Source organism: Mya arenaria, chromosome 11 (assembly GCF_026914265.1).
Source record: "Mya arenaria isolate MELC-2E11 chromosome 11, ASM2691426v1".
NCBI classification, from domain to species: Eukaryota; Metazoa; Mollusca; class Bivalvia; order Myida; family Myidae; genus Mya; species Mya arenaria.
In genome coordinates, this window is record NC_069132.1 from 59,307,704 (window position 1) to 59,379,792 (window position 72,089).

General features: G+C 34.3%; 3 protein-coding genes across 5 annotated transcripts in view; all 3 read left to right on the forward strand.

Moving 5' to 3' along the window:
- The first annotated feature begins 21,482 nt into the window (after positions 1 to 21,482).
- LOC128209823 (low-density lipoprotein receptor-like) lies at positions 21,483 to 39,563 on the forward strand. 3 transcript variants are annotated; one of them, XM_052914058.1, is made up of 8 exons: positions 21,483 to 21,653; positions 23,643 to 23,685; positions 26,505 to 26,633; positions 33,103 to 33,228; positions 35,144 to 35,650; positions 36,429 to 36,546; positions 37,146 to 37,267; positions 37,566 to 39,563. In XM_052914058.1, the coding sequence occupies exons 1-7, from the start codon at positions 21,627 to 21,629 to the stop codon at positions 37,159 to 37,161; spliced, it is 966 nt and encodes a 321-aa protein (XP_052770018.1). In that variant the 5' UTR covers positions 21,483 to 21,626; the 3' UTR covers positions 37,162 to 37,267; positions 37,566 to 39,563. The 3 variants fall into 3 exon arrangements, with proteins under 3 accessions (XP_052770018.1, XP_052770019.1, XP_052770020.1); XM_052914059.1 differs by lacking the exon at positions 21,483 to 21,653 and adding an exon at positions 22,191 to 22,286; XM_052914060.1 differs by lacking the exon at positions 21,483 to 21,653 and adding an exon at positions 23,074 to 23,124.
- Positions 39,564 to 50,255: 10,692 nt separating this feature from the next.
- LOC128209812 (tumor necrosis factor receptor superfamily member 16-like) lies at positions 50,256 to 52,135 on the forward strand. Its single transcript, XM_052914035.1, has 3 exons — positions 50,256 to 50,574; positions 50,670 to 51,096; positions 51,449 to 52,135. Exons 1-3 carry the CDS (start codon positions 50,470 to 50,472, stop codon positions 51,628 to 51,630), a joined length of 714 nt encoding a protein of 237 aa, XP_052769995.1. The 5' UTR covers positions 50,256 to 50,469; the 3' UTR covers positions 51,631 to 52,135.
- A 17,778-nt stretch (positions 52,136 to 69,913) lies between these two features.
- Positions 69,914 to 72,089, forward strand: part of LOC128209277 (uncharacterized) — a 17,921-nt gene continuing 15,745 nt past the window's right edge. Inside the window, exons 1-2 of the mRNA XM_052913237.1 lie at positions 69,914 to 70,022; positions 71,799 to 72,089. The exon at positions 71,799 to 72,089 is cut by the window's right edge and continues 45 nt beyond it. Coding sequence (XP_052769197.1) covers positions 69,962 to 70,022; positions 71,799 to 72,089 — 352 coding nt within the window. The 5' untranslated portion in view covers positions 69,914 to 69,961. The remainder of the gene's footprint in view (positions 70,023 to 71,798) is intronic.

Genomic DNA, 72,089 nt, shown 5'->3' on the forward strand with positions numbered 1-72,089 from the left:
TTAAAAGAAATGTGCAGAAATCACGGTATTGCTACCTAATGAGACCATAGTAAATCGCAGTAAATCATTTAATATTTTTTAGTTTTCAGCTATTAAACACACAGTTATAAAATTGTTAATAGTAATATTTTCTATAAATGCATTGTTTTGTAAGAAGTTGAGGACGTATCACTCAAAATAATGTTTGTTTTACATGTGTATGTATTCATTTCGAATAAGAGTGTCACTTTAAATAATATCGGTTTCACCAGTAAAGCAAGTCCTCAACGATCAGTTTTAACAAGACAAACACTTCATTATATTTTTAAATCCAGTAATGGGAGTCAACTATTTGTTGTTAAAAGAAAGTCTGGAAATTGAAAAAGTGCTTTTTAAATTTTGCACCTAATTTGAGATTCAATCATAATAAGTATATCACAAATTTCCGATACAAATATGATAATTTTATATTACAGGATCTTGGCTATTTATATCACTACTTGCTGGTCAAGTGAAGCCAAAAGTTAAATTGGCAATAAAAGACCATCGGCCAAAAATGCATATCACACAGCATTAATACACCAGAAGTGAGCCACGGGAATGCTGCATTACAAGCACATCACATATTTTAAATCTGATTTATTCCCTTCAACTATAAATGTTTCAAAGCATAGTTAACACAATAATTTAATTTGTAACCGGATTACTTCCCTTCAACTATAAATGTTTAAAAGTATAGTAAACACAATAATTAAATTTGTAACCGGATTACTTCCCTTAAACTATAAATGTTTAAAAAGTATAGTAAACAGAATAATCTAATTTGTAACCGGATCACTTCCCTTAAACTATAAAAGATTAAAAGTATAGTACACACAATAATATAATTTGTATACAGATTATCCCTTGAACTATTACTACTTAAAAATATGGTGTAAACCGAACGCGTAAGATCGAAAAATGAAGATGTATATTAAGTTTCTCCAGCCCTTACGAACGTTAGAAGTAAGTATCATCCTACTCTTTGTGCCTGGAGGCAACCTTTGATTTTTTTTACGAAGAACTTCTTCCGGGAACCAATATTAAAATAATTATTTTAATAAAGAAATAAGTAAATGTACTGTATTTGTGAATTTCTGATACGTAGAAGGTACTGTATAATTTCACTTTGTGAAACTAAAATGTTCATATGTTCGCTTTTCGTTGGCTAATTAATAACTGATTTGTAATGTTGGTATACTGGTACGGAATGTTGGTGTTTTCAATTCCATCGCAATTATTTCATGTTTTTATCAAAAAACTTATGTCTGTATTTTTATTCTTGACAATTCTCTTTGATAATGTTTTGTATTTATGTATGTCTTCTTGTATGACCTGTGAGAGGTAAAGATGTTTGTTGTGCAGGAAGAGGTAAAAATCCACATACACTCATCATTTTTTATATCTACTGATTTGTTAAGCATCTGATTGATGACGGTACAAAATAAACATTGGCTTTTTACTTATTGTCTCACCCTGTTACAACGTGTTAAAATGAGGGATATAACAGAGTGTAACATGTCGAGAAAACTCCAAACATAATATGTGTTCTAGGTTTGGTACAGAGTGGTTCATTCTTGTTTTGTTTAATTAACATGAGTAACAGCACATAAAAACGTCGACATTTACAAACCCTGTTAGAATTGTTACATTCAAATACTACAGGAACCGCCAAATATCGGAATTGTTTGGCCTTTATACAGAATATTACACCCTGTTACAAAATGGAGTGTAACAGGGTGTAACATGACAGACATGTTAAAAAAATCGCGGTTCTATGTTTGCTACAGTGAGCCACATTTTTGTTATGTTGATGTAACATTAGCACTAGCACATAATATAAACGTCGACATTTTGTTACGCCATGCTGCATTTGTTACGTGAGACTATTGCGGGAAAAAACAAACAGGTTTTTTTTCAAATAGTTTACATTATGGATTGTTAAAGGGTGTTACATTTCACGAATGTCAAAATTTATGTGCTACATAATTTTAACATGAGAAACACCACACTAAAACGTCTACACTTTATATAATGTTGTTACGCCCCGTTACGTGAAACCATTGCAGACATGACTACAAATCGGACTGTTTGGCTTTACACAACACTTTTATGTTACAAACGTAACGAGAGAAAAAAGACGTCCTGGTTTCCATTAAAACGAAATGCTAAGAACGATTGTCCAGCATCAGCTGCTACATTAGTTCTCTCTGTTACAGTAACATTATCAGCCGGGATTTACAATCATATGAGATAGGTTAATACGAATCAGGTAAATAGTTCATGTTACCATTAAGGTAATACGGTGTGAATGAAATTTGGCAACGAAAGTCTTCGAGGAAAGATGCTATGCTGAGACAGCAACGAATCTCGCATCGAGAGTTATTCTGGAAAGCATTAATTTTTTACACCTATTATCACCGGTGCGAAAACAAACACATATCTCTTTAGCAAAGATCCTACCGAGGGGAGAAACTGTCAATATCTGGTGCAATGCAAAAAGCTCGTAGACTTAAAGTTCATGATCATGGCCGAACAAAAGTGCCCGAATTACTCTCAGGATATTTTAAGGCACTTCGATGAAACTATCAGTTAAAGATACCTTCTGGTACCGTCTACATTAAAAGTAATGCACATGCGCACACAATTATTGAAACGAATAGGATGGAATAATAGGGCTGTTAACTCCGAAGGGATAGTGGAATACTATTTTAATCAGTCGACCTCGGCAGGCAACGCATATTGGTTTAACAATAGCCCCACATAGGATAATACAAAACAAACAACGAAGTCATGTTTCTAAAGTTCCTTGTTCTCGGACATTTTTATTCAACAGAGAAACGTCAAAACATCGTGTCCAGATAGTCGTTCTTTGCAATGATGCACCGAAACGAATAACAATGGAGAACCGGCGGGTGACGACGAGGAAAAAGAAGGGATTACAAAGCTAAAGGGTTTGCTGACCGAAAAACATGCAGGTTGGCTTACGAATTTGTATTTGAAAATGATTACAACGTGTTTCAGACGTTGAACTCGGATGTGTTCGAACATCTGCGAAAAAGAACGACAGTGTTGCGCACAAGTAATTATCCCAAGCGATCACGGATTTGGAGGCCATCAATATCAAACTAATGATCCACCCTCTGCTGAAAAGAAATAAGTTAATGACGTTATTAATAACGTTCAAATGGAAAACAATTCAAGCCATACAACTCAGATTCAAAGTGTCTCCACATTATAATGTGCACTGTACAGAAAGGACGATTTCTTCAATAGCCACATTATTTTTCCGGTATATTGGCGTTAGCGTTTGTAAACCAAACACCCATGGTACATCATAAGGCTATTAGATATTATTTGAAAAGACAAAATGTGCAAGTGACTCTCTGCCAGGTTCCAGTATTGACGTATTTCCATGCAATATACGTTTCCGCATGCTAGAGTTTACCATTAGCCGCGCGATTGGTCAGCAATGTTGGATGGACGAGAGTGTTATGCAAGTATTTATCATGGGACGTTTTATTATAGCTTCTGTTCTCACTTATTGTATCCGAAACTTCTTATATACAATATCAATAGGTTCTTTGTTGGGAAAATCCTGAATTAAAAACAATTATATGTATTGGTGACTAAAATATAGAAATACGTCATTGGCATTCATTCGAGATATATACATGAATGAATTCGGTGTCTCGTCTTTAAATGTCGTTGTACACAGTTGGAGCAAAACCTACGAATACTCAGTCTGCTGTACGAATGAAGTGTTAGATATTGTGTATGGCCGAATTTTCATCAAATCCCACAAGAAAAACATATAATCAATCATTAAATATCAACATCGTTTAATTGTAATATAAGGTCACCGGCCAAAATGTCATTTATTCTTTTTTACAAAACAAATAAGTGATTAGTAGTAGTAGGTTTATTCGGTAAAAAGACATGAACATTACATGGCACGTCATAATGCAGACAAATTATAACATATCATTATCAATGCATAGACAATAGAAACCATGAAATGCACACAAAATACCAAGGATGACACAAAAAAGAGAAAAATGATTTTCACTTATTTCCATTGTGGTCCTTGAAAAATTGGTGGCAGTAACCACGTAATAGTCATGTAGTTTAGCAAAATTGTTAAGTACAAGGATAATAAATCTAGACAAGTTTTAATCTTATATCACAGATAATTAATTGCATAAATTATATCACAGAACTCATTAACATTATTACTCTGCATTCATAGCCTATAACACTGCATTCATGGCCTATGTATTGTAACAGAAGACTTGAGATCATAATGTATGGAATAAAAAAATGCCATTCAAAATGGCAATACTGTAAAGCAATATTAATATCACAATGAGATATGATAAGATATAAGGAAATACGTGTGAATAAGAACCCTACATGCTAATAAAAATGAAATTATTATGATAGCTAAAAATAAAAATTTATTCTATTAATATCACAATGAGATATGATAAGATATAAAGAAATACGTATGAATAAGAACCCTACATGCTAATAAAAATGAAATTATTATGATAGCTAAATATAAAAATTTAAAATGATCTTTAAGACTGCAATAGGTACTGTTTGATGGCAGACTTGAAATGGTTAGGTTTTGAAATATTCCTTATATTTTGAGGAAGACTATTCCACAAATTTATGCCATTATTTGTGAATGTCTTTGCCCCAAAACTGCCAACCTTAGGCTTGGAGAAACGACCAGTGTTAACAAAGGTAAAACTATCCGCAAAATGATCAGACACTGGCTGAGCTACCTTGTTAGACCTTGTACAGCAACCGTGCACATCACTTAGCGGTTTAAAATGTTCACCAAGATACTCAGGGACAAGGCCATTCTTTATCTTATGGACATGACAAAGCATAATTTGCTCTACCCTTTTTGACACGGGTAGCCAACCTAAACTTAGAAATTGCTCTTGACCAACATGAGACATGTTATCCATCTTTAAAACAAACCTGATCATCTTATTTTGGGTAGTCTGGAGTTTATTTTTAAGTGACTGGGTAAGACCTGGATACCAAAAGGAACAAGCATAGTCATAGTGGCACTGTATAAGGGACATAACCAAGAGTTTTCCAGTGTGCATATTTAAGAATTTACTTTTTCTGTATAAGAACTTTAACCTGGAGTTTGCCTTACTAATAACTGACTTGGCTATGGACTCACCAGCCAGACTCTGATCTATTTTAGCACCAAGGTACTTGACAAAACTTGATGGAGTAATTGGCACCCCATTACAATACACATTAAGCTGGGGATTAGACTTAAGTTTGGGCTTTGAACCAAACAATACTGATTCTGTCTTGCCAAGGTGTAGGGACAGTTTGTTGTCCACTAGCCACTCACTAATGAGTTCCAGGTCACTTGAAAGAATGGATTGAATTTCTGATATGCTTTTACCAGCTACTAAGATGCCCGTATCATCAGCATAGAGTAATATTTTATTGTTAACCACAGCGGCCATATCATTAACATAAATTAGAAATAGAAGAGGGCCAAGGATGGAACCCTGAGGGACACCACATGTGACAGTGGCCTCGGAGGACAATGTGCCAGATACGTCGACAATCTGATGGCGATCTGAGAGATAGGATTGAAACCATCTAACAGCGTCAGCATGGAGACCTATAGCCTCAAGTTTCATCAGTAAAATACCATGATTGACCGTATCGAAGGCCTTCTGAAGGTCAAGTAGAACCATTCCAACCATTTTACCTTCATCCATCTTGAAACGAGTGTAATCAGATAAATGGGTAAGACATGTGTCTGTGGAGAAGCCACGCCTAAAACCGGATTGGTAGCTGTAGAGAAATTGTTTATCTTTTAAATAACCTTCTACCTGATCATATATGACCCTTTCAAATATCCTTGAAACAATACTTAAAACTGAAACAGGCCTGTAGTTCCCAACCTCAGTCTTGTCACTTTTCTTATAAAGGGGAATAACCCTGGCAGACTTGAGGTCATCAGGTACAGACCCCTGGATAATGGACAAGTTCACAACATGAGTGAGGGGACAAGATATGATAGAAGCACTATCCCTAACAAACCTAGCAGGAATGCCATCTAAACCTGTAGCCTTATTTGCACTCAGTTTATCTAAATGTTTTAAAACTTTATTTTCAGACACAATAGCAAATGAGAAGCTATTATGATTAACACCTTTATCAATATAATATTTGCTAACAAAACTTTTACCATACTTATTCAAGCTTATTGGAAGTTTTTCAACAAGTTTAGAAGCAACTGTAGTATAAAATAAGTTAAACTTTTCAGCAACTGTAAGCTTATTAAAAGAAATATGTCCATCAATTTTAAGACCTATGCTACTTGATGAAGAGTTACATTTCTTAGAAGGAAGACCTAATTGTTTAAGTGTGCTCCAGAGAGATTTAGACTGGTTTTTGCACTGTTCAAGTTTTTCTGAAAAATAGCATTTCTTGGCCTTATGAATGAGAAACTGAGTTTTATTACGCAATTCCTTAAAAACATTAAAATTATCTTCAGTTCTATTTTTCTTAAAAACATAAAAAGCTTTGTCTCTAGCTTCAATACTATGTAAAATGTCAGGGGATATCCAAGGCTGTGTGCGTTGCTTACATCTAACTTCCTTAACAGGTGCAATACCATCAAGAACAGATATAAAAATAGATTTAAAATTTGTCCAGGCTTCTGACACATTGTCACTGAGTAGAACACTACTCCAGTCTGTAGATAAAAGACATTGTTCAAAATTTTCCTTACTGTAGTTTTTTAAGGATCTGATATGAACATTGTTATGTTTACCAATAGACATAGCAGTTTTCTTGCGTGTGCAATTAACAACAGAATGGTCACTAATAGATGAGTCAATGACACCACTAGGTGTAATTCTATCAACATCTGATACCAAGACTAAGTCTATGCATGTAGAGGAAGTTTTACAGATTCTTGTAGGATCTTGTATAAGCTGTTTTAAATGAAACATATTTGTGAATGATGATAATTGATCAACAAGAGTACATCTATTAAGTATATTAACATTAAAGTCTCCCAGGATAACAGATTCAGTTCCAACATGCATATACATGGAACACACTAATTCCAGCACTGTGAAAAAGTTATGTTGAGTTAGTGGACGATAGATGGTACCAAAAATAATTGGTTTACTTTTTGGCAAGAGAATATCGATCCAAGTGGCCTCTAGTTCGGAGTGAGTCATATCATCTCGTGGATTGAAGGCGAGATCCTGTCTTACGTAGATACACACCCCGTCGCCTTGACGATTTCTGTCCTTTCTCCGGATGACATTGTTAGGAATATGTACCTCAGTGTCTTCCACCGAATCATCTAGCCATGTTTCAGAGAGGCATACACAAGCTGCACGTGTACGGTTGGCAAGGAGTCTCACCTCATCTAACTTTGGGATCAGGCTGCGGACGTTAAGGTGAATGGAATGTAAGCCACGGTTCTTAAAAACCTGGTACTGACTATTCACCGATGACTGGTCAGTCAACAAGGAAGGTTGACCGCCCTGAACAGTAGGCCCTGGACAAGGATGGACATCTCCACAAAGTAATAAAAATATAGAAGCTGGATTCTTTGTGTAACAACATCTAAATAAGCTGTCCTTTCTTCTTGTTGGACTAGTGTATGAAGATACAAAGTTCTCATAAAATATCAACTGTCCCTGAGAAACATTTATAGTTGACCCTTGATGAAGCAAGTGGGTGGGGAATATGTCATTGTGTAAATAATGATCACCGATCCGAGTACAGATGATAACGGCAGTAAGAATACCTCCTAGGTAGTTCATACTTCTTGAATCCACACTTTAAGATACAATATACTGACTGAAAATACTTTTAAACTTGATTTTTAAACTATTTTTTTACAGGAAGTAAACAAACAAGACCTCCAGGTTACACACCACCATAAGTATTGATGTCAAATATAGGGTGGTTAGCGAACAAATGTTGCTTTAGAAGTACTACATGAAGTTATCAGAAATTGATAAAAGTGCATACACTAACAACTCTATGTATTTATGCAATATCAACATTTAAAATACACTGTTAATATAAATCATAAATGTAAACTAAAAATACAACTTAAGTAAATTAACAAGCTGACTTATTCTTAAAACTTAGATCGTAGTGTTTCTTGGTGTCACATCGAAACGCTAGTCTCAGTTTTCGAACAGGTTATAGATCTTCGATACTGAACATTCTTCACTTCTTTTTCTCAAATAAAAAAACTTATCCAAATCCCAAAGATTTATCCATTGTGATAATTAGCGGCCGCTTCGAATAGCAAATGTCTTGTCTCCACTTAATAGTACGTTTATTTGTATTGATGGTCTCTATTACGATGATTTGCATGTCTGTCACATACAGTTGATCATGCCATTTTCTCCACGTTTATTCTGATTCAGCTTCACCGCTAGTTTGTGTATGGTCGACATCGTCCAGTCCCCTAGGTTCGTCATCAAATGTAACTGCGTGTCTCGCAATATGAAGATGTTTCTTTTTCTCGAAATATATTTTTATGACATAACAAGCTAGTGGTATATGGCAGAAGTATGCAATTCAATATATAAATAATCAAACATAACACCACTATACCAACTCTTTCTGTTTAGCAATTGACCGACAAGAATATCATACAAATATTAAAGAGTCGGGGACAGAATGTACATGTGTACGTATATTTTGAAACAATATTCTACCTCTTTGTAATTTTTATTTTATTGATAATTTAGTATTTAATGAAATTTTTATGTCAATGTTTGCTTTTCAAATCTAAATATTAAGTATAAGAAGGTATTTAAACCATTTCCGTTCTGGCAGTGTAACCCTTACTACTCATCATGTCACGGAAGTACGTATGCATTTGTAGTAAGTGTTTGAGCTACTCAATATTGAGAGACAGGCGAATTGTAGTTTTCTTTTCCAACATGCACATGTAAAATGGTTAGATTTACGAATGGCATTATCTCAAAGATTCTCTTACGAAGCAACTCATTATATGGACAAAATGTATGTCAATCAAATATAACTATGAAATAGGTATTCATTCTGTAAACCACTTGTCTCTACTTAATCATCTTAGAATATGTGTGGAGTGATACATATGCGGAAATTAACTGCATGATGCAAATACTGTGCTATAAATATTGCGATGTGCTTAAACATAATTGGTACATTACGGGACTATCTTAAGAGCTTTCAAGTGGGCTACACTCAGCGAAACGTTTTATATTAAAGAATAAGTGGCGTTTGTACTTAATATATTACTAAACATCTTGAAAGGGGGAGGGCTTAGATGATGTCATCCTCTAAGATCTACCAACAGGGCGACCTATAGTAATGATGGTCTTGTTGTATACTTCGAAGTCGTAATAATATAAGTTGTAAACATGACCTGTTTTAAATTTATTGATGCTATAGAAGGTTGAACAAGTCACCGAATATTTCAAACGATATGGTAGTCACAAACCATTTTTTATGGTTGTTGATTATGATTTGCAATTAGAAGCACTTTAAAAAAAGACTGTTCTTGCTATAGCAAAAGCACTTTTTTCTAAGAACCAAAACAATTTTTTTTTTTGAATTTTTCAAACTGTATACACGTTTCAAACGCTCAATAGTAAAATCCCACACTGTCAAGTATTTCATCATTTGTCAAACAGAATTAAATTAATATGCATGACCTCCTTCCTTATGGCCATCAATCCAAGTACACATTTTATACAAGTATATTTTTTTATATTTGAGTTATGCCTAGATTCCGTCAAAATTGTATTAACAAAATGTTCGTTGTAAAAGCAATCGCATTTTTGTCCGACAAAATTGAATGTTATCACTTTCGGTAAAACCAGTAAGGGGCTTATGAAGGCAGTCATTTATCTTTTGTATTAAATGTTTAACTTAATTAACAATAATGAATTGTGAGTATTTGGACTTATTATTTTGACAAGAGTTAACTTCTAATAATGTGTGTTTACAATTCTATATATGTATGTTAATATTTAATTTTAAATTAATTGTTTTTGTACTGTTACTTTGTGGTAGGTGTTCCTTTAAGTTGTGGCCGAAGCGTCTTTATATTATGGCCTGCGTGTTGTTATTTTGAGGTCCTCTGTGTCGTTCTAGTGTGGGCCCAGGTGCCAGAAGAAAATGTAGTCTGTTTGCCGCTAAAATGTTAACCGATGTTGATTAAATTCTGATATAACAAAACTATTTTATATTTTCTTACAAACCTAAAGGGGTATATGTTTTAGTTTGTACGTGTAAATTAATGTTGCGGTGCCTGCAAGATGGTTTCATCCCCAAGCAAGTGCCAATGTTGCTAGTACACATTGACTAATGACGATATTTAGATATGTTTTATGAGTATTTTCTTCAAGCGTATTGTCGGCTCCATGGTTATACATAAGTGTGAACTATTATGACACTTGATCTTCCAACAAGCTTGCATCCTGATACAACAATAATGTATGCTGGTATGTATATTGTTTAAATGAACTGACATGTGTCTATCATCATACTCAAATACGGCGTTGATAAAACGGGCGGATCAAAACTTTCAGCTAGCGAACTATAATTCCTTAATTAGTAATGAATGAAAGCTATATTAAGAACACTTATACCATATGAAATATTGTTTAAGTTGTTCTTGTTCACATTAGTTCGTAAATCAGTAGGCAAAGCTGTTATTGTACAAGTAATGACATCGATTTGCCAATATAAGCTAGATACTCATTGAACATTGGCCTTGACAAATGGTCTTAAACCGTATGAACACTGACCTCTCGTGACTGAAATCTCTGTGAATAATTCCAATACCACAAGTAATTGGTGCAGTGATTAGGTATTGTGCAAAGATAGATTATAGATTCCGAGCAAGTCCCGATACTGTATTTTTGGGGTTTGTGAGGAAAAATCTTTATGGGAATGAGCAAAGAGTATCTACCATGCATATAAGTTTTAGGGCATGTTCCAAGGTTAAAACAATTGCGCAGCTGCCCATCCTGCCGCGCAAGTACACTAGATCTAAGAGGTTCAATAAAGATCATTCAATTGTTTGTTTATCATTCAATTGTTTGTTTACCATAAAGGAAATTATTATTGATTGGAAAATTCGTACAGATCCTTCTAGAAAGAAGAAAGAGATCAATCACATGTCAAGAAAATTGTGATTTGCGTTTCGGTACAGGATGTGTTATATCTTTATTCTTCCAGACGCAAAAACACTTGAAACTCTTACATTTTTTTTTTAATTCCGTTAGTTCTTTAAATAATTGTTTACATCCTAGATCCTTGTTGTGGAGTCTTGTGCAAATCATTAAGGCTGTCCTGCTTTCGTGCTTGCTTCATTTCATAGAACAGAATGGATTTATTACGCAGTTTTCTGTATAAGAATAACAGGATGAATCCGAGTCATATATCTTACAATATACTCACTTCAAAATCAATTACGGCATAGAGCATGACCATACTGAATACATTATATACGCAAATGCAGACACGAACTTATATTTGGTTCAGATGACAATAGTTTTGAACTCTCGCTGACAGCAAAATGAAGTTTAACAGACATCCGACCATGCTTTATAATAGAACGCAGAACCTCCAGACGTTACATATATACAATTCGATTATGCGACAACTGTATAGCATTAACTACGGGGTTCATCATTACACCTTAAGAATCTATCAAGCACACAGTGTCCGATATTAATTGCATCATGTTTTATAGTGTAGTTTTGTTAATTCAATTCACACCCTTTCCTAAAATTCGGGAATCGTGATGCGACGGTCCTTGTCAAACAATACTTTGATTTGCGCAACTTGACGTTATCGACGTGGTCAGCCGCTCCGTGATTCGTCAATTACATTCTGCTGTCATTCTGTTAAAAGCTTACATACCACAGTAAACACCGCTGTATATCTCATCGATGTACATTTATACGATTGTCCTAACATTTTCATTGTTTTTTGTATTGACTTTCCATAACGCACACAACACTGTGCGTCTAAAGGCCCCGAACAGTTAAATACCGTCATAATTTAACTAAACCAAGTTTATGACGGAGAATTTTAATATTTAAGCGTGATAATTATACCACTGAAACGTCAAGTTTCACGCAATATTAACTATATGGGCCGGGTTCGCTTGAGTGACGTTGTCATAGATATTGCACTCTACTACTAACATACCTTTGACTATTAGAAATGCTCTACGATTACACTATGTACTGATTGTTCGAATACATGAAATCACATTCCCGCATATTTCGAACACTCTCGATATGTTATCATAACACTGATGAACAATACAACAAGGTGTTTCTCATGCACTTCGAAACTCGAATACCTTGGTAGCTACTGCATGTGAATGTAAGGCGGTGTGGTGTGTTTTAATAAAGAAAATGCAGCGATACGATATAATTAAATCAATACGATCGATAATGTTTAGCGTCTAGGTTCATGCAACAGTCAATACCAATAGCTTATGGGGAGATGTGTAACTATTATCAATAAATTCAACAACAATTTTCTGTCAGTATTGCAATATCTCTTAAAGATACGAAAAACTTAATTTTTACCATATCATATTGTTAAATGTTTCAATAACTTGTATTGACTGCTCTTTCCCATAAGACAGTTATGCACATCGCTTGTTATAATGTATTTAACATTCCAAACAATTTAACGCGTTTTCCTTGTCATCATCTGGCGATTTTGATTCAATTTTGTGTAAACATTTTCATGGTCACGGGGCTACCATTTTCACGCAAACTTGGGTTTGAGTTCACATTTAGTTTAGACATTATATATTACATCGATTGTGAAGGAAGTTATGATAACTTATACTAAGTCACTCTCGTTGGAACGGTGTTGCGTGAGAGTGTGATCTTGTGATGTTTAGGAAACCGGAGTTCCCGGAGAAAACCCACGTGTCCGTATTGGTGACTACTAACCAAAACCCACATGCGTCAAAGCCTGGACTCGAACCCAACTCTGGCCTTGGTGAGAAGCGGGTGCGCTTACCGGACAACGAAGTTCACATTTGCAGCAAATTCGTTTATCTCATATCGTTCAATAGGGTGGAACATTTTTACTATTCATATTAAAGTAACAAGTGATTTCACTACTATTTAAAATTTGGAGTCGGCTCACAATGAGATTCGCTTCTTTGTTTTAAGTAAAATTACTCCAGTTCACCACAATCACTTAAATTTGATGGCAGCCATAATTCCAACCCCATGGTTTCTTTATGCAAACCTGGACAAGCTGCTCCTCAGGTCTATATTGTGGCTATTGAAAATGACACAAGTCACAAGTATGTGGTGGCACTTGTAGTCCAAACAAACCTGTGCTGGATTGCTTTCCTGAGCAACAGGAACTTTGAAGTTGAATTTCCAGGTGGCCATTCCGGTTGTCCAGCAAATCTACAATACACGGAGCCACAATCTCAGAAAACAAATGCCTCATGCAATTGCAGAATAGTTGTCAAATTAAGATATATTGGTTCGAACACTAACGACTGACGGCGATGCAAAAACTTACCTTTGAATGCAGGATTTATATGAGGAACTTGACCTTACCTGGAATGCAGAAATCTGACCGACAGCATCTTGGATCTCGGCAAATTAAAAAAAACAGATGTGCTTATTAAAGCCCAAATATGTGGTCAAAATTACGTACTAGACTGTCTTAAGGCCTAAACATAAATTGTGTGGTTAGGGTAACATGGCCCCAAAGAATAGGTAGGGTAGGTAAGGAGTTTGTTTTAGGTGTTTAGTTTGGTACAGGTTTTTTTGCTTTGTTTTTGTCCTTTTTCAACAGTATTTCAGTTATATAAGGATATTGCTGGAGCATAACATTCGGTAACTATGATTTTCCTGGGTAAACAAACTGTTATATTGATGGACCGGCGCTCTCCCAACTGAGCTAGCCGAGTTTCATTGTCATTCGTTACACACCTTTCGAAAGCAAAACATATTGATAATTAAATGACAATACTGACCTGCTTCAGCATCTCAAAAACATTTCTCTTCCATTCTCCATGAAGTAAAGTTAGGAATGTTTTATAAACTGTACAAATGGCAACATACCCAGGTTTCAGTCTCAGTTTAAAACAAAGTAACATTTTGTCAGGCATCAGCCTGTTTCAGAACTCTCAAATTTTATATTTCCTTTCTATACTAGTAGTATGTTTGCCCTGCTGATATTTTATTTAAACTATTTTTTATGATTGCATCATTTGATACAAACATGACAAGTGAAAATGGTCATGCCTTGTCCTGCAGTGGTGGGTGGGGTATATTAAAATTAGACGGCATTCTATCTAATGTTTGTGAAAACTTATACATTTATCCAGAGATATTTTGTTCCATTGTATATACCTTACTATGAAGAACGGAAAGTCGGAGAATTTTCCGATGAACTGTACGACAGGAATGTCGTACAGCTGTTCTTCATACAAATGGGTGAATAGCCCCTTGTCGGATGTTAACATGTCAATCTCAGATAAAGACCCCGGCTCGCACAAAAAAATTATCTCTACATCTTCGAAACTCATTTTGGTTGTTATGAGCTTAAACTTCCGACGTTTTACATGTTATTGTTATGTAGCGATTCGCACAACTTATTTTTTATTGCTGTAGCGATTCGCACATCTCATTTGTTTTGCGACGCCGAACATAACGCAATTACCGTACCGAAAATCTCTACCGGGCTCAAAATGACGATTTTTTCAAGTCCTACCAAAAAACAGTAGGGTCGGCGGTATTTTCCAGGTAGGGTCGGGTGACCCGAAAAACACAATTCATTTTTTTAGACCTAAACAAGAGGTTGCTTCGGCACTAGCCAATGACATAAAGACACCCGCTTCAAGAAGTATTGAAAAATTGCGAGAGATTAGTAGCGGCCATAATAATCGCTTACCTGAAGATTACAGTTGGTAACCGTGTGCCTTACTGATATGTCCCGAACAGCAACGGCAATTAGAAAAGGAATTCTATCTTAAATTGTTTACACTGTCTGACTCGAAATGCAGATGGTTCACATTAAAACAAAGCTTATTATTGTATAACTGTAAGGCCGGTTGACTAGTGGGTACATCGAAATGCGATCTGCAGTGCGTGTCTTATGGCCTGCGGAGTAGGGGTCCCGAGGATCTCTGTAACGAAACTGACCATAGCCTTGTTTGTTCACACAGCCTGTTCAAACAATACATTCTCCACCTGCATGCTGTACACTTAATGCTTTCAGCTTTTTATGACACTCAGCAATAAACCTATCCATGACTAAAACAAATTAACAATTAACTACCTGAAATATATGTAAATAGTGCAGTTTTTTTAAATTAAATAAATGATAAATAAAACTTATATTGCAGTAAAATTGGCTGTTGTATAAAAAAATGTGTCTTGTTGCTTTTGAAGCCGAAGACGACAATCAAAAGACCCGGAACTCTTGCACATAGTCAGGGGCAGACAAATCCTTTAAACATTAAAATTGTCATCTTTTTTTTAAATTAAATTCAAAATACACTTACCTTGATACAATTCTCTTATAAACTAGGTGTTTATGCCCTCAGAAATGTATGTGTGAAAATTTATTTCGGAACATTCCATATAAGCTGAGTTTTTCCAAAATCTGTTTTCCGTTTCTAGGAGTCGGCTCACAACGAGATTCCTTTCTTTGCTATGCGTTAAATTACTCACGTTCACTACTTTATAAGGAATTTGCATAAAATGTCTTAGCTTAAACACTATATTTCCACAAATTACTAACAGTTTGTCTGTTAATTCAAAACCAGAAAATCATATCAAGATTTCTTTTTACAGCTATCATCATTTCTTTACAGTAATTGTCTATAACGCCGCATCTTCCAGAATCATGCAGAAATTTTTGGAGGGGTGCTTTTTTAAAGATTTTTAAGTTTTTGTTCAATATTATAAAACTGGATTGCTTTTTAGCTAAATAACACGTATTTCGTTCAAAGTGTTGCCTCAATGTATTAAACTTATATTTATGTAATTATTTAAAGTCAGTCTAGTCATACTTCATTTTGATGTTGGGGGTATATTTGATTATGATTCGGGTGTGATGAATACTTAGTTACATAAATTGAAACGATCAGCTGAAAACAGAGATAGTCATTTTTGCTCTAATGTTAGTTTTTGATAATTTGAAAACTATAGTAAATTATATAATAGTCTTTTTACCTCCCAATCTGAGGATTATTATGATAAGATTGCAAAAGTGTTAAAACATAATTTTTTTTTTGCTTTACGAATTGTTAGTTGTTATCACATATTTAGGAGAGCTTATTACTGAAGTTTACTAGGGTTGGGTTTTGGTAATAGAGAATACTAGGTACACATAATTTATTTAAATGTACCCCAAAAGAGTTCTCAGAACTGTTCAATTGTATTCAATACGTTTATATACAACATAATTGCATTTTTATACGTCAATATCATTTCAAAACTTAAAACCCTTTCAAAGTGCATCAGCATGGGTCAGTCACCAAACATTATCTAGTCAATCCACATGTTCAATGTATTTGATTTATATTGATATTAAAGAAAAACGTGTGGGATGTTCAGAACTGTATCGGCAAAGAGAGAAATAATTTCTGTTGTAAGTGAGATTTTGTCATTATCATGCAGATTGACGGAACTTTCTGGGCGACAGATTGTTGAAGTTGATTGTTCGCGGACTATTGAGAAGATTATTATTATTTAAGCTTTCCTCTGACATTTCAGAATAGAATAGTAGTCCGTTTTTGCGGTCACACGACCAACTGAATGCAGATAAACATAATGTGGTCAACTTTCCTATTAAACTTAGATTTACACGGAACCTTGTTACTGGTCCGATTCGTATGTGACAGGATAAAAAAATATAATGCGTCTATGTTACCACTTTTTCTCAAAGGCATTTACTGGCGGTGGGTTTAAGTTAAACTCGTATGTGTTCCTACTATAATTCGCACGAGTTTACTGGAATAAGGTTGAGGCTAAAGCCTAATGCTACTACGTTATCAATATAATGCACAGGTGTTAACTGCAAGTGCGGTAAGCTTGTTTGTTACCACTGTATTGTATTGGAGGTTACTGGAGGTGGGTTGGGGTTAAACCATATTGCTTCTATGCATTGTAATACCTCCGTATTGTATTGGAGTTGACCTTGTGGGATTTGGGGCTATCTTAAATTACTACTATGTTACCACTGTGTTTTAAAGCCGTTTACTCTGGGTATATTGGGGTTAAACTACAATGCGTATATGTTGTATCTATATTTCACATGCATTTACAAGGGGTGGATTGGGGTTAAACATTATGCTTGTATGTTACCACTTTACTTCAAAGGACTCTAGGGGTGGATGAGTGTTCAATGTTTATGCATCTGTGATACCATTGTAGTGTAAAGAAGTTAACTAGGGGTTGATAAGGGTTAAACCCAAATGTTTATATGTTGCCAATATGTTTCAAATGAGTTTGTTAGGGGTGGATTTAGGTTAAACTCTAATGCCTATATGTTGCCACTTTATTTCACATGAGTTTTTTAAGGGTGGTCGGGGTTAAACTCTAGTAATTCGATGTGTTCACTTTATTTCATAGAAGTATACTGGTTGTGGATTTGGTTTAAACTGGAATGCTACTATGTTACCACTGAAGTTCACATGAAGTTATTAAGGAAGGGTCGTGTAAACCCAAATGCTACTATATAAAACACTATTATAGTTCACAGGTGTTTGCTATGGTTGGGTCGCGGTTAAACGTCAATGTTACTATGATACCACTTTATTGCAAATATGCTACCACTATATATTACACGAGTCTGCTACGCTACCATTATATTTCACATGGGTTTTCTTGAGGTTAGTTTGGGTAAGAGTGTAATTCTAGTAGGCTACGATTATATTTCACATGGGTTTACTTGAGGTTAGTTTGGGTAAGAGTGTAATTCTAGTAGGCTACGATAATCTTTCACATGGGTTTACTTGAGGTTAGTTTGGGTTAGAGTGTAATTATGCTACGCTACCATTATATGTCTCATTAGTTTACTGAAGGTTAGTTTGGATTAGAGTGTAATTCTACTATTCTTTCACTATTTTCACAGGAGATTACTGGAGACGGGTTGAGAACTTATATCTAAAGCTACTATCTTACCATTATATGTCACAGGAGTTAACTGAAGCAGGGTTGGTTTTAACTCTAACGCTTAATACTCTAAAGACTCCACTGTTTTGTAAAGGAATTGACTAAGAATGTATTGGTGTTAAACTCCAACGCTACTATGACACCAAAGTATTGTAAAGGAATTTATAATGGATGTATTGGGGTTAGACTACATTGCTACTATGTTACCACTGTTTTGGAGTTAAGTAGGGGTGGATTTGGGTTAAATTATAATGTTACTGGGTAACCACTTTATTGTAAAGGAGTATACTAGGGATTGATTGGGGTCGCCACTATATTATATTGGAGTTTAATAGGGGTGGGTAAGGGTTAAACTACAATGCTACTGAGTAACCACTTTATTGTAAATGAGTATACTAGGGATGGATTGGGGTTAAACTATATGGCTTCTTGGTTACTGTATTGTACTGGAGTGAAGTAGGGGTGGATTTGGGTATAACTTTAATGATCATTGTTACCACTGTATTGTACTGGAGTTAAGTAGGGGTGGATTTGGGTATAACTTTAATGATAATTGTTACCACTGTATTGTATTGGAGTTAAGTAGGGGTGGATTTGGGTTAAATTACAATGTTACTGGGTAACCACTTTATTGTAAAGGAGTATACTAGGGATGGATTGGGGTCGCCAATGTATTATATTGGAATTTACTTTGGGTGGGTAAGGGTTAAATTACAATGCTACTGTGTTACCCCTTTATTGTAAAGGAGTTAACGAGGGTAGGGTAAGGGATAAACTACAATGATATTGATACAATGGGTCGATAGGATTTAATAACAGTCGGAGGATCGGAGTATATTATCAATAATAAAATATTAATTAGATCATTTTATAACACCTTAATACATTAGATATTTCCGTCTCTAAATTTGTAGTAACGATAATGGAAATTATATAATAGTTTGTATTGTTGCCTTTTTCAACCCATAGAAATGTGTGTCCGCATTTAAATGTACACCCGTGAAAGTTTTTTTTCAAAACAACACGAGTTGGAACCCAATCAAAACCTCGAAAGTTTGCTGAAAGGATAATAATGAACACTTGAATGATAAGTCGAAAAATATGCTCCGTGCTTGTTGATGTACCATATCCCCGAAACGTCTTAATAGTGTTTCTTTGGTTGGTTGGTCAAGGTTTTTTGGAATAGTAAAAAGGCGATGCAATTTACATCTGTTATAGGGTATGCCCAACCTCTTTTATATGAGTGATGAGGCTCTTCAAGGTACATCTGCTGCACTGCATGCCCCGTCCTTTTAAATTATTGATGCAGCAAGGAACATCTGCTTTAGGGCAAGACCCAATGCCAAAAGGTATGCCAGTAGAAGCAAGAATAAAGATGGAATGGAGAATTATATTTGAATTTTAGTCGTTAATAAAATTATTGACAACTACTTCAAGAAATCCATGTTGATGTTTATGTAAAATGTTTTATTTTTTTACTTTTACTAGGATGTATTTTAGCTTTATACGTCTAAATTCAAGTTTAATTGAATTTCACTGATTCAATCTTATGTCCTATTCCGTTTATTCTTGAGTTTAAAAATCTGTCCTTCATCATTATCGCGGAGTCTACTGGAAAAAAATAAGTAAACAACATGGTACTGCAGCGTCATAAAACATTTAGGGAATCGAAAGCCTTCAGCCAATTTTTCTTAATCCAAATACCAAGATTTAGCTTGGTCATATAATAGGTATCTTCCAATACTACAAAATTCTAAATGTTCTGATTTATGATTGCATTTTTCCTTGCGTTATGCTGTTTGAACACAGTAGGGCACGTGAGGAAATTTCCATGAAGCACGCTAGCGCTTGTTGGTAATTTGCTGACTTAACGTTCTTCTTTCATACAGCATAATACTGGGGTTACCGACTTGTAGCGGTCAATCGAAACAGTGCTTCACCTGGGTGAGTTTTGCGTACTCAACCTCACACTTGCCACACCTTTGATCAACAAGGTGTTGACAATTATGACTTAACGGCTAGTAACAAAGGCAATAAGGTACATATTGGAGTACCGCCAAAGAACGGCCATTGCAAACAAACATGTTATTAAAGACGGCTTAAACAAACCTAAGCGTAGAGCACACTGGATGCCATCTTCTTATATTTTTATCATACACCGGTGCCGTCTGAAATCCCCCTCCCCCACAACAGGATATGAATCGAGATATGTAAACATTTCGTCAAGGCATAACAAATTATAGGTGGGTATTGCAATATGCCTTAACGTGGATAAATGTGAAAACTGAGTCAAGGCATAAAAAGTTATAGGTGGGTATTGCAATGTGCCTTAACGTGGATAAATGTGAACATTGAGTCAAGGCATAAAAAGTTATAGGTGGGTATTGCAATGTGCCTTAACGTGGATAAATGTGAACATTGAGTCAAGGCATAACAGGATTTAGGTGGGTATTGCAATGTGCCTTAGCATGGAGAAATGTGAACATTGAGTCAAGGCATAACAAGTTATAGGTGGGTATTGCAATGTGCCTTAACGTGGAGAAATGTGAACATTGAGTCAAGACATAACAAGTTAAAGGTGGGTATTGCAATATGCCTTAACGTGGAGAAATGTGAACATTGAGTCAATACATAACAAGTTATAGGCGGGTATTGCAATATGCCTTAACGTGGAGAAATGTGAACATTGAATGAAGGCATAACAACATATAGGCGGTATTGCAAGGTGCCTTTACGTAGAGAAATGTGAAGATTGAGTGAAGGCATAACAAGTTATAGGCGGGTATTGCAAGGTGCCTTTACGTGGAGAAATGTGAACATTGAGTCAAGGCATAACAAGTTATAGGTGGGTATTGCAATGTGCATTATCTCGGGTTAATGTAAACATCGAGTGAAGATATTTCAAGTAACAGTCGGGTATTGATAGACATTTTTCTATTAATTCCATTCGACAAATTTCAAGAAAGCAATACATAAGGAAAATGTCGCTGTTTTTTGTGACGAAATTAATCAGTTTAACATATTCATGAACATGAACTGTCTGTGTTATTGGTTAATTCCGTCTTATGAAAGTATTTCATTAAAAACGTTCGTGATTAGTTTTAATTTTGAAACATGTTATTTATCAGTGAAACCGGTCCATTTTTAAGTCTTAAAAACGGCAGCTTAAAATTAAGTACATTTGCCTTAATGAAATAATACGTACTCTTCGTGTTCTGCATTCAAATACGGATGTATATATACGGAAATGGACGAGAGCATCCTTTAATTATTTGCATATTTAGTGTACTGCTTAGCTCTCTTAGTAAACGGCCTGTGTTCGATCTGCGCTCGCAAATTGCCACAAAAAAGTTAAAATAATACAATAATTTTAAACTTGACAGGATAAGTGAAAGTTCATTCGCCACGATGGCTTGGATACAGTTTTTTCTTATTGTAAGTTGTTTATTTTTAATTTTTTCACATTTTAACATTCTTTAACGCTGGCACCTCAATGCTCCGGCACTACCGTCTAATTTTGTTTTCCCCTGTATTGTGTATGTGAATTGTAAGATTGAGATTAATGTATGATTTGCATGGACGCCTTTATCAGTGGATGACAGTTATTCAATGAATGTTCAAGCAAACATATGGAAGGCAGTGTAAACCTATAGCAAAACTGTATATATGGATGTCATTTTTGTACCACTTAGGCCATGACATGCTGTTCTGTGTTTACTGTCATCTGCCTCAAATATTTAAGATCTACGACCATGAGAAAATATGAGAACCTATTTGAATTGGATATACTTTTCAATGATGAAACTTGTTATTGAACTTGCTATTGAAAAGACATTTGGATTGCAATTTGGGCCAGTTTAGTCAATGTCAAGGTCGCTTTCATTAAATTAGAAAATAAAATTCGCTCAAATGACTGGTTAAAAATGAAGTTTAGTAATTGATCGTATTGTACGTTGGGATTGATCAAGGCGGTCAGTAGGGAAATGATCAAGGTCGCTATTACTAAAAATAATTGAATTGGTTTCCGTCCAATTACTTTAAATCCAAGTGATGCAAGTTTCAGTGCAGGTAAAACATAGCCCAGTCAACAGATAAATTTGATTGTTTTGGTTAAGATCAAGGTAGGATTTACACAACAACATATTATTCGCACAATAACCTGAGTTTGGAATAGCGTTTTGATGGTATTTTGTGTTAACAAATCTAATTTCAAGACATACATTAGGATTTGATTTGTAAGGATGGATAGGTGTAAAGGTCACTCACTTTTGGAGTTTGTAGGTGCAAGGAAAAAGTCGATGTAACTTAAAAAAATAGCTTCTGCTAAAGTTAGAAATATGTTACGGTGTTGAAATTTCTGAGATTAAGTGTACACGTGCTTTGAAAATTGCGATTTGCGTTAGTGGACTCATGGTAAAGGTCGCTATTACTGAAAGTAGAGAATTGTTTTACCTTAATGAATTTTGTTAGAATTGACGTATAATGATGTTGTAAAGTAAGCACATATGGAGACATAATTTTTGTTAGCATTAAGGGTGATGGGTTCAATGTCACTTTTTCCAAATATAGAAAATTGCTTAAAGTCAATTACTTAAGAATATGCAATATATAATATTATTATAGCAAGGTCATGTGACGTTGTACTTTTTGATGCATTTAGGGCCAGGTGAATTAAAGTCAAGGTCAGGGATAATAAACACTTATTTACTTAACAACTGACTTCAGATAGATATAAAGTAATACAGCTTACTGGCTTATGTGGAAACGCACCCTGGGATCGGATTCAGGTCAATGATACAGCTTGGCCCAATCGATTTTGGAATGTATTCATGATTTGCACAGGTTTTAACAACATGTTCCAATCGCAATTATGAGATGACTGTTTTTGAAAATAGTAACAATAACGGTAGGTTCGTAAAATTCACATTGAACACAGAAAGTATAGATATGTATCAGGGTGTTGTTTTATATTGTAGTAATGATTATCATGACATTGTTGATTGAGTAGTAAGTAGAGAGTATAACTTTGATGGTAGAACTGATTCGTTTTCTAGTCTTTTCAATAATAAGACATTTGCTGCAAATGGTTAAAGTACACTCATTGGTGGTTCTAGATGTAATCGAAATTATTGAAATGTCAAAAGACATTCGTATTAAATATTAACCTCTTTACTTTATTTTTTGTCATAAATAAAGCCTATGATTTAATATCGGAACATGTCAACAATTTGGGAAAAGTTGCAAACATTGAAATGCTTTGTATAATAGGTTATTTTTTGGATACTTTTTGCTATTAGGACTAATATTACCAATTTGTTTCGTAAGTCGTGAATATATAAAATATACTGGACTGTGTTGCTTAAACATCAGGAGAACTTTGCTTCTTTTGTGTCACACTATTATATTATTTTTCTTCTGTTTCAGGCATTTCTTCTTCCCTGGATAGTGCAGTTATTCGATGACTCAGGTAAATTAAATTAATCTATGACATTTTTGTTGTTAATGATTTTGATACTTATCACAACGTTATCAGGATAAGGTCATCGTTCTTTAATTAAATTATTTACAATCTCGCCGCCCCTAACGTATGCGCTAATAAAAAAAAAATAAAAGAGATCATGAAGTGTTTAATATTAAACTAATCAACCGACATTGAAAAAATGGAGCAAGTATATCCAATCGTCGTAAGGCATTCAGAGCACACTCGACTATTTCCGAGCTTCCCGGAAAAGAGCCGTGTTGTAACGATGTATTTTCGCATGCAAAAAACAAGCAATTATTACCAAATTAAACCTTAAAATAAAATCTTAAACCGCAAAGAGGAAACTGCAATCAAACTTATCGATCTCCATTATAAAATATCGCAATTATAGCATGTCTAGGTAGGTAAAATAGCGCCGGAACTGCTATCGACACACCATTTTGGGCAATGAAATAATTTGGTAATGCACCACTATATTGTCAATTTTAAACCTAAAATAGTCACGACAGAATACTAAAGCTACAAATGTAAATATGTTTAAGGTTTTACTGAATAATAGTAAAGTACATGTACATATTTCTCACCGCCTGCAGTTGAGATACCACTGCTTTAAATCAATGTTGGTCTGGTCATCAGGTTTATGTTTCGCATCTACTAATCCTTTTGATATCAAGTGAACATTGTAAGGAAAAGTGAACCCGGTGCGGGGCTTAAAGCCCAAACCGCGAGACATCAGCTCCTCGGTGCTCAAACATATTGAGCTTTGCAGGCAAAACAGTTGCAAACAATTCAATGTTATAGTGGAACGTCATATTGACACAGTACGATACTTGTCATATTGAAGAATAACGTGTTTTATGTTTTTTCGTTTGTTGTACTGTGTTAATATTTACTGTTTGTTCAATATATTTGATATAATATAACGGGTTTTTTTTATCAGTAATCAAATATGTTTCTGAAGTGAAGCAGACCAATGTTTATTCAAGTATTTATGAAGTAAATCAATATAATGAAAACATGCATTCACATAATTTTAATCTTTATCAAACAAAATTATGAGTTAATAATGAATCTTTAATTTTGTATTTTATGGTCGACAGCTCATTCTGTTTTAGAGATCGTAAATCATTTTATAAAAAACGATAGCATAACGTTTTCAAGGATTGAACGCATTGCTTTTGTTTTTATTTAAAGTAGCGATAGTTTCTATAATACTTCGCAAGAAAGCAACATGGACGAGCTTAATAGAGGAACATATAACTTAAAATAAAAATATTGTATATTAGATATGGTTGCGTTCTTTGCTTAAGGTAAGCCATCACTCATTAATACAAAAAAAATAATGGTAAAGTTTCATTTTAAAGTTACAAAACGTTAAGTTTGAATATGTTTAAAGTTTTTACCAAGAGCTTTTTTTATATACGCATTATGCTATTTAAGAAATAAAGTAATAAAATGCGATATAATTATAGATCAATTTTGTTTAGTCCTCCCTTGAAAGGTACTCATTTATGTTTTTTGTGAAATGCACATTTTTGTATGACGAAAGAAAGTGTGGCAAATCATTAGGAGTGTTAAAACTAAGATACTTAAAGCTGGAAAACTTCAGCAAATGTTGATATTTGCTCAAATATCGTCTTTGAATTCCTCATTGCTCTCTAGCATTAACACGCTTATAATCATTTAATAACAGCTTTGTTGTTGTATGATTGGTTGAGTGACATTATCACGTGATGTTATCAATGCATTGTTAAGAGGTCAACATATCTACTATTTTTGTGGTTTACCCGTCGGTTTGTGCGATATGTGATGTGCGAAGATAATAAATGTCGACCCATTCTTCCACATTGAACCTGCCTTTTGCTGGTGATATCATTATACCCATTAAAGACTATTAAATTTTAAATAAAAAAACTCTTAAGCCGTAGCAAAATAGTTATTATTGAAACCCGTCATGAACATTTGATCATTTGATTAGATGTTCGAGATATTGACATTCTTCTTTAAAACAATTCATGCAGACGTTAGATTTATTCTTTCTACTTTTTGAAATAGTATATATTGTTTTTTTTATAGTTCCGTGTAGCTTTTGGTGCAATATAATTGATGAAATGTGAATGCATTATCTCTTATTGTGCTATTCTAATGTTGTTCCTGAATCAATCAAAGTATTTTATTCAAAATCGTTTATATGTAATACATATTTATTTTGTGTTTTACATCGCGTAAGTATATTTCATACATTTGCGATATTCGATGGAGCCATTTTCTTCTCTGTTATAGCCAGGGATGATTGCCTCCAAAGTGACGACGGATTCTATTTTATTTTATCTGTCGAATACCACTTATTTGTTGGTGATGATAATAATATTGTAATGCGCATTTTGAACAGAATTAAAAGCAAAAAAATGTTTTACATAATGTATAATATTTGTTTCATACCAGTAGTTCTCAACGTATTAATGTATTTTAGACGGTATATATAGTTCATAACGATCGCACATATAGTTAGCGGAAAATTGGTCATCTTGAACACAGTAAAGATTGATTGTAATACATTAATCAAGACTGATCCTATACATAATATATAATTTTATTTTAAACTAGCATTCGCGCCGGTTTATACGGTTTTTAATTGTCACAAAATGTTTCAACACTGAAAGGGTTATTCTAAAACGACCAAAGTATTTAAGACCATTAAAATCATATATCTAATAACATTGTGTTGGTTTGTGTTTTACATCGCATAAGTATATTTCATACATTTGTGACATTCGATGCAGCCATTAACTAATCTATTGCAGCCATGGATAAATGCCTCCAAGCGGGCAACTATTATTGCAATATTTCCGGGAAATGTATCTACCAGTCTTCAGTTTGTGACGGAGTTACTGACTGTAAAGAGCGCGAAGATGAGTCCCCTCCAGCCTGTAGTAAGTCATATATGTCGACTATCACTTATTTGTTGGTGATGATAATAATAAAGTAGTACATATTGTATACTGATTCAAAGCTCTAAAGCATGAACAATCCGATACATGTATCTGATGATATATGTCACTACTATTTCCGACGGTATATACGGTATGTAAATGGACGCAGAAAGTTTTAAAGTAGTTTTTGGTAAAAAATATTGATAAAATGTGAATGCATTACAGTCGAAACTCGTTGGCTCGATATCATATGGCTCGATATCCTCGTTGGCTCGAACCGGAATAAAAGGACCGATTATTTTAAAATATGTTCATATAAAATCCGATCGGTTGGCTCGATATTTTGAGGGTCGATACTTCTCCACGCTCGACGTCAGTTTCGTGGTTACTTGTAAGAATTTCACACTTTGTTTTGTGTGCTTGGCTCGATTTCATTTTTGCGGGCTCATGTAAGAAATTCATACTAAGCTTCATTAAGGACGAGGCGATAATCGAATATATTTGCTTGATTAAATCATAACTGTTATAAAATTTAAATGGTTTTAACAATTGGAGTGACCATGCCATCATTTTATTTTTTTGTCGTTAATTTGCACGTCAAAATTATGTCATTATATGTGTATCTCTTAATGCATTTTGATAAGGCGTCATTCACATAAAAATATTGCGCTGAATCTTTCTCCAAATGGAAGAATTAATACAAATGTCAAATGCTGAGAAATCTAGAGAAGGACCCGGTACAGCATAAGCTATGCTTATGCATGCATTAATTCAAAAATCAAATGATATTTTCATAATTATATCGAATGTGTCATGTTGCGTACTTTAACTATGTCCAATAAATACTCTTCTCTTACGGCGATAACGTAGCAAATAACAAACGAGGTAACGTAACAAAGATACACATTCAGTGTCGCTTGGCTCGATATTCTCAAGGCTCGAAGTAGTTTCGCTTGTTCCTGGAATATCCAGCCAACGAGTGTCGACTGTATATATTAATGTGCTCTTTTATTGTTGTTCGTTTATGTCAAATTTAAAAAAAAATCAAAATACCTTGAAGTGTTGCGATATGAAAACACACTCATGAGTCAAGCTGTTGTTGTTGCTGTTGTTGTTGTACGTAGTCATTAAAATATTAACCGTTCACAGTTCAAATCAAACACACGTGGACCATCCTTAATGATTATTAATACAAAGTAACCATCTTTCAACCAAAAAATATTTTTGGCCGACAATTTGGTTTCGCTATTTGTTCGTCAAAGAAAGTGACTAAAACAACCTCTATAGTTGTATACGGACCATTCTGAAACATGGTTTACATGATTACCATGGAGTTTACTAATTCTTACAATTTGTGTGAGATTCGGTTCAGTTGTTCGAACGTAATAGGCCTTTTATTTTGTACTTTAAGGCTATAAATGAAGCTAATATTGTTGCGCGAGCGATTGCTTTACTTTCCAATGGATGGCTCTGAAATTGTGTTTTACATGATCATCAGGAAGTGTTCTGGTACGTAAAATATGTTTGGTGGCTTCGACAAAGTCGCTCAAAAGTGATACTCCCATCAATCTAATACTTACCTGAGAGCAAAGTATCTGGAGCAAACTAACTAGTATACGGAATACGATGACTAATTATGTAATATATTTTGACTAGAGCGCAAAATGCCGGTTTTCGGTATTTTTGAAGAAATGTTTTAAGTGAAAAATAGTAGCAATGTCGGTAGAAACCGTATATCATTCAAAATAATAAACTTCCCGTAAACGTCCGGATGGTATTTGCACACATGCAATCTGGGACGGTAATAACCTGCATATGGTTGACACGATTTCAACACTTAAATCATGTTTGTACAGCCGGTCCAAAATGATAGATATTTTTCCGTTTCGATCAATCAGTAACAGAATAATACATGAACCAAGGAAATTCAAACGCAGGTGTATTCATGTGCAGCAGATGACGACTGTCGATGTTTTAAGTCATAAGTTCAAATGTTTATGTCGCAGTGAAATTGATCGAACAAACCGACAAGTTCGCGGTGATCTTAAGTTGAAAACGGAATCACCGTTATACATGATAAAGAGTAATGGATATGAGGATATTACTATTTAAGAGCGTAGTTAATTATAAAAAATTTCTGATCATTTGCCTGATGCTAGTTACCTTGGAAATGTGCATATTTCGTGTCATACTAACACTTCGGGTGAAACGCCAGGATATTTGAAGTCTGATGATACGTACGGGTATCCCTTTCCAAGACACAACATATCAATGTTTGCTGATTAAGGTTTTATTTACAAAATACATATTTATAAATAGTGAACAGAAAAATGCAAAGGTTGTCAAGAAGTACTTTAAAACTTTTCTAAAGGATCGACTTTATAGTACAAAATGTATAAATCGAAAAATAAACAGTTTCATAGGTAGATTGTGGTGTGTAGAAGAAATAGAACAACCGTCTTTGAAGCGCTTCCGAGACATATGCCCGGAAATGACGTCACTATCCTAACAACCAATGTTGTCAAGTGCCGGCTGTCTGCCGGTGCCCCCGTAAACCAACGATCGATGTCATTAAGTGCCGTTCGTCTGCCGGTGCCCTAGTATACGAAAGACCGATGTCGTCAAGTGCTGGCCGTCTGCCGGTGCCCTTGGTTACCAAAGACAGATGCCGTCAAGTGCCTCCCTCGTATATCGATGACCGCCTTGAAGTGCCGGCCGTTTGTCGTTTTCTGTTTTATCAACGACAATTGTCGTCAAATGTCTTTGTCTGCCGTTTCCTCGTCGTTCGCCGGTTCTATTGTTTACCTGCGACCGATGTTTTTAAGTGCACGTCTGCCCGGGCCATATATTACGAACAAACGATGTCGTCAAGTGCCGGCTGTCTGCCGATGCCCCCGTAAACCAACGCCCGATGTCATTAAGTGCCGGTCGTTTGCGGGTTTTTCGTATACCATCCAATCATGTTGTCAAGTGCCGGCGTTCTGCTGGTTCCAAGTATACGACCGATAGATGTCGTCAAGTGACTGCCGTTCTCCGGTCCTCGAAAAAAACACCGATATCGTCAAGTGCCGGCCGTCTGCCGTTGCCCTCGTTAACCAACGACAGATGTAGTCAAGCGCGGGTCGTCTGCCGGTTGCCATGTATATCAACGACATATATATCGTCAAGTTCCAGCCGTCTGCTGGTTCCCTTGTATACGAACCACTGATGTCGTTAAGTGCCGGCCCTATGCCGATGCCTTCGTATACCAACGACCAATGTCGCAAAGTGCTGGCCGTCTGCCGGTTTCTACGTGTACCAACGACCGATGACGTCAAACGCCGGTCATCTGTAGGTGCCCTTTTATTCCAACGACCGATGTCGTCAAGACCCAGCCGTCTTTCAGTGCCCTCATATACCAATGACCGATCTTATTAAGTGTCGGCCATCTGCCGGTGCCTCGTATACCAACGACCGATGACGTCAACTGCCAGCAGTCTGCCGTTGCCTCGTATTCCAACGACCGATGGCGTCAACTACCGGCCGTCTGCCGGTGCACTCGTATACCAACGCCGATATCGTCTGCCGGTGCGCTGTACCCAAGCGCTGTAACTAGATCTGGCCTTGGTAGAGTCGGCGTTGTCAACGGACATGTCTCGGTGTAGACTGGCCGTTTCTTTGATAACAATGGCGCCAAGCTCGATGTGCGTGCTCGCCCCAAAGTATACGCGCCACCCGTCTCACCCAAGTCAGTACGGATACAAAATATGACAAATATCAACTACTTTATTTGATTTGGCCAACATGGAAAACTTTTAGTCCAATATCGTTTAATATGTAAATAATATAAGCAAATACTTTGCACACTCAACGGTTATTGTCAGTACAATATAACATTCCACGTCTATGTACCGCTATATAAATGATTCCCTTTATATACGACACCATAATTAAACAATCCCAATATTCAAAACGAAGAAAGCTTGTATGCATATGTAATATGCATTTTACCAACACTAATTCATATATTATTTTGCCCTTAAACAATTGACAGCACCTAAATGCCTTATGAGTATAACCGTAACATATCCAGAAATAGCAGACAACTACCACTATCGAATATTGTTATTAAATAAAGAATATATAAGAGTATCTTTTTTGCTACCTTTTCGCTTATAGAATCTTATCGAAGCCGTTATTATATATTAAAGCAACAATTCAATTTTAAACCTAATCTAAAACTTTTAATATTGAACAAGACTTGTTTAACAGGACTTACTTACAGCCTGATACATAAGAGGCCCGTAAATCTAGGTACATAGATCTTTATTAGAATTACACGATTAACGATAAACTTTACATCGTCAATTCTAATCGGATTTAATCAAATAAAAATGAAATTGCTTGAAATCATAAGTACAACAAAATGATAAACAAACATTTATAAGAACAAGACTCCTTTATCGATAACTATAACAATCTACCAAAATGAAACGGTGGCATACCGGTGACATGTGTATGTTTTTATTTATCTCGTGCGTACGACATACTATATCGTGCGCACGAGTTACTTAGTCGTGCGCACGAGATACTAAGTCGTGCGCACGAGATACTTAGTCGTGCGCACGGGACACTATGTCGTGCGCACGAGTTACTAAGTCGTGCGAACGAGATACGAAGTCGGGAAAGAATGACATAACTTGATTATTGTGCGACTGTCTGGCAGATCAAATGAAAGGGGTAGAAACGATAGAAGTGGTGTTGCTGACTTATCGGCACATAAATAGGGGGAAGTCCTGTTAATGGAACACACCTCGTATTATGCGTAAATATCCTACACTAGATTTCGCATCACTGTTAAATAAAATCACTGGCCTTGACATAAAAATACAATGTATACGCTCTATGTTTGATTTCAAATCATTATATGTGTACGTCCTCCACACGTCCAAATGAACAAACCGGCAACCACCACAATCACCATTACGTAATTACCATTAAGTAACTCGTGCGCACGACTTTGTAACTCGTGCGCACGACTTATTGTCTCGTACGCACGACTTTGTAACTCGTGCGCACGACTTAGTAACTCGTGCGCACGACTTAGTAACTTGTGCGCACGACTGGGTAACTCGTGCGCACGACTTAAGTATCTCGTGCGCACGATTTAGTATCTCGAACGCACGACTCTCGTGCGCATGAGATAAATAAAAACATGCACATGTCACTTCTGTGTCAACGTAAAATGATCCCTGGTTATCATAACGTTGTTTTTTATGTTGTATATGCCCAAATAAGGCCCTGCTGTATAATAAACAAAAATATTATAAATAGGTTTCATCCGTGACACGGGGGCATACGCCAATTTAGAGCTGGATCTTATGTTTCTCTTCTGTGCGTTGATAAGGATGCTAATTCACCGGTACATCTCTTTCGACTATCGAATATGTCTTGCTTATACTAATAATAATGCAGTGGATGTTACAAGGGAATTCAAATAATGTTATGAAGCAAGCGAATGATGTATGATACATTTTACTATTGTACAACTTAAGGTATATTTTGAACACAGTTAAGGTTGATTGAAATATATATCATGACTTATCCTTTACACAGACATATTGTATAAATAAATAAATAAATAGATAAATAAATAAGTAAGCAAATAAATAAATAAATAAATAAATAAATAAAATAAATAAAATAAATAAATAAATAAATAAATAAATAAATAAATAAATAAATAAATAAATAAATAAATAAATAAATAAATAAATAAATAAATAAATAAATTAATTAATTAATAAATAAATAAATAAATAAATAAATAAATAAATAAATAAATAAATAAATAAATACATATATATATATTTCAAATTAGTATTTGCGCCGGTTTATACGTTTTGTAATTGTGACTTCTACTACTACTACTGCTACTGCTACTACTACTACTAATAATAATGATAATTATTCCTACTGCTACTGATACTGCTACTGCTACTACTACTACTACTTCTATTACTACTAATAATAATAATAATTATTCCTACTGCTACTGATACTGATGCTGCTACTACTACTACTACTTCTTCTACTACTACTACTACTAATAATAATAATAATACCTACTGCTACTGATACTGATACTGCTACTACTACTACTACTTCTACTTCTACTACTACTACTAATAATAATAATACCTACTGCTACTGATACTGATACTGTTACTGATACTGCTACTGCTTAATAAAAAAAATAAAAATAAATAATAATAATAATAATAATAATAATAATGATATATATATATATATATACATATATAATATATAAAGCAAATGTTAATCATAACATATCATTATGATGTATACTAGTATATGCGACCGTATATAAACATCGTATGTATGGAATGATAATGATATTCCTTTTTAAACCCACAACTTTTTTTCATACATTTTTTAAATTCGATGTTGCCCTTTTTCTCTATTACAGCCGAGGATGAATGTTTTCGAAGAGACCGGACCTTATGTGGAGATTTCCGGTGTATCCCCACTAGTTCGTTGTGTGACAGAAAGGTTAACTGTCCAGGCGGGGAAGATGAGCGGTTTATAGCCTGCTGTAAGTCATCCTTGTATATCACTTATTATTTGTTGATAATGTTAACATAGTGCAACCAATAGTTTTGGCTTATATAAAACAACACATGCTTCTTATAAAGTATACATAATGATATGTTTTACCAATATCACTATAGAAACTTCTGTATTTGCGACGGTAAATACGGTGTTATATGGTCGCAAATATTTGAAATAAATAATGTATCCTTTATACAATTTATATTTACCTATATCTACGCTGACTAAGATACACATTATACTTTCTTTTTTCTAAGATGTGACCACAGAAACAATAATCGAACACGACTAATACAACTTGTAGCTGTTGTTAAAAACATATTTTACCCTCGTGTAAAACGGATTTAGACCTACATGTAATAACGATAACGAGACGAAACTAACGAACTACAGTGTTATGGGAATGAATTAACCCCGCCCCTTAGAGAGAGATTATTTTCTTCTTGTAAAAGAGCCCGAATTCTGAATCACTTTGAGCGTATTCAAACACAGTGATTTGATGGGAATGAACTCCTGCTTTGGTGTCATTTAACCTGTACAAAATTTAGTGACCACTAACCCAATATATTTTTTTTCTTCAGATTTATCAAAGGGGTCACTCCTACCAACTTTCTAGCATAAAATAACTATGAATTACTGCAGTTTAACAATCATATGTCAGAAAATCTCGAAATGCCTAAATGGAGGAAAGTGAAATAACTTCAATTTCATCGAAATGTGTGAGTACGAAAGACATGCCAAGAAAAGTATCCAAACGAACTTATTAATGTTAACATGTTAACATATATCCGACTTTAAATAAAGATTAGTGTTTATTGTATCTTGTATCGTGTGCGTAATCCGATCATCATGTAATAGTTATATGATATGAAGTTAAATCGTTATGATTAAGAATGGGCGGAGTGAGCGTAGCGTCCGACTTAATTATTAAGATTTTACTTCAAGTCATTTAACTTAGAATACAACCTCAATGGCTGACAAATTGTCAATGCAAAATCTGACACAGTGAGTGTGTATCGGATGGATTGCAATAGGCGGACCTTAAACACCCGCAAAAGTTGAAAATCCTTATTATAAAGCCTTGTACTTAATGACTGCATAAATATATATATATATATATGTATATTATCCTATATCGAATGAACACCGAAAGTTGATATTTGCATTCGTAAAACTAAGGCGGATGAATTTGAAACTGCGCAAAAGTTAGTTATATCTAGATGACGACAATAATACCGGAATGAAACAATTGCCTTTTCCCAAAGCATTAAATGCGCTGACATTCGTTTCTCACTATGTAAGGGACTTAAATGACAGACACTATATCCTATTTTGTTTTTTATTGGAATGCGTTCCTATTACCTTTTTAAATCTCATTTGAACACGTTCTTGTGTATCATCACTACATGTACAAGCCGAGTAGCCTTGACGCTAATACGTTCATCTTGTCATCACTACAAGAACAAGCCGAGAAGCCTTAACGCTAACACGTGCGTGCGTGTCATCATTACAAGAACAAGTCGAGTAGCCGTTACGCCAACACGTGCGTGCCTGTCATCATTACAAGAACAAGCCGAGTAGGCTTAACGCTTATACGTGCGTGCCTGTCATCACTACGGGAACAAGCCGAGTAACCGTAAAGCTAGCTCGTGCATGCGTGTCACCACTACAAGAACTAGCGATAGCTCTACTAGCCTTAATGTCAACACCTGCGGGCGCTCTAGATTATTTTGCCTTTTGATGGATTTGTATACAAATTCGTATCTGAATTACAGAAATTATAATTAAGAAAAGTCCGTACTATACAATATTTTCTCTGATAATTTAAATAGTTAACACAGTCTTCCTTTATATAGTTTGAGTAAATAGAATATTGCAAAACATTTTCCTTTTTGCAGGTCTCAAACACCAATGTGAATCGAATCGTTCTTTATTATTTGGCTGCTTGGGTGAATGTAAACCTGGTCAATTTGGCGAGTATTGCGAGAAAACTTGTTCAGAGAAGTGTTTGAATCGAATTTGTGATAAATCAAGCGGAATTTGTAAGAACTGTACAAGAACGTATTTAGAAAATTGTTCACAAGAATGTGGCGAGGAATGTCGAGAAAGAAACGGTTTCTCACAATGTGACAGACAAAGTGGCAAATGCTTGAATTGCTGTACTCTTAATCACTATGGTCACTATTGCAACAATACATGTAAAAACTGCAAAGGAAATTCCTCAAATATTCCATGTGATATTAACGGTGTGTGCCAGTTTGGATGTGAGAACGATTATTGGGACAAGAGATGCAACTCGAAATGCAATGCCAACTGTCAAGGTGACGAACATGGAAAAAGGTGTACATCCACAGGGGAGTGTATAAACGGCTGTACTCGTGGATGGAGTGGTAATTTATGTGGTGGTAAGAATAAAGTTTAAAAAATCAACCGCCATTCAAATTAAAGTGTACGATGAGTTTTGAAATTATTTGGGTTTTTTTTTCCTATGGCAGATATACAACTTATTTAATAATGTACCGTTATGTTTATCGAATGATATATTAGCGAAGTGTTTTAATATTACACACGGCATCAACATTTGTATTATAATCATTTATTATTGTTTATTTAAAAAAATAACGTTACAATCTTTAGTATTATATTTAATTTAGCCAAATAACTGACTTAAAGTTTATTTTACAAAATTAAAGTTCCTTATGTTTATCTTTAAGACAATTTTATTTCAAAGAATTAGAACATTTCTATATTAAATTAAATTAAAATGTGCAAAACACGATCATGTTGAGAAATACTTACGTAATCAAACCTACAAATAAGCTAGTTCTCTTTTAGCTCGCTGAGTCTTAATCATCATTTTTGATGCTTTGTGTCCCAATACGATATTGGTCTCAATTAAAAGTACATCGTACATAAATGAATTGCAGTTGCTAGAGTAAACTGAAATATGACCTAAAATAACCTATCTTTGCAATCTTTTTTGGCAACTTTATTTTTCGTATGTTTTTATTTACATATTCTTTTTTTGAACACGTATAAACATAGGGTCATAAGTTAATCAAAATTCACATATTTGTGGACCGGATATAGATGATAGCTCGAGAAGTTGTTGCTTGTTTATATTCAAGCTCGGTTGTTTCGTTTCCCAATCCATTTATATTATAACGCTCCATTTGTTTTCAGAATCCACCGATAAAGAGAACGTCAGCTCCTTAAAGACAACCGTTATAGTCATACCAGTTATTGCCACTGTGGTTGTCGTTGTGGTCGGGATTATCTGCTATTTTTGGGGTCGAAAAAGGTGAGTGAAGCGAAGTAGCGAATAAATGTATGTGTAACTAGATATGTGTTGGAATGAACGAACATATTCTTGAATATTTATAAGTGCCATGATTAAGATACACAAACTTAAATGTGCCCGTTAAAGAGAACATATATGGCATGTTTCATATTTGCTTCCCTTTATGACAATGAGGATTTAATAAGCTCTGGTTAAAAGAGAAGAATATAATACAAAGGTATTTTATGAAGTTCCAAAATGCTAATGCGTCAGATACACACATTTAGATTAAATGTGCGCGTTAAAGAGGACGCTTCTGATACATTACTGTAGACTCTGTTACTGCATAATTATATTACATGTTTTGATGTTTGCTTCTCTTTATAACAATAAGTATTCAATTAGTGCTGGTTAAAAGAGAACAAAGTAATACAAAGGCTTTTTTGAGGTTCCAAAATAGGATTTGGCTGCAGAACATTATATTGCAAGTTAATTGTTTGAACATTCTATTTGGTTTATTGTGCGTTTTATGGGAAAGTAGTGCTATTCAGTTAATGTCGCATCATTAGATAATGATTGAAAAAAGGCTGTATTATCCTTGATGTTGTTTAATTATGCAGGTTTAACCGTCACTAGAATGAACGCATTGAACCGCGCCGAGAATTTCGAGTTGGCATTGCACACTGGCAACAACCCTCCGGGTCTCGGTGAAGTTTTACCCTGTATGCCGACATCAACGAAGGTATATATTCATTGTAATTAGTTTAATCAAATTCACTTTATACATTAGAATGTAATTTTATGTTTTTATCGCTCATATAAATTATGATTTTAGTACATTCACGTTGAAATAATCTGGATAATTAAAATATAATCGTTTATAAAAATGTATTGCATTTTTGTAACAGTAAAGACGGCTTTCAATAATACCTTGATATATGTGAAAAATACGAATGTTATGATTCTATTACCGTGATGCTGATTGCAGATAATTGTTAGGTGCATGATTAAAATATCGTTGATGTTTTCAATTATTTTAGAAACCATGGAACATTATCATGCAAAAATGGACGACCAAAAAGACACTGATGGGATGGGCGATATTGATGAAATAAAACAAACTGATTCTCTTGTATAAAGACGTCAATCTTTCCGGCCGTTATAAACGATGTTTCGGCCATTTATTAGATATCATGCATGAAATTTCATTAAAACTGCAGATAAGTATAGCATTTTGGAAGGCTGTGTCGCAACAAAAAATTCGAGTAGTCAACTCAAAAGTTAAGGTTACACTTTTAGGTCAAAATTACACGATAGGAATGAAATGAAATTACAATTTGAATCTTGCCTGGGATGGATTTTGAGGGGTCGAAGTCAATGTTACTGTAATTGAAAGTAGAAAAATGCTCTACGCCCAATTACTTTAGACTGCTACTTTTTCCTTAATTATACAAGTAATTAATTGGCTATAATTTCTGATTGCCCATATTACGAATCTGCTTTTGTCGCATTGTGGCGTTTTTATTTTTCATATGATATCGAATTGCAAATGCGATAGGATATCCTACTACATTTCTAGGTTTTAAAGGAAGTCCATATAATGAGTTAATCTACGGCGAGCTTGAAGTTTTTAACTATCAGCAATTATATATCATACCATCGTAAATTTCATACTTAAGATGTTACATACAAATGATAATAAGTACAATAAAACAATTTATTTTACCGTATTGAAGGTTGGTTAAAGATACCCTATTTAATGTTAGTTTTTAATATAACACGATTTGTGAAGCTTGACTTAAATCTGCATATATTGTTTGCAGATGTAGGAAACGATTATTTAGTTCTGGTATCTTCTACAAAACTGGAAGGGAATGTAATAAGAGCGTAATAGAACATTCTTTTATCTTTTGTAATCTATTGCCAAATTAGAAAGTTCCGATTTGGTTCATCGGGGTAACGTGTACCCCATCATAGACTAAAGAGTTAAATGTTGGCATAACACACCCTAATACCTGTTGAGCGCAGAAAATAAAATATATTAGCAATTCTTAGCAATATGTAGTATATACTCTACGATGTAAATATGCACGTTTATTGAATAGACGTAGAACAAGTATGCAAATATTTGTGCACATATGATTAAGACGATTTGTTACGAAAGCTATCTAAGTTTACAATGCATTTAGTCTGATCAGCTGACATGAATTCGTCTTAAAGCAGATTTTGGTATTTATGTACCGTGCTAATCAACTTCAGTGGTACGTTGTAAACATTGGTACGTTTTAAACATATTGCCGTCATTTTAGTTACATGTTGTTTATGTTTATGAATATTACTTCATTCATGTAGAGACGTATACATATAATTGGTGTTGTACATTATGATATCAAACCTAAATTGTACAGAAATTATATTTTCATTAAGAAATATATATGACATACCTTTGTATAGTATCTCTTACCTGAAACAGTATCGATTTTAAAAATATACATGCTTCCTATAAACAGAAATTCATAGAAGAAATTAAAATTATCAAATCTAATATTGAATCGAGTATATTTTAACTTATTATTTGATTTAAGCTTTCTTGACAATTTGATTCAGGTAATAACATTGTTTTTTTCGGTAAGTGTATAATTTTCTGAACTTCATTAAGATGTTTAATATTTTCCTAAGGCTCTCTATGTTTTCTTATTGTTAAATGAATATCGTACCACAATAGCGTATTTTTCCGATTCCGATGAATAAATGTAACATTTCCCAGACGGTGCTCACGTCTTGATCATATTAACAGATTGGCAACGTGATATATACGTTACGGGGTTAGTAGGTGACCCGATATAGGACATACGGGATGCAGAAAACCATATAAGTATACATACTAACCCTGAATCAAGGTTACTTGTAATAGTAACAGTAAATATTATTTAATATTAATTTGTATCAAGCGTATTCTGAATGAATCTTATTGTTAAATGAATGTTCATTGATTCACCTGTAAATACTACAATGTATCCTGATGTTCTGTAAATAAATCTTGAAAAATCTTGATTCTTTATTGTTCGAATTTTGGAAGCACACCCTAAATATACATTCACATTTTTCCGAGTCAATGAGGGCACGTGATTGGTGCAACTTTTTCAATTACTAGGATGACAATGTTTCTGTATCGAAGCAAAATTTTTAAATCCATTGATGTCAAAAGAATAGGTTACTGTCACGTTCAGCTATAGACGCAATATCACAAGTGACAGACATGAAGGTAAAGACTGGTTATAATTCCTCGTAAAAGTGTCTTAGTGGACGCTCTAATAGAACGAAACATAGATGAATGTGTTGGTCAAAATTATTCCCATACACCCAGGCGCTTTATCTTTACTCACGGTGAAAATGGTACTTCTTACAAGGTTATCCGGGTCCGATGAAAAGTCACAAATGTTTCGTGTACTTATCCCAGTCATTTCACTGTTAACCAGTCGAATATGACTATGTAGATTCGTGATTTTAGGGCCTGAGTGGATGGCTCTTGTTACTGTTAAATCGAATTATAGGGGTTCAAGGGGGATACATTCTATTGTCCTAGTCATTTTCAGAAACAGGCCGGCAGCATTTGGGACAAAAGTAATGGGTATAAGTTGAATGTCTTAAACATGTCCATTATCCAATACTGAGTCCAGTAATTTGGACAGAGTTGCTTACATTGAACCTATGACGTAATGAGCGGGTACACGCATAAGGCGATGACCTAGTTTGTTTAAATAAAAAAAACAACATGTCGACAATATATTTCTCTATCGCATTTAGCAGACACCGGACCGGAACATTTATTTGAACAGGTGTGATAGGTGATTACTATTCGAAAATGGCGATACTATCGGATTATTTTATTAGCACAGTATCATACATGGTAGGCAATTAATGTCACAGATAGATCAGATCAACGTGTTTTAGGCACAACAAGTTTCATTGTCAAACTGCCGTTATAACCTGGGTTCAAATACGTATTAAAACGTCATTGAGCCGATTAGTAAGCCTATTTGGAGGAAGCATTTTAAGTTTACGTATACTATCAAACGCCAGAGGATATGCAGTAGTCTTTCACATCTGATGTACAATAAGGAATCGTATGGAAATAGTTTGCATCCGACAAAGGGGAACACATTTAATGCAATCGATGACAAAACTCGTTCTTTGCTCTTGACGAAATCGGGCAGTGTCATTATTTTTTAAAAGGGACAACAGATAGTCCAAAATTACAGTGTTTCCTCAAAAAGCAAAGAAATGACAAAACGCTGTCTCAATTGAATTTACCCATTAAAAATAGCGCACATTGGTTCCCAGTTTATAGTATATTTATGTGGTAATAAAACCCAGTAAATTTCAAATTGAATCATGCGAACTAAACTGCAAAATATACACGTGTGGTAATACATCAGTAATTTAGATTCAATGCGTTGTACACAACGATATCAATTTTAGGTATTTAGGATATTTCCACTCCGATTGTCATTGGTTGAATTTGGCCATCTTTTTTTCTGGCTTAAAATTACACCGGTGTTTAAAAGAAGCAATCCCTATTCACTATCATGTGAAACGCATATCATTTCAGCCGAGCACCGTGTACGAAGCGTCTTTACTACTTGAACAACTATTTGAATTATCGATAAATTTCGAAACATAATCTCTAACAAAAAGGCCTTTTGGTGCGACAGTCAGGAAGAGCTTTAAAAAACAGCACACGGATTGGCATATTCGCTACCTTATATCATGACATAATAAGATTATGTAGGTTGACTATTGTGAGCCCGTCACAGTTTCATTTTCACATTTTAGGTATCGCATAAATACCACGTTGATACAATAAACACGTCCTATAAAACAGATTTTAGATCCCATCCACTTGCTCCGAGGTTGAATGACGAGCACTTGATCGGGAACTTACCTCTGCCGAAAGACCAAAAAAAGTATTAAAGAATACATTTTATTCGAGCTGCTTTGGGAAACATTGAATAATGCAGATAATTATTTATTATTAAACTGAAAAAAATGATGAGATTTTTTTGTTATAAGTCATAGCACTTTATCATATGCATGCATAAAAACTTGAATTAAAAAGTAATATTATTACTTAGCTTTCATATTCTTTTTGGGGGGTAAAAGGCAACCATATTCTGGAACGTCTCTCAATAGGGTTTTAAATAATACGGATTTGTTGTTATTGCATGATAAATTATCGTTATTTTAACTAAATTATCGTCATTTAAACTGTAACATTTTGAATAGTATTGTCGTTTATTAAGAGAATCAGGAGAATACAACTGTGACATTGCTCAACTTAAAAGCGTGTGACTGAGGTTGGAGCCTCGTTCTCCTGGAACACGAGTACCATTGCACTAACTGAACGAACAATCAGAGTATATATGAGTATATACACATACGGACAGGCCACAAGTTCTCGAACTCTCTCGAAGTTCTTTTTATCAGGATCAAGCTAAGCGCACCATTTTGTTTTGAAACAAAATGTGCATTATTCAGCGGTGATACAGCGGTATCAGATAACACATACAAAATATACATAGCTTTGCTTGTAAACAAGTAGTTATATTATAAAATTTAAATCTAAAATAATCAACTTGTGGAGAAGTGTGTGTTAGAAAAAGAAGTTTTGTCCTTTTCAACAAAGCCCGGGCAATTGAGCCATGCTTGAAAATCCCGCCTGGCACTAGACGAGTCATGACCAACAACAGCTAAGATTCTTAAAATGACACTCTTATTCAAAATCAATACATTCACATGTATAACAGACATAAATTTTGTGCGATAAACCTTAAACTACTTACTAAATAATGCATTTCTGGAAAAGATTGATTACTATTAACAGAATTGTAACCTTTTATTAGACAGCTGAAAACGCAAAAAATATTAAATGATTGGTGAATGCTAAAAGATTTACTGTTATAGACTTACATCTCATAAGGTAGAAATAGCGTGTTTTCTTCAGCTTTCTTTCAAATTAGAATAGGTATCCTTCATAAGAACCATTGTATCCGACATTTGTTCATCCCTTTTGGTATATTAAAACAACTTTATTCATTTTGGTAAATACTATTTGAGAGTAAGAGTGCATCTTTAACTTAATGTGAATTTAACTTCACACGAACGTTAGCAAAAATATTTACACGAATATCACACATGTTGACGGTAATTCGCTTTCATAAGGTAATGTGAAGAAAGGCAACTCCAGATTGTTTACATGTAAAATAGTCGTACGATTTAGCTCGCATACCTATTCCGCATTGGTTAACTCCCTTAAAAATGACTGTCTTATTATCGTAGATATCCGTTTGCAGTATTTAATTAATGAAATTGAATAGGTCGTGAAAGTTATCTATATCCAGATTTAGATATAATTCGTCATGTTAACTTGTGAGAATGCCGTTTTTGACATTTAACCTTCTTGTGACAATCAGTTTTTTTTTTCTAATGTTATGACAGATATATGTCCATCGTAAACACAACAACAATAATATGAATATTTCTGACTCAAATATGTTTTACGATGTATCATTTAATAATTATTACACAGTCTTCAGTTCTGCCTCATCAAGCTTCATAAATGCGTATATTCCGAACTGTGTGCGCAACTATAACAGGATCGTTAAAGTGCAAAAACACAAACACTCGTCTGTTATAGTTTACGTAAAGTCATAAGTTTGCAATTATTAAATACAGAGTCGAACTCTAAGACAGCTTAGGCGTTCCATATTGTTGTACCCGGGTTTTGGGACACAAGACATTAATTTAAAGTTAAACTTGTTCTTGTTATTAACATAAATACATTATAAATATAACCTATACTATTTAAAGTTATCTTATTTAACACTTAACCGATTTTATTCAGAACATGATGATATTCGGAGGGGTAAAAGTATCATGAACTGACTCTGTATTTACATTTGCCAAAAGTGCATTTCAGATAAACTTTACCCCACCCGGTAATTGTAAGCATTTAGTGAACGTTTTCAACAGATGCATGCTTTTAAATTTAAATCGTTCAACAATAGCTTTCCTCGATATGTTGGTGTTAAGATGCATTTGTTTTCCTCACCGCTGGTGCGACGTTATATCCATATTTCTTGCATTATTTATCGTAAAGTTTCTGTACTCGCACAATGTCAGCCATTTTGTTTTTCTGCGCAGCTTCCGCTCGTTTAAGGTCAAGTGCAGTCATGTATAAGGTGACTCATCTTTTGGATTTGTTTATGTTTACATTCCAAAACTTAAGGCTATGTCCGGAGCCTTTCTTTGTATCAGTTACATATTTTTCCAAGATGGCTGCCTTTGATTCACATAAACGTTCTATTTTGTGGCAGTCACATGACTGCCATTCAAATCGTTGTCACTGCCATAATTTTTCTTGGCACTGCCAACGTTTTGGGTGGCATTGCCGTCATTCTTATTGGTAGTAGCGTTTTGCCAACTGTGCGAGTATAAAAGCGCCACGATTTTCGTTGGCAGGCAGTCTGAGTCAAGCATTTGTTCAGTGCAGAACCACGTTACGTTTGCTAAAGTAATAAATCTGAGTTTCAACTGAAATAATTACAATAGTTACATTAAAGAACTACTTGATAAAATAATCACTCAGCAAACGTATAACTTATGTGACTTTGTATGAATTGATCATTTATAAGTAGTTTTACTAACGTATACATATTGAAGATACAACGCACAGACAACTTTTATAAGCAAGTAGGGTGACTTTTGTGAGTTATCTCGCTTAGATTGCATTACCAGAACACGGCCTACAATAAGTTGAAGCGAAGTTGTGATATAAATTTGCGTCAAGTACATTCACTAGCGTGAAACTAGGGCGAGCCCCTTACAATATTACTAATTACTACATACAGTAACTTAATTAGGCACTGACCATGTCATCAGTACGCCATATGAATCTTTGTGAAAAAATAACTTAGTCCTTAAAATAGCCCTCAAACTTGATATTTCTAATTTTCTTACTTTGATTTTTTTCGAATTAACAACTTACAATTATTATTGTTTTAAATTGCCATTTATATTACAGCTCAAAACTGTACAATCATATTGAAATGAGATATTTTAATTTTAAAATACATAAGACATTTAACAGTTTACATTATTTCGCATACCGATAGTACTTAGTAGAAAAAAGATATAAAAGCAACATGATTTAAAACATTTTTCCAGGATTGTAAATTGTTGAGAGGCTTTATACAATTTTCTAAATAACGCTAGCAAATAAACATACTTAAGCGTTTAAAGGTTTACGATATATATATATCATTGAATCCGGTCCGTATAAAAAACGACCTGAGAGCTTGCGCAAAAGCCGGTAACGTGTATTTTGCTTATCTAAAATAATCAATTTGTGTGTAAGAAAAAGAAGTTTTGTCCTTTTCAACAAAGCCAGTGCGACTTTGTTTACTGACTTCATGAAGCGTAGTAGTTAGTATATATATCACTTTTTACGTCATCCTCGAAATATCGCTTTTTAAAGATTTTTATTTCCATTTTTAATGAAATCTCTTGCATTCTCATACCGGCTTTAAACCGAGCGAAGCTCGGCAGAGACCTATTACGGCTACATGTACACTTAGCACTACTTTCTTTTAAAATGCAACCACTATGAGCCTGAAAAAAAGACGTAAAAGTGATGGAACCAGTATTTTTCTGTTCATAAAAAATATAGAGCGCGTGCATGCCGTACACCAAAATTTCATCAGAGCGTGACGACACTGCGTTCGGAAGTTTTCGTCATCGCCAAAATCGGCCGTTTCCGTGAGTATGTAAATTGAAACTATCAAAACGCTGGTTGAGTGATTCAAACTAAAAAGATTTACAGGAATTGTGTGACAGATGAACTCTAGATCTTGTGCCATCCAACTCCACTTTTGTGTGACAGATTGTTATTAAATTAAGAAGTTGGACGGGGAGGGTGCGGGAGGAGTATCCCTTCCTGCCAAGCAAAACCATGGCGGAGCGCAAGATTATGACTGAAAAGATAAATGGACGGTTGCGGTTCGACACCATGGCTTTGTGAGTGAGTGTGACTGTAAAGATGAATGGTTTTGCTTTGATCCACAGATTGTGTGAAAGATTGTAAATAAATAGTGCATGGTGACCCCTCGTGCCAAACAACACTATGGGGGATGAGAGATTGTGACTGAATATGTTGAGAGGGTGCTAGTGGGCTGACACCATAGGAGCGCGAGATTGTGATTGAAATACAAATGGGCGGTTGCTGGTTAATGGTTTTGCTGTGGGCCACAGATCGTGTGAAATATTGTAACTAAATAGTCTGTCCAGGGTGTGGGGAATGGTAACCATCCCACAAAACTCTCTGAGAGAGAGTTGCCGTACCCTTTCCATGAAACAACATGGCTTGGTGAGAGAATGCAGTGATTTTTTTTGGAATTATGTTTATCGCCTGTGCCTTGCAAATTGGGAAAAAATTGGACTTTGGGAAAATACAAAATCAGGCCAAAATAGCTAAGTGTGTACGTGCAGAAGGAGCGTATTTTGAAAAACTGTAAATGACGTGACGAAATGAGACAACGAAGTGCTCCGTGGCTTGTAACCTGTACTTTTTGCAATGTTTGTTGTAAACGTTCACTTCACAGTATATTGTTGAAACTTTCAGGATTTGTTTATATTAGATACAATTGACAGTTGATAAAATTTTAAATGCATCCTATGAGTGGTAATTTTTTATGAATGCAGTCTCAAAACTTTCCGGACACCTCTCGTATAATGAAAAGTATACATGTATGAACTTTTTTAAGCACACATTATGCTCTGAAAGAGTAAGTCTTATCAATACTTTGTTTATATTTCAAGAAATTTTTGCTTTTTATTCATTAACATAATATGCATTTATCAAATTGGGAAAAAAATATAAAATTTTGGGAAAAATTGACAGTTTTTTTGCTAAGGGTGTTTCCCTCAGAAGCCAGAAAATTGCACCAAAAAATCACTGGAATGATACTAAAATACACTTACTTTACAGGTGCACCTGTATGTTATTAAGATGTGCATCTCTATATTCATACGAGCTGTTCTAAATATATTTTAAAACTTTAAAATGGAGGACCTCTTTAATATACAACTGCACCTCTATATTTAGTCCGTCATGCCTTTTCTTAGACCTGCACCTTAAAAAATTAGGTGCAACTCTATTTTTTTAACTTACATCGCCGATTATTGACCTTTTCAGCAAAATGGTAAATCAAGCTGTACTGGCTTGCTCAGACTCAATCTCAAATTTGTTATAAATAGCCATTGTGTAAAAATTCCTGCCTGTTATTAAGTCAAGAAAGTCTAAATAAGATGCCTCAGTCCCATTGCCGTCTGAAAGAAGTTTGTGTCGTTGATGGTAAAGACTGTAAAGATCCTCTGCCATTCACTCAAATCTGCGTGCGATAAGACCCCAGCTTCTCGATAAATCTTAACCGTAACCGACTTAAAAAGCTAGAACCTGTTATAAAATATTTCCATAAATTGGGGCAAAGAAACATGACATACAAATAAAAAAGTGCACATACAGTGTACTAATGCTCAATACCAATATGTTTGGTAATAAAGAAGTTGTGTTACTATAGTATATGACAATGAGATTTCTGTGTAAATCACTTGTAAATGGGATATGTCGGATAAGCATTAATTACAAACTTTTGTCTGTATTTCAGAATGCATCCATGCCACCTAAGTTTTGACATAACAGCTGAGAACTGATTTTCAGCAATGCAAGTATTGCCATGTTATGTTTAACTGGAGGTAATCAGTTTGGAAATAAACCGAACTTTTGTCAAGTTTTCCCTGAAATAAAATTAGAGAAGCTTCTTAACATAGACATTTGCCAGTATGTTACTTGCTCTTTGATATTTACATTCGCTTGTTTTGACGTCAGTGTTTATTTCAATTTTGTGCTCCGATTGGATTAGCGTGACGTCATTTAATATATATATATATATATATATATATATATATATATATATATATATATATATATATATATATATATATATATAATGATATCGAGGTTACAAATATCAGCTATTCTTAATCATATCAGCTCATTGATATACTATTTGTTTCTTTCCTAATTGAATTTCTTTCATGCCATTTTTGGTGCGGCTTTGAGATAATATCATTTTCTAATGAAACTGCTGACTTGTATTGGTCTTTGGACTGTATTGTGCATCTATTCGCACATTTTGTTTGCCCTTTTAAGCAAACATTACATTAATTGCAAACAAGTATCAAAACTTGCTACACATATGATGCAGAATGATGTTTCATTTAGTTTGCATATGATTTTCAGCCTATGAACAAGAAAAACATCTACTAACAATCACAGCAACACAGTGAGATCCCTATCTAAAGAAATATTGATACTTTTCATTAATTCATACTATCAATCATTCATGAATATATTCATTTATTTGCAGTTTATACATTGAAAAACTTGACATTTCTGAAGGCAAAAGAAATCAAAAGGAAGCCGGTTTCATTGATATTGGAACCTTTTCCCTTTATGCATTAAAGAAAATACCTAAATACACTCAAAATGCATTAAATCATTCAATCTGTGAGAGAGAGTGCAGCTTTAAAAACACTAATTTATTGTTTATTTCTAGAGCCAGCCTGGTTGCTGAAGGCACAGAGGTATTTTCAAGGACAAGAACCAATGCTGGTCAAAACGTGGTCTTGTGATGGAATTCCATACCGGTTCTCGGAAAGGATTTTTACTTACAAAGTATTCCCTTATCACTAGATCAATACATCATGGTTTATTACAGTCAGCTGGTCAGTAGGCCGCCAATCCCTTGCCGGGGGGGGGGGGCAATTAACTATGTCTTGAAACCGTGACATTGTTAAAACTAAAACTAAGCCTAGTAAGTTCTGAACAATTAAGTGTATAAGCACACAAGAGTTCATCTTGCATTGCTACCGGCATCTCAAAGGATATAGTTTTAAACTGAATGAGCTAATGAATGAAGTAATGTAATCATAATTATAGTGCGTTCTTGTTCTCATTATGTTCGGAACTGTTAAACTGCTATATTGTGAATATATTGCAATTTTACAGGGAATTTATATTCATTTCAAACTGCTAAAGGGGTCAAACCATATTTCCGGGTTATTTGCAGAACCTTAAAAATCTAAAATATATACAATGCTGTTTTACATATTAAAATATTAGTTAAGTACAGGTTGATTGTCAGATAACTGTGATAATTAATTTTAAGTAAACTCAATCTGTTTTGTTAACCTTGTTATGTTTAAAGTAGGAATCATTATTTCGTACTGTAACTGCTTGTATAAATTCAGTATTAGGTAAATTAGTATATTTATTGTGTTTGTAATTATGAGTTTTCTCAAACATTAAAATATTAAACTTGCTTTGCATTGCCTTAACCTTACTTGTGATGCACCTAAATGATCTAATTGGTCGTAGTCAAAGTCATAGTATGTCATATAAAATCAATTTTGCCTCTGACACTTTCTTACCTAAGAAACAATGTACTACTTTAGCAGTTACTGTAGTTGATAACATACCTAGAGCCCGTCTAAGGCAGTGCCTTATTTCATATTATTTTTCAATGCGCGATTTTGGAATGATAGTATGTACTTTTATAAGTCAAACAAGAAAAATAAATAAAAAGTGGCATGTTGTTGCGCGTGACTCCTCTGGTGCCAGGAAGGAATTTCAAGCGTGGCTTAGTTGACCGCAAATACCTATCCGTTGTGCACGAAAGGGTAGTCTCCCTAACTAATCGAACACAAACAAAAATGTTCAATAACAAGTAATATAAAAGGCCCGCAGTTTTGGTTACAAATGAAGCTTATATGATGTGCTAAGTATAATACGATGGTCGGATAATTAAGTATATAGAAAACACCAGATGCTTTTGTGCCGTATATTTTGATTTTTACTGACATTCAGTTCTTATTTAAATAAAGTCACATAAATGAGTATTCTTAAAATAAAGCTACATATTGTAATATCAGGGGGACATTATGCTAGCTTATCTATTAGGAAACGATTTATGATGAAGCATTCAATTCAATGCCACGAACAATCGATTGTCTTAAATGTCTCAAGTGTTCTAGCATTGTGAGATATTTGTTATTGAAAACTCTTAACATCGAGGAACAATAAACTACCCTTTTGGTTTCCCAAATTTACTTCCTATGAAGAGGACTTGTTTTTATTGCATTATAAGAATTTGTAATTTCATTGTATTACAGAACAATAGGAAGCAGATTTATGTTATTATAACGTTTAATTTAATGTCAAAATAAATGGCTTAATATATAAAAACACTTATTCAAATACAAATCCTAAAAACAATACTGGCAATAATGTTTAATCATTTATATTTATACAGGTATTGTTTAAACAACCCAATGAACGTACAGTGCAGGACCTCGACTACAAACATGTAAATATTCAATTCAATTCACCTCGTTAAATTTAGTGCATACATAAATGAAGAATAGCAAACACAAACGTTATCATTATCTTTTTTTTTTAATTTATGTAGAAAGTATTTTGAATATCGATACAATATTACGTTTATTATTACGGATTGTATTACCCTTGATTAAACATTTGATTTGTTTTGAATATAAAGACATACTTCAATTCAATAGATAAGATCATATCATACCGTACTATTTCTATTTAATAGCTCGACAATGCATTGCTATTATCACAGTGATCTGTTTTATGTGAAGGCAGTATAATAAATCTACGATTAAATGTCGGTACCCGCTGTATGTTAATATATATCGCCAGTTTATGCTTTTAAGCACAAACTATTTAATGGATATAAAGTGTACTCCTACTTTCGTGTTAGAATAACGAATTATGGGATTTTTTTAGGAAGCCAACGAGTGAGAATGCGGTTACATTCAAACTATGAAAAGCTGTACAGTTCTGGACCATTGTATTTTTTGGTTTGGATATATTTAATGAACATACAAAGCGTGTTGGGAGTTTTGCCTGTAAGTATATTGATTTACTTCTTCGAAAGGAAACATGTATGTATTAACAATATTTAAATGGAAACACTAAAACATTTAAACATTCTTTGTTTCAGTACTCAATCAGACAAAAAACATCCAGTTATCGTTCGAAAGGCTGTCCTTCAGGAAAGTACTATGATGAGGAGACTAATGGAAAGCGGAAAATATGTAGAAAATGTGTTATTTGCCCTAAAGGCTACACAGAACATTTGCCATGTTCCAAGACGACAAACAGGTCTTGTAAACCATGTGAAATTGGGACTACTTTCACTGACAAGCGTGGAGGAATTTGCCGGAACTGCACTGAGTGTCAACGAGGTCAGTTTGTCAGAAGACAATGTTTGCCTTTTAAGGATACTAGGTGTAAAATCTGTCCTAATGGAACGTATTCCTTAGACGGGAAAGGTTTTGGGTGTAAATACTGCTCGGTTTGCAAAGAACATGAAGAAGAAGTATCGCCTTGTACACCACTGCGGAATCGAGAATGTAGTTTAAAAAAAGGTACGCTTGGTTTGAAATAGACATTACTTTATTGATTCATGTATAATAAACACTCTTAACTCATGCGCTACTTCATATGAAATAAATATTTCTAGACTGTATAAAACAAGCATTGTGTTAAACGGAAGAAGACATCGAAATAAAAATAAATAATATACGTCCGTATTAAGAGTGTTCCAATTCATGAAACGAGTTCTGTTAAATGACATTGTAGATAAGACGTGGTTGACTTTGCTAAGCTTAGCTACATGCCATAATTCACGTTCACGCACTACCACGATAACAAAGGTTCTACATTTTAATGATGTGAATTTTATCTTATAACAAGGCCTGCTATTAATTTGTATTTCAGATTATATATTCGGCACGACCAACCCTTGGAATACTGGGCCAGAATATAACAAGGATTTTAACTTTTCCACACGGCTCGTCCTCCTCTCTCTCTTAATGGTTGTTTCTTGCTCTTTCTTTATTTTCTTGTTTGCAGTTATTTTACAAACAATCAGCTCGAAGTTTCAAAGAATCACTCTTTAACTATAAGGTGCAATAGAATTATGAAGTTAGAAGACACGCATACACTAATGACTTTCTTCATTCAACATTCGAGATAATACATGTGTACTCTTTATGCTTTGGTAGCATAGTAGAACTTAATTTCTTATTTCAAATATTTCGGCTATCATTGTTTAGAACCCCAATCGAAACCTATTTTTTAAAACTTTACTTTTATTGTTTTTTTAAACTCTTTTATATATAAGTTACTTTAAACCTTATTTTCCCTTAGATACTAGGAAACAATACAGTAAACTTTTAAGATCTTACGTTAAAAGGTTTTCGAAGAGAGCCAAGCTTTGCAACTCATGTTCCATTCGTATTATTGCTCTAAAATATGATTGTTCAATACCGTTTTCATGTTCTGAAAAGATTGCATGGATTTATATAAAGACGTCAATAAAATACTTATGGTGACGTGTTGATTTATTCATGCATTATTTATAAATCATTGGCAATATCGTCACGGACATCACAAAACCAAAAAAAAACATTTTAGCGTTGTTAATTATTTGTAATATGCAATATATGTTTTATCAAATCACGGCTTCAAATGCCGTTGTCTATTTATTGGCTTCTTATCTGCGTACTTTCAGTTATTACTTCCCTCGACTGAAGGTCGTGAATCGTTCGCGTTCATACCGTTGTTAACCCTCGACTGAAGGTTTAGAGTCGTTCGCGTTCATACCGTTGTTAACCCTCGATTAAAGGTCGTGAATCGTTCGCGTTCATACCGTTGTTAACCTTCGACTGAAGGTCGTGAATTGTTCGCGTCCATACCGTTGTTTACCCTCGACTGAAGGTAGTGAATCGTTTGCGTTCATATCGTTGTTAACCCTCGATTGAAGGTTGTAAATCGTTCGCGTTCATACCGTTGTTAGCCCTCGACTTAAGGTTGTGAATCGTTCGCGTTCATACCGTTGTTAACCCTCGACTGATGGTCGTGAATCGTTCGCGTTCATACCGTTGTTAACCCTCGACTGAAGGTCGTGAATCGTTCGCAATCATACCGTTGTTAACCCTCGATTTAAAGTCATGAATCGTCCGCGTTCATACCATTGTTAACCCTCGACTGAAGGTGCTTAACCATTCGCGTACAAATAGTTATTATGGTCTGACATATAAACGGTGTTTACCTTTGCGTTCATACATTTATTTTCCCTAGACCGAACGTCGTTAGTCATTTGCTTTCATAAAGTTATAAGCCCTCAACTGAACGTGGTTGAATATTCGCGATCACCAACGAAATAAATGATATGAGAAGAACGCCATCAGAGTTATATATTATGCATAAGCTAAGTATGCTGTTCTTATAAATGAGAAGAGGGTGTCTACACTACTATAATTCATAAATATGCTTTCCTGACGAAGGTCTCCGTACAAAATGAGGTTATATAATTTCACGGCACTAAGACCAATTGGTCGTACAAACGCACTTGTATGCAGGTAGGTATCTTCAATATGAGTTACCATTCACATGTATAGGTATATTAGCCATCGTTTGCAAACTATAAAAGGTTCATTGAGGACCATGCACTATCTATACAATATTGCCAACATACAATCGTTAGAATGTTATATCACTAGGAAGGTTAAAACAATTAACTTATTAACAATGTTTGAGCACGAGATAAAAGCTACTATGTTATTAAGGCAGATATTGTATTATGTCGATACCATCATTGCCACATTGCCTGTAAATCAAACATGCTATCATAGTACCCAACATACCTGGGCACCATTGTGTTTAATGATGACTCGACATATCTACACATAATATAAACAATTAACATTACGTACGGGAAGCATACATCTCTGCTATGTTATCATTTGTTTAATCATGACAGGCGAGTTTTCCAAAATTGTTTGGTCTTAAAATGAATGAGAACCACCAAATAACGACTGCGAACATTTCAGCATTTGAAAATAGAACAGTTCATTTGACGTCGATGTTGTGGTGCTGTTCATCGTGTGAACCATAAACATAAATGTAAAATCATGCTCGGGACAAATTAAAATAAAGAAATAATTTGTTGTGTTTCGTTTGAGTGTTAACGCAATATTTAAATACTTCGAAATATGACATTAAAAAATCGCCGGACACATTAAAGAAGGTAATTCATTTGTGTGGCCTTACAAATTTATTTTTTTGAATACGAATAAGCATTTAACAACAAACTTTTACAATATAAACGGGTAATATTAAATCTTGAAATTAAAGTAAACCTCTTCATAACCATTAAAGACATTTATTCTAATTATGTATACAATATGAGGCCATGTTTTGCAAGTATTCAAGACATGTCATTGAATGTCCCTAATTATCTGAAGACGATCGTCTCAGGAGTGTCAAGTGTTTGTAATAGCTATTTCTAGCATTTGATATGTCTAATTAATGTACAAAGACGCGGAGTCTCTTGCAAATAATGATTTAAGACTGGTTGCCGCGTTGGTTTTCGTCAAATATCTTTAATCGACACATTTGATAAACTACAAAACTCTTTTGTATCGTAATTGCCAGTTTCAATGTTCGGCAATACCTTGTTATACTTATTGTTTTTAGCTAAAACACGAGGGTCAAAATTAAATATTTGATCGTAACTTGTACATTATTTCAGCACTCTAACTAAGCAAATAACATAAAACCAAAGATATAAAGGATATAAGGATGTTGAAGATGTCGTCGAAATAGAATTGTTACGATATAATGTTTGTACGAAAAACTTCAGAAACAAGCTCGTTGGTCGAATGTTAAAACATTAACCGCTTTCAATGGTACAGGGTAATCGCCAAATACATACAACACCTAAACTAGCAATTACAAACCAGAAGAATGGACCAACAGCAAAAAAACTCCTATTTTGGTAGGACTGTAATATGATACCTAGTAGAATAGTATGTTAGGTTAATTGATTACAAAAGATAAAATAAACAAAATGTTATACGTTGCAAGACAGGACACGACAGACAATTATGGACTGAGTTTTAATTTGTTATTTATGACGTTATGACAACTAACTTACTATTGCTACTTTTGTTTTCAGCGTTGAAGGGAGCCAGCTTACTTGGTCAAATGTGCGATTTTTCTGCCAATGAGCTTGTACCTTGCGTGCTAAATATAGTACCATGACGTGATTGAAGGTATAACGATCCCCACTCATAAGTTCCGAGTAAACCTTTACTGTTTTCTGGCGTCTGTGAATTTTCACCTCTTGATCTTCGATTGTTCGGCCCTGGACACAAGATGAACATTTCTACCTTTTAAGAAAAGTTTGATTATTACACTGACTCGAACTGGTAGAGAAACACATTTTGCATAATATCATTACAACAAGACCCGTGTCGTTTTAGTCAATCATGCTGTTTTAATGCTCGTTCTCGATATATGTGCAAGATAACCATCGTCTCGTTAATCGCTTCCAATATATATTTATTGGCAATTGCTTTTGATTGACCTCTCTAAAAGAACACTTTTGTCAACATCATTGTTTCTGAATGTTATATATAACAGTGTGTTTTATTAACATCATTTCCTCGCAATAATCTTTCTAACAGAATGTATTCCTGAACATCTTTGATTCTGGATGATTTCCCTTACATAATGTCTTCATTTACATCATCGCCATGATATCTCGTCAATAATGTAATGAGTAATGAAAACGCTGATAGCGTTGAAAGGCTGCTCATAGGTGCGACAAGGGTGATTTCACTTTGCTTAACAGCTGTGTTCACGGGTCATCGAAATCGATCCCAAAACAATTTGAGTGGCCCAAATTTGTAACCGATATATGGCAATAATTACATAAAAATATATAATGTTAATTGATGCATTTTTAATATAATTCGCTTCTGTTACAGGAACTGATACTTATATATGTACTAGGTTATATGAAAATGGCAAGTTAATTGCTAGTTTAAAGCAAATTAAAAATAATTTTGAATTATTGCACTTAAAAAAATGTCAAACAACTCCAATATTTGGCGAATTGATGGGTACGAAACAAATGCTTAAAACACACTTAAACGAACATACGCAACAAAAACCTAGAGCCTACATGCATATAACGATCCTATCTTAGACGACAAGAATTTTCACCTGAACATGGGTCTAGTTGAAGAAATTCGTTAAACTTTCCGAAGATACTATACTGAACAAATCTTAATACACTCATACGGTCGCCGAGTTATCACTCTGTACAATTAGTAGGGAAATAACTCATAAATTGGGGAATAAATCCCTTCAAATGACCGTAATGTATACCCGTTATTTCGATAATTTAAAACTAGGTTTTACATTGTGACAGCAGAAATTCGATCTGATAAAACGAAAAGTAAAGGTTGTATTTTTTTTTTAAAAACCGGGTGAAGATATACTACAGACATTTTCAATTCAACGGGATTTAAATAAATAAAGGCTTATAACAAACGTTAAACTATATGTGAGGTATACCATCAAGGTTTGGTTCAGAAATCAATTTATTCCGTGGTGTTTTTTTTATGTATTTCCAAGCATCGATTTCGTCAACGGTGAAACCGGTTACTACCCTTTCAAGAATACATTCTTCGTTATGGTTATTATTATATCCCAGCCATATTAATCAACAATAGGTCCCTCCCATTGGATTTTATTAGTAAAACGAGTTCATATATTTTATTCTGGCTATTTTTAGCTAAAATGCTCGAGTATACAATTTACAATTTGAAGTTAATTGTAATTCCTCTTGTGATCAAAATTTGATACATATTACTGCTTGTTTTGAAAAGTTAATAACGATACTATTTGCGCTTGGTGTTGTTTCCAGATCGGGCATCCAATCAAAGCTACCTGTTTGCTTTAGTACAAGGAAGAACATTTCACTTTACCGCTCATCTCGCGCTTGGAGGTATTTGTTTTAATTACAACAAAACATGATTATTGTGTTAATTTTAATATGCTTTTTTTTGTTCAGTTTATTTTGTGTTATTGAATACCAGTCAATTAAATGTTCTTACATTTTATTTAGTTTTGAAAATGTGCTCTTTTCAATAACTACATTTTAGAAAGGTAATCTTAGTATACATCTACTTGTTGTCATTACACGACGAGGCATTGAGAATGTCTATTTATAAGGAAATGGAATATAGTATTCTTTAAAGCACCTTATTGAGTGCCACAATCCAAACGACTAAAACGGTTTAAGTGATATAACATTATGAGGTGTTTGTTTTTAAAACAATTCAAGATCTCGTAACAAGTGATGCCATGTTGGTTTTCTATGGAATGTCTTGAAAATGGCCATCTAATTAATGGAGCGTATAGATTCCGCTGTAGTAATATACCATACAAATTCGATGCACGTATAATAATGTCTAGCAACTATCAAAATAAATAGATATAATGGTACGAATTAAAAAATAAATAAACAAGAGGATCATTATACAATCAAACACACATTGATTCAAACGCAACATGGTAACCTATCAGCTGACGGAGTTTGATCCCTAATCATGGAGGTACCTGGGGTTAACCTATTTTTATTTCTACTTGTTTCATTCTTACGTTTCCTGAAATTAATGCATAATTTTATAAGATTTACTATTTACGTTTTTATTCGGGACTGTTGGGATATGATTCGGATTGTGCACATAAACTAGTTCAAATCCCCACTTAATTTACATTTTACTGACCGTTCAAATGCGGTACCTAACATCCTTTGATGAGCACCCTTAGTTTTATATATCATATCCCTGTTTTTGTATTTGATTGTTTGTTTCTTTGTTCTATGTCATTGGCGCTGACCCTGTGCCATATAACGGGATTAATGTTTAAGCTTTCAACTACATGTATCTGTAGTTTTTCATTGTGATATGAAGGATGGCATTCGTGTTTGTTCATTTGTATTTATAGTATACATGTTCTTATATATGCTTTTTTGTATAAAAACCCGTAACATTTCTAAATAAATAGCCTACAAATAAGAAGAAAGACGAGAATAGCATAAATGATATCGTGTTCTTTCAAGGCTTAACATATCACATATATCATTGATGACTGATTGTTTTACTCTTGTTAAAAGATGCTGTTTAAGTGTATGAAAACTTTAAATATTTCTCAACGCATTATATAAAATCGCACCAATTTTGAATTTAATAGTTCGATAAAGCATGTTTTGTTATGGTGCTCCTTTTTTCTGTGAAGTTAGTAGAATTACGAAGCTTCGATCAAATATCATACCAGGGTACGACACTTGTTGAAACGGCTGTACCAGATGTAGTGGTGCAATTTAGTATAATTATATATATCACCACATGCATGCTTTATTTTAGCTCAAAATAATGAAAAGAATTCAAGTGTAGTCCTTATTTTGTTTTCAAGCGCATTTTACCATTAGAAAGACAAGTACGTTGTTGTTTTTTCTTGAATGAAAACGCGTGACAATGCAGTTTTATTCAAATTTTGAAGATCTTCATTGTACTGTATCATTGTAGATTATTTGTTTAGATATTTCTTATGAAAATCCCTAGCGCGACGGAAGTTTTGCCTGTTGGTATGAACAGTCACTACTTATGTAGCAAACGTGTATTCTGGTTATGGTTCGAGAAGTTACGAGGAGACTAATGAGAGGGGAAAATGTAGGAAATGTCCTAAAGGATACACACAACACTTGCCATTACCAAGACTACCAATAGGTTTTGTAGTTAATGCGAAATTAGGACTAAATATATGAAAGAAAGTGTCGTTTTTTATGAAGGAAAGTATTCGTTAAACTGAAGTTTCAGTGTAAATACTGTTGGGTTTACAATGACAATGAAGAAGAACAATTGCATTGTCCCCCGAATCAAGAGTGTAGATTGAAAATTGGTGTGAATTATTCAAAACAGAAAACATTTATACTGAATTCGTTAGAATATCTTTTTAAAGAATTTTCGTGATTGATTAACGCTCTATATTGACTTTAATATACTATTTTACCCTATTCTATATTTGAAACGCTTTCTGTTAAATGAGTAAATAAAAGAGCTTTGACATTGCTAATCTCGGCTATTTAACACTCAATTGCACGTAATTCATCGAGCGTAAGAAATTATATTGTAATGTTCTAATGTTAATGTTTTAAGTATCACTGTTTTCAATTCCTTCCTTCCGAACATTACTTCAACACGACCAAACCTGTGAGTACTGGACCAGAATTCAACACGGATTTCACACAGCTCGTCCTCTTTTCTCTGAAAATGGATGTCACATGCATCTTCTATATTATCTTGTTTGAATCTGATGTACTAACACTCACTAAACTAATTTCAATGACAAGTCTTAAAGCATGAAATGTATCGTAAGTAAGTAGGCGGGCGTACAGTTATCAGTACCTAGTTAAGACTGTAAAAATAAAATGAAATGACATTATCCTTGATTCCTACAATTTAACAGTAATACAAAATAAGAAAAATAAATATTTACTTCCATCTTTTAATTGTATAAAATAATAGTTTCATCCTGGCAGCATATCAACAATCTACAGTTGGAAAAATATTTTCTTCATGCATTAAGTATATCATTTATCAGCAAAAATATATACAACAAATCATGACCGCCGTAGCGTTTTTAAGACTAGTGAACTCGAGCTATATCGTAGTATCATCAACTGTGTCGTGTCAGGTTTGTATCTATTTGGATTCGTTGACTGCTTAAGGGTCACAACGTGATGGGTTATATTCAGCTGCTGTAGTAAGTGCAGCTTATTCTTCATCTGTCGTCGCAATCTTTGTATATCTATGTTTGTATTTGTATCGGTATGTCCACCAAACCACAACAGTAAAAACAATAACATTTGGAACCATGAGTAAAATCAGTATCATTATGGTAAAAAATGTGTGATGCAACACCTTCTTTTTTTCTAAGATTCTTCTTTGTTAAATGTTTCTTATATATCAGCCATACAAATTAATGCATTAACATTAGAACAATTTTCAGTTTCCAGATAAATGGCTCCATTGAATTGAACGCTGGAATACTGCCAAGCATAAATGAATTATTGTGAGATACTGTTATTCCTGAATTAAACGGTAGAAGGGTTCCTTTGTTAAGCCAACATTTTTCGTAATGCTCAAGGAATTTACTGTTTTCTTCCTTTAAACAAAATGCTTGTAGCCTAGGTAGACATTTGCTACTATGATAACTAACAACACGTTGTGTGCATATGCCATATAACGTATATGCACATTTAATCTTATAGTACGAGAATTGTCCACTTTCTTGAAACGAAGCCCCGAGGCAATTGAAATTTGCTGAGTTAAATTAAACATAAAACTTCAGGTTTCCAATCAATCTGAAAACGAGCACCCCGTTGTGTATATCCATGAAATCATTTTGTAGACATTCCGGTGTATGTGGAAATCTGAATGAATCATACATGCACATACACGAATCTTTGTAAATCCCTAGATATCCGATTGAGTGTAAAATCTGGTCACAGAATACGCTACATTCGTACAGGACGTAAGAAAGAAATGTTCTTTGTAGTATAAATCTGTGCTTATCCTTGTTGCGTATCCTCATGCAGGTATGGAGTGCTATGGTCCAGTTTGAGCCTGCCCTTCTACCCATACAGATTCCCCATCCTTTAACACACCGGTGTTTACACCAAGTTCACATGTGATGTGCATTAATCCATCAAATGTAAGCAATTTCTGTGTAATAATACCTCCGCGATTGTAACAGTGAGATTGTGATTCTTGTTGTTCGTTAGTGTTATGGCCTGTTCTTGGGTTTTCAGCATCTATAAATGGTTCTTGTTCATCTTTATTGTCTTTGTCCGAGGAGTCCGATGACTGGTTTTTGAACAGTGGTTGGCATCTCAATTTTAAACTTGTATAAAGATGATAATACAAAGAGCTATTACCAACCCTGAAAATATAGAAGTTTGTGTATAGTTCATTTTTCAAACATATTTATTATACATGATAGTTGTTTATGTTTTATTTGTTGCTTGTTTGTTTTCCCTGTATTCATTTACTGAATATGTCGGTGTTGCAAACTTTTAAATTACAATTGTAGACAACGTAAGTAAAACAATCGATTAATAGTCAATGCCTTAAATGCATATAACCTTCCACATGAATTATAATCTTTTATAGTTACTTACATAACAATACTTCTTTGTTGCTTTCTCCTTTTTGTTCGCAAAGGAGCATATATGTGTTTTGGTCTGTGGTAGGTTGATTGCTTCTCGACACGTATTCCGAAATCCAAGTTCCGTTTTGTGAGCAAATTAAAGCAGGACCACTAACGCTGTCATTCCAGTTTTCACATTTCATCTGAGCTTTCGTTCCCGGTCTTGCAGGTCCGGTTTCGTTGTAAAACCACCACAATGCTGGCAAGAGGCCCCCACATGTGATTTCTGTAATCGAAATATTTCTGATGCGTTAATTTATACTTCAGGTACTCAGTCATGGAACTACAAACGACATGATGATTAAACAAAAATAAATTTAAGTTTAAAGCCGATTTCATAAACCAGTATTATTTATATCAATTTATTTTGTCATTTTACTTGCTTTGCAAATTCCTTACTCTTTTTCAATTACAATCCTAGCAATGTTGCTGAATTTATCATTTTCTGACCAGGTTAAACACTTTCACCAACCAGCTTATAGTTTACGTTAAAATCAAATGTAACTGTAACACCAATGTGAAAAATGTTCGACATTGCATATTTTATGTTCACTGGTCTGGTTTTGTTATGCGTATATTTAAAGCATTTTCTCAATAAAGATATACAATTAATTTGCATTCAATTTGCATTGATTACACGGCCATCATAATACACATATTCAACAAATGATTACTGATAAGCATTAATGTAGTATCTCTTTTTCAGTGGCGTTTTTTTTTTTGCAAAGTCTTCAAACGCCATACCCTCGCATGAAGATTCTTTACCGTTCCAGCCACCAAAATCGATGCACTTGAGACTTGAGGAACCACTTATCCGATATCCTGTGTGACAATTAACCCCGACAATATCACCATGGTGAACAGGTCCAGTAACATTGTAGTCGCTATGAACAATACCACTGAGAGTTGGACAATCTTGCACTGAACAATTTACAATGTTTATAAAATATCTTACATTTGCATTGTAAAGTATGTATACACGTTCCAGTATTTCAAAAGTACTGATAAGTATTATATTAAAACCCCTGCACTGTGACTTATGACATTTGACAATGATTTTTGGTTTTTAAAACAATTCTTCCATTATTTTTAGATACATTTTTCCTAAATAATAAGCATTACCCGTGTCTTGACATGCAATGCTGCTGCATTCTACTAACAAAGTTTAATATTATATTCTATAAGTAAAGCCATTTGCCTTTTAGTTCTTTCATTTTCTTGTTTGCCTTAAAATCTGAAAATAAATCATATCCTCATCGCTATAACAAAATAATGATCTCTACCGAGCAAAAACATTTCAAAGATGTATGTGTTTACGAACAGAATGAAAGCTATTTAGATTCAAGCTATTTTCTCTGCTGTGCTCAACTAAGCCCTCTAATCCAATTATGTTTACATTAAAGCTTTACATATAATAACGTGTTAAGCATTACTCTTACACAAGTTGAGAGCAGCTGGAATCTCTAAAAGCTTCCGATGTAGATTTCTTTAAAATGTATCGACCAATTTTAACAGCATTAGCGTTTCAATTGAAAACTAAAATTGATACAATTCATTTGCATAAACTTAACCGAATTCAACACAGCTTTTTCATACACAGTGTCTCTCCAACCAACATCATTTTTTTACTTAGCCACTTGTCACCCTGTCGACCTTTTGAAATAAGGAGGATAAATTGTGATATTACCGTGGCAGAAGTCGGTGCAATTCTCCTGCATTTGCACGGTGAAGCAATCATCACGTACATCATCACAGGCTTTGCACAGTTCATTCCTCAAGTCACAATACTGGACGGTCGTGTTCCTTAAGATTGACGGAGAGCCTCAAGGTGTTAATCATATACTCAATTCACAATGGATAATATATAGTTTTTTTAAATGAATGATATATCATGGTTGAAACATTAAAACATAGTGTTGCACTTTTTTACTGTCTATACACAGTTGTAACTAAACCGAATATAATTATGTCATTGTTCCGGTGTGTTTCCAAAATAAGTTTATTTAGAGCATACGTATTATATGACAAAGCGACACACACAGAATGTTCACAGATGTCATTAAGATTTTAATCAAAGATGACCACACAAATAATAAATATAATTATAAAAAATCTAAGCCACAGTGACAAAACATGCGAAGATGATACCTGGATCCTGAATAAGAAATTGGATCAAGACCAAGCAAACACGAAAAAAAAACAGTGTAAACTATCAGGCTATCAATACTGGTAGATGGTTTGGCTATCAAATAACACCATTATCAGACTATCGAGACTTGTAAATGTTTGGATTCTGAAAAAGCACAACTATCATACTATCGATACTAGAAACCGTTTGGGTTATCAAATAGCACAACTATCAGACTATCGATACTGGAAACCGTTGGGGTTATCAAATAGCACAACTATCATACTATCGATACTGGAAACCGTTGGGGTTATCAAATAGCACAACTATCAGACTATCGATACTGGATACCGTTGGGGTTATCAAATAGCACAACTATCAGACTATCGATACTGGATACCGTTGGGGTCATCAAATAGTACAACTAACAGACTATCGATAACGGATACCGTTGGGGTCATCAAATAGCACAACTATCATACTATCGATACTGGAAACCGTTGGGGTTATCAAATAGCACAACTATCATACTATCGATACCGGATACCGTTGGGGTCATCAAATAGCACAACTATCAGACTATCGATAACGGATACCGTTGGGGTCATCAAATAGCACAACTATCAGACTATCGATACTGGATACCGTTGGGGTCATCAAATAGCACAACTAACAGACTATCGGTAACGGATACCGTTGGGGTCATCAAATAGCACAACTAACAGACTATCGATAACGGATACCGTTGGGGTCATCAAATAGCACAACTACTAGACTATCGATACTGCTAACCCCATCACAAATGATCGAAAAAGAATAAATAGATAACGCCATTGCATTTTGTAGTGTTGTCCTTTATTTTAACTAAGACCGGACATGAAATGACCTTTTTTGTAAGTTTTCATGCCCAAATAGCTTGTGTGTTATATAAGTATCGGTAAATGTTTAACTTAACTGTCTCTTCTCATTTAATCATATGATGTCACCAGGTATCCCATATTGATATCATTGTACAAACATTAGATTAATTATAACTTTGTCGGGCAAATTCATCATACGACATACATATAACTTTCGGATTGGCTGAAAGAAAGGTTACCACTTTCAAAGCGCAAGTATATGTTTGCTTACTAGATTCTATCAGATCTGATTATTTCTTGCTACTATGCACAGTTTTAATATCGGCTTTTTTGTTTGTCATTAATTTAAAACCCACAAGCAATACAATATGATAACTGTTGAAACACTAACCTGTTGCAAATGTCGTTGACGCACACGAACGGAGACCTGCGGATTGTCTCTGATGTGGTAGATGGCAACACAAAGGGAACAACATAGAAGAGGATCAGTAGCAAACGGCCTGAAAAGAAACAAGAAAATATGATGCATAGTATCAAGCAGACGCGATATATGTATATGTAATTCACTTCACTTGATTTAGTTAAATGATAACATGTTAAGTATACATATGTTCGTAATACATTATTGTAGATACTACTGTAATTATCGTATTTGATTTTGTGAATACATTTTACTGTTATGAGTAAATTGAACGGGAATGAACAAGACTAAACATTTTGAGGCAATAATCTTGAATCGATGCTTTTGAATGACATTTACAAAACAAACAATTAAGCTTAATGTTAGTTTTTCCAAAACGTGTAACGTTTTAAACATTAACAGAATTATTCCCTAAGTCATGAGCTTGTCCCTAAATTAAAGCTATATTTTAGATATTATCAAATATAGCGGGCGCCTTCCTGGGCGCCGACTCAATAAAATAGTAAGCATCTAGTCTTATTGTATACGCTCTCTGGTTAATTATAAAGTTCAATCATCACATTTTTTTCTATATTTAACTGTTCAAAAATCTGTAACAGTGCTTATAATAATATTGCCAGTCCTATTTATTCGTCACGTTCATCTACGATTAACCACAATTTGCCACGACTGTCTGTTTGAATGTGCCGGACTGAATTTCGAATGCACTAAGATAGCGCCCAAGTTAAAAACACAAAGAACCCCAAAAGTGTACAACAGTCGCGCGGATTCACCAGGATAACCCTCCACTAATAAAACCGAGATTAATGGAGATAAACTACGAATGTATTCACTATTTTTAAAGAATCAACCTTGGACAAAAGAAAAACGAAAGAAGTGTTACAAACGGGTTGTATACGCACGTTCATCGGATTGATTTATGTTTTACATAAAAAAGTTCTTTCAAATAATGTTTACATTATCCGTTGAATTTATACCTTACACTATCCCTTTTCCAATATACATTTGATATCAAACCAATAGTTGGTTTGCCAAAACCTTCCACATAAGGCTAGTACATTACAAGTAAATCTCCATTGGCGTTTCAAAAGTTGTTTCCCAGATATTACAGTATTGTATTTAAAACAATCTTTGAGAATGCTTCCTAACCTTGTATATTCAGTCAAGTCGATTCAAAAAGGCATCGATACAATATATATATAAATATAAAATTATTCTCAACAAGCGATTTGCTTGATGGAAGAAAAAAATGTATGCCTATGGAAAGACCAGGAAATATCTTATATGATATTATTAGTTTTAAAATGTTATTTTTATAAATATCACTTTGTAATTGGATAGTTATGTGAACACAATGATCAAAGATGGCTTTGTATTTTCCCCAGAACAATAGTTAAAAGCAATATGAGCAGGAAATATACTAGCTGATGTTCGAAGGAAGGCTATCGAAAACGTACAGACCACAACGTATATAATCCACTTTGGGCATTCAATAACTGCTGAAGGAGCTTTATGAAGGTATGTTGGAGTACAATTTGTGATGATAGCTTTCAGAGTATTCAGGTATGTGAACCTTGTCCTACAAACACGTGGTTTGTAAAGGCTGTTTTCAGACTGGTCCTTATGGTAGCAATGGTCTATTTAAATGAACGAAGTTAGGTGTGTGGGTACAAGAAGATACATTTCTTAAATGTCTTGATATTTATTATCAAACTGCGGATATAGGGCTCTGTTTGTGAATCTGAGAAACTGATGAAATACGTAATATTACTTAAGTATTGGCTAGCAATATACAAACAGTTCTATGAAGTCACCTTATAAAGTAACATGTTGGAGAGAAATGTTTAATGTTACGTGTTAATAACATCATCAATGCCAAAATGAATAACAGTGTCAAGAAGAAAAAATGCCAATGCATGCCTAAATAGACAGCGAATGCTTTATAAGAGGACAAATAGAGGATTTGGAGGGGAGATTGTCTATTTGACAGAAGTGAGACCTAGAATGATTATGTTTGTATATATTGTGTACCTCTCCGTCAAAAATAACTTAAAGCTAAATATGAATTCTATACTGATTAATGTTACGTGCTAATAACATCATTAATGCCAAAATGAATAATAATTATTTTGTTCAAGTTATGTTTCTCTAAAGTTTTCGCAGCTAAACCAGGGCTGATGTATACTTGGCTTGTTCATGTAGTTTACATCTAAGTAATGAATTGCGGGGTTGATGTCATTATCGGAGATATGAACGCAAATAGGCTGGTGAAAGTACGCGTGGAGTCCTTTGGAAACCACACTCTTTGACCAGTCCAATTGCGTAAAAACCGCTGACACAAAACAAACAATAACAAAATCAATAGTTTTCATGTACACTGTTATGCAATAAATTGCAATCCGAAAATATCCGAAGATGTTGCATTCATCGATTATTAAACGCAATTGCCGAAACGCAGTTCATTTAAGGAATGGAAGTTGAGGTGTAAATATTGTGATCTTGGCACAAACAATAGCGTGCAATATCATCAAAGCTTAATATGCTTGGTAACCTTACTTCACAGATGCAGTAATAACTCTGAACTTATAGCATGACAGATTTTTTTAAAGTTTTTTGTAGCATTTAATTTACAATGCAAGACTGAATAAGTAATTTCAACGTTCGGATAAAGTTTTAACGGCTCATTTGTGTTCAAGGATGAAAAAAACTGAAATGCCTAAGCATGTGGCGATCCTCTGTGCATACGACAAATACAATCACAAAATACAGGCGAAAATACAATCAAAGCAGCATGTATTTAAACCTCAGATGTTCAAGTCACAAACAAGAAAAAAATACATAACGGTCCTATGCAACTAAGACACAATCATTCTGAATTTGCGTTAAAGCCAGGCAGAATGCGATAATATAACTTGTCATAGATTTTATGGTCGTTGCAAAATTTGGCAAGATATATTGGAATGTTGTGTGCAACTGTTATTACCTGTCGACATCAAGATTGCATGAAGCGCATGTTGCAAAGATGTCGCTGGTGAAAACGTCATGTCAAAAACAACTCTGTTTGGACTGTTGAGGGTTTTCTCAGCTAATTAACATGAACTGATGATGTATAAAACGTTTTAATATAATACAACTTTCTTTCAATACAAATCAAACATACAAAGCTTTGTGTTAAGTGAAAAACTAGATCAACACCGATCAAGCAATCGTGTATTCGAACAAAACCAAAGAAGTCTGATTTGAAAAAGACATAAATGACATGAAATGTGGGGATTTAAACATAGACTCTGCATTTATTAACTCGATTAGCGATTTTACTGAAAGTTCTAAGGCGTTACCTTACAATGCCTGATAAACACACCTAGTTGTAGTATATATGCACTGCGTTGTTTGCGGAGTTTTGTGCTGTTGCTCCATGTGTTTTGTATTTGAGTTTTTGTTTTTCTCGTTTACCTTGTGCCATTAAACGGGGTTTAGGCCACACCAAATTGATATTTCGTTCCGCGGATTTAGCGCTCCTATTTTTTTGAAAATATAAAAAAAAAAAAAAAAAATTTGTGCGCCCGCACCTCCATTTTCATCGCCAAGCAGATTTTTTTCAGATAATAATTTATGAAAAGGCTAAAAATAATCAAGTATAATTCTACGCTAGTTTTCTTGTTTTTGTAAAGGGAAGTTACCGATGCGTAGTGTTTTTATACTGTATATTGATCGGTTTAGCATGGATTTCAATAAATTAAAATTAAAATGGCGGCTTCAGGTATAAACAATGTGGCTCGAAGTTTGGAAATTAAATCTTATTTTTGACAATAAATATGTTTTGAGCATGCTTGAAGTCATTGTTGATCGTCTCATGCACTAAAGGATCATTATTTAAAGCAATCATTATGCAATAAAGCATGTGTATCTGAGACCAAAATTTTACCTCGTTACGACGATGCTGAAGATGACAGGTCAACTTAACTGGAACATGAGTCATTGTTTTGTCCAAATTGATGTATCAAGCTCATTTATGATCAAATTCTGACAAAACAACAGTTTAAACAAATATCTTTTCCCAAATACCGATACACTGATCCGGATATACCTCAACATACGTAAGCCAAAGTTTATCACCTTATATTTTGTTTTTATTTGCAGCATAATCCGGGATTGTAATGCACTTGTCAATTGTAACCACTACCCCGCCCACCCCTCGCCGTTGTTCCAGGGGTATACCGGGGACAGCAGAGGCAATGGGCTGTGTTTTTACCTTTCAGGTGGCCCCGCAGTGCCTAGTGAATGTGGTTTTGTCTTCATATTGAAAATAGTCGGGAATGGGCCTCACATATGTATTCGGGGTTGCAGGGACATTTGGCAGGGATTTTAACAGCAGTGTGTCATTGCAGGTCGGGTAATTTACCCGGGTTTTGAGAGACCGGAAGTCAAAGTCCCCGCTATTCCGGATTTGGGGAGGGGCATATACAATTCGCTGGTGCATCTAAAAACAACTTAATAACCAAACAAAGTACTCTGAAAAATACCCTTGTTCTTTTTTGATTTAATAAGCACATATCATTGCATTTCCTGTGATAATAAAAACAAAATTTAGTCTTTGTTATATGGAGTCTGATGTTTGATGATGCCTGTGTAAGTGATCATTTTTTACAAATCCAAAATCAAGTTATGTCTAAATACAGTTGCATATAATGTTAAACTGATTCAGGTAGATTTATATAAGTCGTTTCAAACTTTTTTCTAAAAGCAGGGTTATTTATTATTATGAATGATCGTCATATTAAAGTACGTTTTAATTATATACGAAATTAGATTTATCCATATAATGTTTGTACTAAACACGGATGAATAAATAGTATGTATTCTGACATTTTCCCAATGTCCATTAGAGGTTCAGTTCAAGATGGCATTAAAATGGGTTTAAGGGCAATTATTTTGAACAATCTTTCTTATTTATATTGAATATAAGGAAAAATATATTTTTCGCTCTTCGCCCACTTCGGTTTTAATGAAAACTGACAAAAAAATTTTTTTTTCGCTCGCTCGCTCCAATTTATTTTGGCAAAAATCCAAGGAACTAAACATTAATTTGGTGTGGCCTTATGTTTAAACATTTGGCTATTGAGCTTGTATCTGCAGTTTTTGTATGTGTATAGTCGGTGTGAAACGGTATCTAAGGTGAATGGTGAAGGGACCATATTACAGTAAGCCACTGAAGACTTGGTTTGTTCGAACTCAGAAGAGAAGATTGACGTTTCTTAGGAGACCAACTAGAGAAACGTTCCGATGCTAGGCATCTTTGCTAAATGTCGACTTACAAAACGACGAATCCTGCAATGTAATCTAATATTCTAGCTGTTAAGATACTATTGATGTCTATTGATATAATAATATTACTATGATTTAAAGTAGTATACGGAGTATGCATTACATAATACATAATACTTAAGAATGATGAACTTTCCACTTATTGTTTTACAACAACTGTGTTAGGACAACTACCATTGGGGACATACATCTGATCTGTTGAATACAAATTTGAATCACCTTCTTTAGTCAAAATTTATTGCAGGTAAACAAACGCGTAATAACCGGAGGTTAAATAATTATGCGTTCACTTGGTTATTTATGCGATCTGTCTTATATCTGCAGTTGATGTCTTTAGATCATCTAGGTCAATTTTAAACTTCCTGTTTATTGCATAAACAATTTTAGTTCATGTATGTAAACCATTGATATCGTGTTGTTATACAGTCATGTTAAGTTTAAACTTGAGAATAACTTTTGTGGTAATAGTAGTTTGCAGGATGTACGCAGGTGAGTCCCTTTATTGTTAAAAACCCTAAAGCTAATCTCAAAGGCGTTATTATTCAGATTTAATCTAGATGGTATTCAATAAGCTAATACTGTCTATTTTTCTCGTTGGACAGGATTTCGTTTGTTTTTAAACAAAACGTTTTTTGCAACTTTGTGAAACCTTAGCTTCAATGCACTAACAAACCATCATTTTATTTAGTAACCTAACTTCTAATAATTGTTTTTGAAATGGAAAAACTGTTAAAATACTCATATAATCCCGTTTGCCACTCTGCTGGCACGTGAACTGTGGCCTTAAATGTTGATAAAAAAAAAGAATAATTTAATTAAGGGTTCATGTTTTACACTTCTTTTTTTTAAATATTGTTATCGTATACAAGTAAATTATTCTCTAAAAGCATGTTTATGTGAGTGAATATTTCATTTCTTTCTAAAGATATGTATGATTTGTTTTTGTCCTTATCAAAAGTAATATATGTACATAGACTAGGATAATAATCAACTCGTTATCCTATGTCAGGTCTAAACTGATTTGATATGACTGAGTCACGGGTAGTGATTTTATGACTAGCAGTATGAAATCACGAAGACTGAAACTCGCCTTCGGTTATGGTGCCAATGTGTTCAACTAGGTAAACGGCGAGTATGTTATGTTATCCTTCTTTTACGGTGGTTCATACGCGATTCCACATATAATTGATAATGTGCAGTGTTTATGTACTTTCTTTTTACACAAACAAAATCTGATGATGTCAACTTCAAAATATTTAATATATCGATGCACGGGACCCTATATCAGTTCTGTTTATGTCACGGGTCGAGTGTCAGGTAAACTCTACCTTGTGATGACTTTGCACTTAATAGTGTTACCGGTTTACAGAGAACGCCATTATATATTCATGCCAAAAGTTTGAAAAGCGTCTGGAAAAACACCTCTCCTCTTTAAAATGGTAACGATGCAACCGTCGTTTAAAACTAGTCTCATTGTCCAGAAGAATGATAATAGACGTATGTATTCTAATCTAGTTCATGAGACCTTAACACAAAGAAAACACATTTTAAATGGGGCAATATTTAACTGCATTTGTAAATTTCAGATACAAATCTAAATAAACCTAGCAAATTGTAGTCGCCAATCAGCTAATACCAAACTATTTTAATGCCTTTTTGTAACGAAGTGACAGTCAATCTCCACAGATTTCAAACAGTAAGTTGTTGGCACTTCGAAGAGCCTAAATTTCATGGTACGATAAAACTAGCAGGGTGAAATGAAACCAATGCAACCATACATGAATGGATTCTTTGTATTTACTTCCATGTCGGTGCGTAAAATAATACGTTTAATCGCTGACGAAAACCATCAGCTTTCTTTGATTTCCAATGTTGATTGACAGTTTATAAATACTTAACTAAAATTCAAAACTCACTTGGCGTAACTGGGCGGAGGAAAGGCTACGATCATTCAACTCTCTCGAAATTTAGGTTCAATCGCAAACAGTATGAGATTTGAACACTGAAGCCATCCTTCTGGTCATTGCAAGATAGCTGTATTCGCGCTAATTAGTATCAGGTTATTCAAAGGAGACCATGAGTTGTTGATACATATCATATCTGATTTTACTTTCAAGTTAAATCAGGTACAAAAAAAACATTGATCGAATTTTCAAACGTATTACTCAAATGTATAGCTCAGTGTTTGGCGACAATACTCATTGTGTATGTAACCCCGCTTCTAAACACTCTTTTTACTCAACGTGAAATTAAATGTATCTTCAGGTGCTGATGGTTCTGTTACCATAAGTTCATCAGAAGTGACTGTTCCGGAGGGTTTATCACTAACATTGACCTGCAATTATACAGGAATTGACAAGCTGTATGTAATAAGATGGACAAACAATGGCAAAGATTCGGGACATAAATACGATATAACAATTGAACAATCTGAACCATGTACAATATTTGGAAAACCTGGTCTCGATAAAACTCTCTTCACCTACACCTGTTTCACGCTTACTATTTTAAATGTGACACGAGATAATCAGAACGACAACTTAACGTGTCAAGCAA

What these genes read in the sequence shown, in the direction of transcription:
- LOC128209823 (XM_052914058.1), top strand. Translation starts at nt 21,627, where the DNA reads ATGGCTTGGATACAGTTTTTTCTTATT. An exon ending in TGAGCGGTTTATAGCCTGCT is followed by an intron (nt 33,229 to 35,143) that starts GTAAGTCATCCT and finishes TCCTTTTTGCAG; the next exon opens with GTCTCAAACACCAATGTGAA. An exon ending in GAGTGGTAATTTATGTGGTG is followed by an intron (nt 35,651 to 36,428) that starts GTAAGAATAAAG and finishes ATTTGTTTTCAG; the next exon opens with AATCCACCGATAAAGAGAAC.
- LOC128209812 (XM_052914035.1), top strand. Translation starts at nt 50,470, where the DNA reads ATGCGGTTACATTCAAACTATGAAAAGCTGTACAGTTCTGGACCATTG. An exon ending in GCGTGTTGGGAGTTTTGCCT is followed by an intron (nt 50,575 to 50,669) that starts GTAAGTATATTG and finishes TCTTTGTTTCAG; the next exon opens with TACTCAATCAGACAAAAAAC. An exon ending in AGAATGTAGTTTAAAAAAAG is followed by an intron (nt 51,097 to 51,448) that starts GTACGCTTGGTT and finishes TTTGTATTTCAG; the next exon opens with ATTATATATTCGGCACGACC.